A 72,089-nucleotide genomic window follows, 5' to 3' on the forward strand; every position below is an offset into this window, starting at 1 on the left:
GGCCCCTTCTTGTTCAAACATGACTTCACACCAGTGCAGAAAGCAAGGTCCATAGAGACATGGATGAGCAAGTTTGGGATGAAGGAACTTCACTGGCCTGTACAGTTCTGACCTCAACCAGATAGAACACCTTTGAGATTAATTAGAGCAGAGACTGTGAGGTACTGCTTTAATGAAGCTTGACAAATGCCCTTTGTGTGTTTCCTATTTCTTTTAAAGGGGAAGTTATCTCAAATGGAAAGTGAGTCTTGACCTCAACCCCATAGAACACCTTTGGGATGAATTGGAGTGGAGACTGCAAGCCAGGCCTTCCTGTCCACATCAGTGCCTGACCTTACAAATGCTCTTCTCGAAGAGGGGTCAAAAATTCCCAAAGACACACTCATAAACCTTGTGGACAACCTTCCTAGAAGAGTTGGAGCTGTTATATCTGCAAAGGGTGGGCCAACTCAGTATTGAACCTTATGGACTAAGACTGGGATGCCATTAAAGTGCATGTGCATCCAAAGGCAGGTGTCCCAATACCTTTGGTAATATAGTGTATGTTAATAAGCATTGCAAGTGTAAATAAGGCCTATTAGTGACTTGATGGAAAAATATGTCCTCAAGATTTTGCCATCTCTACAAAATTAAATAACTAAATAGTTAGGTACCTCATATGACTGGCATTAGGGTAATTGATGACATTTTATTAGCAGGGCCAGCAATGATATTGAGACAAACAGCTGCCTGAAATAGAAATAGATATTTTTAATTTCTTCCTCTTATTGTTTCCTATTTGTAGCTAAATACTCCTTTTTGCCCTGGACGCTTGGTAAAGGTTTTAGAAAACTAAAACATGTCCTTCCCACTGCCACTTGTCAGGCAGCATTGGACAATGCTCATCTGACAGGTTAAAACAGCAGAATCTACTGATTTAATGCCGAGGACAGTAGCCTTCCATGCAAATATGACCCATCATGCGACAGTATAATATAAAGCAGAGGTCGGCTACTGGTGTTTGAGTATTAAATATTTATTAGCATTATTTTTAGTAGAGTAGCACAGACTCATAAATGTCATATATATTTGAGAAAAAAAAATGCACAAATCACAATAATATAATTTAGCATTTTCAAATTCTGCATTTCGTTCTAAATTTGAATGTGTTTTCTTTCAGGAAGCTGTTGGCTGCACTCTGGACAGTTTGCTTGGAATTAGAGTGGTAACATTTCCTATATCAAAAATAACAAAAAAAAGCATGATACAATATATTTGGAAATGCAAATGTAGAAAGCATAGCTTAGCTTTGTAAAAATAGATTATTTTTGTAGGAGGATTTTAGCAAACAGAAGAGACATCAGCACTGGGGACACATCCAACTAACTGTAAATGATGTCCCTTGTGCTGATTTTATTTTTCTGACTGCTCTTGGTCACTTATAGTCTTGTAGACTTAACAAGAAGGGAGAGGATATCTTTCCCATGCAATAAAGCTTTCTCTTTAAAGTGGACTTCCACCCACAACTTCTGTTTGTTCACCCCTTCTCCGGTGCCACACTTCCCCACTTCCAGGAGATGAGGACACGGCCCTATTTCTCGGAAGTTCAGACCCCTCCTCCTTCCTCTGCAGCCGGGACAATTAGAAAGCACAGCGATCTTCGTGCATGCGCAGTAGGGAACCAGCTGTGAAGCCGAAAGACTTCACTGCTGGGTTCCCAAACTGGCAATGTCGGCAGCTGCCCCCGACAGCCGATCTGAAGATCACAGCTGGCTCCCTGGACAGGTAAGTGTGCTAATATTAAAAGTCAGCAGCTGCAGTATTTGTAGCTGCTGACTTTACATTTTTCGTGGGGTGGGCAGATCTCCAATTTAAACAGTTGTCTTGGAAACAAGGGGCCAAATTCACAGAAGAGATATGACGGCGTATCTCCTGATACACCGTCGTATCTCTGAGGCCCCGTACACACGACCAAACATGTATGCTGAAACTGGTCCGCGGACCAGTTTCAGCATACATGTTCGGTCGTGTGTAGGCGTGAGCAGGCCGAATTCCAGCAAACATTTGCCCGCCGGGCCTTTTCCCAGCAGACAAATATTCATGGACGTGTTTTAAAACCGTCCGCTGGAATCCTGCCTGCTCGGACATGTACGGTCGTCAGTACAGACCTACCGTACATGTCCGAGCGCCCGCCGTCCCTCACATGCGTCGAATGACTTCGACGCATGCGTGGAAGCCTTTAAATGGCAGGCCCGCCCACGTCGCCGCGTCATCGCCGCGTCATCATCGCGGCGACGACGCGGACACGCCCCGCGTATTGTTTACGCGCGGACTTCTGTACGATGGTTAGCACAGCCATCGTACAGAAGCTCTCTGGCAGACATGTACGGTGAAAACGGTCCGACGGACCGGTTTCATCGTACATGTTTGCTCGTTAGTACCCGGCCCAAGAGTATCTATGCGGCTGATTCATAGAATCAGTTAAGCATAGATAGCCCTAAGATCCGACAGGTGTAATTGACTTACACCGTCGGATCTTAGGCTGCAATACTTCGACCACCGCTGGGTGGAGTTCGCGTCGTTTTCCAGCGTCGGGTATGCAAATTAGCTTTTACGGCGATCCACGAAGCTACTCGCGTGCGTAACGTCGTTTTTTCCCATTGCAAAGTTAAGCTTTTTTTTTCATGGCTTAACCTTACAAAAGCCATGTTAAAGTATGGCCGTCGTTCCTGCGTCGAATTAAAAAAAAAAAAAATTTTGGCGTAAGTACGGCTTAAGTATGTTACGCACGTCGCCATTCACACACACGTCGGGGCGCCGTAATTTCGCACAAAGCACGTCGGGAAATTTACTAACGGAGCATGCGCAGAACGTTCGGCGCGGGAGCGCGCCTAATTTAAATGGTACACGCCCAATTTGAATTAGGCGGTTTTGCGCCAGACGTTTTTACGATACACCACCGCAAGTTTACAGGTAAGTGCTTTGTGAATCAGGCACTTACGCTGAAAACTTGCGGCGGTGTAACTTAAAGACGATACGTTACGCCGCCGCATTTGTACCTGAATCTGGCCCAAGTTTCCTGTTCTGGGTACAACTCACCTAATTGTCAGTTTCATTTTCAGTGACGTGAATGTTAAGAATAATTAGAATGACTCTTCCTAATGAGGACACAGACAGCAGTTAAGATCTGACCATGAGTAACCCACACACCACTCTATGCAAATCTTAAAAAAATGTTTTTAGTTAAATATTAAAAAGTTTTGAGATGAGCATGACAGCCAACCAACTTTGTCGAATTTTGCAACCCCCTGTGACTCAGCCAGTGCTCTTTTGTATGCAGATTATTGTGTGCTCAGTTGAAGTTTGGAAAATATGTCCTAACATTGAACATATTGCAAAACCACTATTTCCCATCTCCAATAATGTGCATATCATTACCTATCAAATTAATAAATAATCCTTAAAACATATCAATTTGCAATACATATTGAAGTAATAGCTTTTGGATAGGATGAGAAACCTTTTCCAATGGTACAGCCTGCATCAGCAGCTGGTTTAACATGACTGCTTGAACCAGCTGACAGGTGCTGTGCCAACTGTTCAAAAAATACATGCATACATTATTTCTTTATTTCTTCAAGTCCTGATAAAATGATAGCAGTACAGCCCTCAAATTGTGTTGGCTTTTGTAAAAACTTTTTTTTATAATAAACTAAAATCTGGACTTAGATATTAGAATCAGTTCTATATTTATCCAGGTTTTAAATATTGCTTATGTCCCTGTTAAAAGATGTCCTACTACTTGCTATTTAGTCTAACACCAATCACATGGAGAGGAAAGGTAAATCTGCCTGAAGGACACTGGTTCCAAACCTCCCATCTTGTTCTGTATCCAGTGCCGGATTCCTGACAAGGCCACCGAGGCCAGGCCCCTGGGGCGACAGTGGGTGCAGGGGCGGTGCCGTGGCAACAGGGGGGGTAAAAAAATCCTGTCGTCTTGGTGTCCTGCCGAAAAAAGGTCCCCCGGCGGATAAGGACCCCCTGTACTGGGACCTGCCAAAAATAGCAGAAGATGTAGAGCTGAAAGTCAGCTCTACACGGTGCCTGCGCAATGACTATGACACATGCCACACGCTCCCGATGCTAGTGCTACTCTGCAGGGGGTGGGGGTGATTTTAGCAATAAAGTACACGTCTTAGCGGGGCGTGTTAAAACAAATGGAGGGCGGGTTTTGCAATGTTGATGGGCGAATTTGCATGAACTATTAAACTCACAAAAGAGGCAGTATTTTTAAAATGATGGACAGAGATGATGCGAGTAGTTCAATGTTGATGGCCAATTTCAATACTTGTCACAGTTTATTCTTATTATGCTTATGACTTAACCCCATTGCAAAACCCACCCATCAACATTTCAAAACCCGCCCTCCATTTGTTTTAAAATGCCCCGCTAAGACATGCACTTTATTGCTAAAATCACCCCTGCCCCTTGCAAACTAGCACTAGCATCAGGAGCGTGCGACATGTGTCATAGTCATTGCGCAGGCGCCGTGTAGAGCTGACTCTCAGCTCTACATCTTCAGCTATTTTCGGCGGCTTCATTGAGGTTCGTACTGCACAAACGCTGCGCCTGCGCAGTACAGGGTGGTCCTTATCTGTCGGGGGGACCTTCATCGGCAGAACACCAGCCAGTCTGTATTGAGAAAAGCATCCGCCCCTTGTCTCGTCACATATGGCTACCCATCACATTTTTCTTCCGGAAGTGACGTTCCGCTGAAAAATGTTGCACTCCGCATGCGCGCTGCCGCCATATGCATTCCAACACTTTTAAGACAAAATGTGACCAATCAACGCTATCTTGCTACACTCCACACTCCTCCAAGCTAAGGATACAGTGATAAGGGGACAAGCGGACATCTTTGTACAACCCCCAGAGTTTTACATTTTACACTTATTTATTACAGTAAACTGAGGTTCTATAGTGAAATACAGTACTTAGAACTCCATCTGACTTTTGACATGTTGAATTTTAAAAGCAGAGGCAAGCCTGCTGATCTCACAGGTTTGCTAATCTGACAGAAGTCTGTCTAAACAGTTAGACGACGGAGTTCTAAAGGGGTTGTAAAGGGAAAAAAATAATTACCTAAATAGCTTCCTTTACCTTAGTGTAGTCCTCCTTCACTTACCTCATCCTTTGATTTTGCTTTTTATTGTCCTTATTTACATATTTACTCTCTATTTGGCAGATGTCATCAGGCCCAGATTTACTCCCTTTGCCGCCCCCACACACACACACACCATCACATAGGGGGCTTCTGAGCCCCCCCCATGTGATAGAAATTAGGTAAATAAATAAATAAATAATTAAATACATTAACCCCCCCGCACCAAATTCTATAGTGAAATACAGTACTTAAAGGGTTGTAAAAGAAAAAAAATTGTTTCCCTAAATAGCTTCCTTTACCTTAGTGCAGTCCTCCTTCCCTTACCTCATCCTTCAATTTTGCTTTTAAATGCCCTTATTTCTTCTGAGAAATCTTTACTTCCTGTTCTTCTGTCTGTAACTCACCACCGTAATGCAAGGCTTTCTTCCTGGTGTGGAGAAAGACTCTTGAGGGGGGAGGGGGCGAGCAGGAGTGTCAGGACGCCCACTAACACACAGCTTCCTTCTCTATCTGCAAAGTAGAGAGTGTCCTGACTTGCCTGCTCGCCCCCTCACACCAGGAAGAAAGCCTCGCATTATGGTGGTGAGTTACAGACAGAAGAACCGGAAGTAAAGATTTCTCAGAAGAAATAAGGGCATTTAAAAGCAAAATCGAAGGATGAGGTAAGGGAAGGAGGACTGCACTAACGTAAAGGAAGCTATTTAGGGGGGAAAAAAAATCCTTTACAACCTCTTAAGTATTGTATTTCACTTAAGGATTTGGTGTAAATGTAAATGTAAATGTATTTAATTTTGTATTTCTTTTTTTTTATTTATTCAGAAGCCCCCTATGTGATGGTGTGTGTGTGTGTGGGAGGGGGGGGGGCAAAGGGAGTAAATCTGAGCCTGATGACATCTGCCAAATAGAGAGTAAATATATTTTCCCTCACACTCCATTCTGTCTTACATCCATTACATAGAAAGTTAGGAGAAACTGCCAGTGATAAGGGCAGTAAAAACCAAACAGGTGTTCTAACATACTATCCAAAACTAAAAAGGGTTTATTCTAGAGAGAAGGTTTACATTATTTTGCTTGTGAGAGATTTCAACATTTATGTGTAGCTCCCTCAGGTAAAGCACACCGAAATGACTGAAATGCAAATGAGATGAGATTTTCGACCTGTAGTTGATTTTTTTCAAATTCAAGTGTAACACTAATTTAAATTAACATCTGCAATATCCTTTTTAGATCACATTGTTAAGACTTGTCATGTAGTGACATAACAAAATGAAAAGGTTGTAAAACATAATAATATGTTTTAACATTAAACTTATTAAAATGTGAGAGCAAATATGAGAGTCAGTCAACACAATGCAATACATACCAAATGTTTCACAATGATAATATAAAAGCTTCAACTTAAACTTATTAAAACATGATAGTTGGTCTTGTATTATTATTAATATTATTATTATAACTGTAGCTTTATGATTTTTTGATTTGTTTTCTATTTAGGTGCCTACACTTAAAAATTGTGAACACATTGCTGACCAGGTTGCTGAAATATTGTTTGGTTTTATGGTAAATACAAATATTACACATATTGCATAAAAAAAAAATCACACACTGCATTTTTTTATAATAACTAAAATATACCACAAGAAGGGAGTTTATAAAAGCTTTAGCATTTTACCTTTTTTCATTTTATCGTAGTGCTTATCATCTAAATTAGCATTAAAACATACTGAGGGGAGTTCACTAAGGCCCCTTTCACACAGGCTTTTAGATCATGTCCACCTGCCAGTTTTTCAGGCAGATCAAATTGGACACTAAATTGACCTCTATGGAGTGGTGGATGTCAGCGTTGAGATGCCCGCTGACATCCACCGATATCCGATCTTGTATATTAAATTCAGACAGATAATGATCCTATTTTCCATCCGTCTAGAGCAGGGGTCTCCAAACTTTTCAAACAAAGGGCCAGTTTATTGTCCTTCGGACTTGAGGAGAGCCGGAATGTGGCCAGCAGGGGGCAGAAAATGTCCCGGGTCCGGCATGAGTGAGTATAAAGATGGCCTTAGGGTTGGTTCTCAATAGGAGTAATGTCCCTATTAGTAGGAAAAATAGTATCCCCTTGTTGGTATCGGTGGAAGAAATATTGCCCCATTGTTGGTGTCATTGGGAGAAATAGTACCCCAAGGGCCAGGTAAAGGCTTGCAAAGGGCCACATCTGGCCCTTGGGCCACAGTTTGGAGACCCCTGGTCTAGAAGATCAGATCGCCTGCCCGTTTTCATCCGATCTCCCTATAGAGTGGGGAAAAAAGGGCTCTGACAGGTCCATCCCTGCACAGTGAGCAGAGACAGACCTGTCATCCGCCAGCTTAGTGGGGATCACTGAGCAAAGCGGAATCCACGGTGCGGACCTCCCATGTGAAAGGACCCTAGGACTGGAGCACTCAGAATCTGGAGCAGCTGTTCATGGCAGCCGATCACTCTCATTTTAACAATTGGAAGCTAAAAGCCAATTAGTTGCTATGCCATTGAAGGTAAAAATACACTGGTGCACAACAGAAGGGGGCTTCCACAGCAGTAGTAGACAAAATATGTATATATATATATATATATATATATATATATATATATATATATATATATATATATATATATATATACACAGTGTATATGAACAGTCTATCCACCCCTGTTAATATTTTATGTTTCTGTGATGTAAAAAATGAGACAAAGAAAAATCATTTCAGAACTTTTTCCACCATTAGGCCTCATGCACACTGGACGTTAAAATAACGTTATAAAAACACCAGTAGCTTTGCGGTGAGTTTTTCAACTTTTTTTAAAGTTTTTTTCAAAAACGTAGAGTGTGCATGAGGCCTTAATGTGTCCTATAAACTCAACTCAGTTAAACAACAAACTGAAATCTTTTAGGTGGTGGGAAGTAAAAATAAAATAAATAAATAATATGGTTGCATAAGTGTGCACAACCTTAAACTAATATTTTGTTGAAGCACCTTTTTATTGTATTACAGCACTCTGTCTTTTTGGGTATGAGTCAGCATGGCACATTTTGACTTGCCAATCTTTGCCCACTCTTCTTTGCAAAAACACTCCAAATTTGTCAGATTGCGAGGGCATTTCCTGTGCACAGCCCTCTTCAGATCACCCCACAGGTTTTCAATAGGATTCAGGTCTGGGCTCTGGCTGGGCCATTCCAAAACTTTCATCTTCTTCTGGTGAAGCTATTCCTTTGTTAATTTGGATGTATGCTTTGGGTCGTTGTCATGCTGAAAGGTAAAGTTCCTCTTCATGTTCAGTTTTCTAGCAGAAGCCTGAAGGTTGTGTGCCAATATTGACTGGTATTTGAAACTGTTCATAATTCCCTCTACCTTGACTAAGGCCCCTGTTCCAGCTGAAGAAAAAAATCCCCAAATTATGATGCTGCCACCACCATGCTTCACTGTGGGTATGGTGTTTTTTTTTGGTGATGTGCAGTGTGTTTTTTTCGCCAAACATATCTTTTGAAATTATGACCAAAAAGTTCAACCTTGGTTTCATCAGACCAGAACACATTTTCCCACATGCTTTTGGGAGACTTCAGATGTGTTTTTGCAAAATTTAGCCAGGCTTGGATGTTTTTCTTCATAAGAAAAGGGACATAGGAAGAATATGAATATGAAGAATACGGAGGATTGTTGTAGCATGTACCACACAGCCAGTACTTGGCATATATTTCTGCAGCTCCTTTAATGTTGCTGTAGGCCTCTTGGCAGCCTCCCTGACCAGTTTTCTTCTTGTCTCTTCATGAATTTTGGAGGGTCTTTTGGTAATGTGACTGTTGTGCCATATTTTCTCCACTTAATGATGACTGTCTTCACTGTGTTCCATGGTATATCTAATGCCTTGGAAATAATTTTTTTCCCTTCTCCCGACTGATACCTTTTAACAATGAGATCCCTCTAATGCTTTGGAAGCGCTCTGCAGACCATGGTTTTGGAAGACATTTTGGACAGTGGCAGTTCTTGAGGATGATGATCTTATGACAATGCGTGTGTTCTCCTTACCTCTTGAAAGTGCATTTTACATTTAGCAATAAATTGTGTTATTAATACTACACTTAGGTGCAGCTGAAGCTGCTGCCTGTTCACTTCCCGGATTTACACAGACACGCAGAGGCACACATCCAGCTCTGCAGCTCTGATTGGCCCTCTTATGACTCATCCCCATCCCTTCCTGGCAAATTTTCACGAGACTGAGAGAGAGAGCTATGCATGATGTCATAACCCTAGGCTTTTTACCAGACAAGAAATAGGAGGTGGGCTGTATAAAATATTTACTGGCAGAAAAAAAATGTTTTACTATCCAAAGTTAAAACAACAAGGGCAGAAGATTTAATAGATGGAAAGTTGAAAAAATGACTGAAGGTCCACTTTAAGTATCTCCATATACCCTTCTTGACATCTGGCAGACTGCCTGATCCCTATTGCTTGCTTCTATTATATTTGTTTTTGTTTTTTGCTTAATTCTTAACACTAACCTAGTCCTCATTTGGGATAAATCTGTTCTGGTTTTGTGAATTCTGCTTAAAGTTCAAGAAAATTTACTAGCATGTCATCCAACATTTGTTGGCCGAATGTTGCACAACAATTGTCAAAAGGAGCGTACTAACGGTCAGATTTTAGGACAACAGTCTGTCAACAGACAATCCCCTGCCCACAATTGTATCTTGTGTATTGTGTGTATCATGTGTATGAGGCTTAAGACAAACAAGAAAATGAAGTGTAATGCCGCGTACACACGGTCGTTTTTTGGGATGAAATAAAACAACGTTTTAAATCATGAAACAAAACGACATTTTTCAAACGTCATTTTTAAAAACGACATGGCATACACACCATCGTTTTTTCAAAATGCTCTAGCAAAGCGCGGTTACGTTCAGCACGTACAGCGGCACTCTGTTCCATTGAAGCTCGCTTCATAACTTGCTTCTGAGCATGCGCGGGTTTGAAAACGTTGTTTTAAACGTTGTTTTGCCCACACACTATCATTTTAAATGACACAAAAAACGACGTTCTGAAAAACGACACAAAAAAATGAAGCATGTTCGATTTTTTTTTTCCGTTTTTCAGAAGACATAAAACTACGTTTTCCCCACACACGGTAATTTTAAATGACGTTTTTAAAAATGTCGTTTTTTTTTCATCACAAAAAGTGATGGTGTGTACGCGGCATAAGGCCATGAGCATTGTTTTGTTTTGATACACCAGGAATGTATTTAGCTGATTTAAACTGAGGGTTCAATTGAATTTTAGGATTCGCTAGCTATACTGTAGGTCAAATTTTGTTTTTCCTTGTAATGTCATGATTATCTGGAGAGGGTGTAATACAGTTTAGACCATGGTGTTTTATTTTTTATTGTGAAAGGTAAAAAGAACCAACTTTAGTTTGATATATGATGTCATACAAATAAAAGAATGAACTTTAGAGTGTCATGTTTACAGTGATGTTTGTTATAATAATAAAAAAGAATCCTTCTATCTTTCCATCTAGAATAACATCCTAGCCTGCGTTGCTGATGTTTTGGTAAGATCTATAAGAATGTACACCAGTACTTTGCATTGCATTTAATCCCATTACTTTTTTATCAGGAATGTTTTTTTCCCCCTAAACATCTCAGTGACAGTAAGGGCCCTTTGAGACGTGCGGACCGTAAGTCCGCTTTTTCATCCATCCGTTTGCGGATGAAAAAGGGACATAAATTGGTCCCTATGTGATTGCGGGTGTCAGATAAACATCCGCAGACACCTGTAACCACCCGCCTCCGCAAAGATTCGATTTTGCAGATGGAAGACGGAAGAATGTCCTATTTTTTCTTCCGTCCATGGATCGGATCGGATGAACACGGACAGAGGGTCATCCGATCCCCCCATAGGGGAGAGCGGAGAACAGAAAGGGCGGTCCCTGCACAGTGTGCGGAGACCGCCCTGTCATCCTACAGGCTCAGCGGGGATCTACTGAGCGATCCCCGCTGAGCTTACAGACACACGGAGGCGGATCATTACTGATCCGCCCCGTGTGAAAGGGCCCTAACTCTACTAGGGTTGATTTACTAATAGAGTTGAGGCTGTTTACATTGCATAGTGAATGTTCACTTTTCAGAGTCAATGTTAGTAAATAGGATAAACGTGTGTTTACTTTGAACCTCACATCATATACAAGGGTAGTTTTAAGTGACATGTCAATGATCGTCTGCTCCCTCTCATCGGGAGCAACGATCAGTGACATGTCACTCATAGCCATGCCCCCTAACAGCTATAATCACTCCCTAGGACACACTTAACCTCTTCTTAATCCTCTAGTGGTTAACCCCTTCACTGCCAGTCACATTTACACAGTAATCAGTGCATTTTTATAGCACTGATCGCTGTATAAATGTTAATGGACCCAAAATAGCGCCAAAGTGCCTGATGTGTCCGCCATAATGTTGCAGTCACAATAAAAATCACCGCCATTACTAGTAAAAAATATATTAATAAAGATGCCATAAAACTATCCCCTATTTAGTAGATGCTATAACTGTTGCGCAAACAAATCAATAAACGCTTTATTGCGATTTTTTTACCAAAAATATGTAGAGGAATATGTATCGACCTAAACTGAGGAAAACATTTGTTTTTTATATATATTTTTGGGGATATTGCTTTTTTTCAGAATTGTTGCTCTATTTTTGTTTATAGCACAAAAAATAAAAACTGCAGAGGTGATCAAATACCACCAAAAGAAATCTCTATTTGTGGGAGAAAAAGGACGTAAATTTGGTTTGGGAGCCACATCACAGGACCACGCAATTGTCAGTTAAAGCGACGCAGTGCCGAATCGCAAAAAGTGCTCTGGTCTTCGGCCAGCCAAATGGTCCGGGGTTGAAGTGGTTAAAAGAACCTGCTTGAATTGAAGGGAACACACCTTCTTTCACACCATGTTTACTAAGCTTTGTAAACATATACCTTCCAAAGTGAAAACGCTCTTTGCACAGTGAGCAGTTTGTTAGTAAATTAGTTCCATCACATGCCGTGTTATACATAGAAAGGTTGATTTGCTAAAGGAGTAGAGGCAGCCTGATTCAGAAAATGTATGTTCATTTTGCTGTTTTTGTATTATTTCAATTAACTAATCATGTGCTAACAATTGTTTTCCATTTCCCTTGCACATGGTAGAATATTCGAAATAACCTTATGAATTAAATTCTGCAAAAGTACATTCACTGTATAAATATATAAAATACTACTATAGTATAGAAGTATACTGTAGTAGTATATTACTGTAGCAGTAGAGTATTGTAGTATACTGTATGTTCTTAAAGAAAACGTGATATGTGAACAATAGAAAAACCCTTTGACTCAAATGAAATACTTCTAAAATGTTCGATACTAAACAGACTATCTCACATTATGTATTTGTTTGCAGTTATTATTGTATGAACAGTGACAGAAGTAGTACCTATGCAGGTGTTATTAAATGAAACAATTTTCTTTTCTATTATTTAGAAAGATCTTCCATCAGTTGTAACAGATGTAGTGGTAAGCATGAAGATTTGTCTTTGGAGTGTCTATATCAAATTTGCAATGGCACGACGCTGTAACTCGACACATCGTTTTGTAAGATGTGTGTAGTGAGCATATTGTAAAACCACAGGCTATTGCTTTGGGGCACAATTCCTCCCACTGATATGAGGCACTGTTCCTCTCACTGACACCAACAATGGGGCACTATATATTCCACTGATACCAATGATGGGATACTATTCCTCTTACTAATAGGGGGAATACCTCTCCTCCTATTGACCACCAAACCCGAGGCCATATTTATTCTCACTGATGCTGGGCCCGTGACATTTCCTGCCCCTGTTGGCCACAATCCGGCCCTCCTAAAGTCTGAAGGACAATAAAGTGGCCCTTTGTTTGAAAAGTTTGGAGACCCCTGATCTAAATGATCCATTTGACAAACTGATTCTCAAAATGAAAGTAATATTGTGCTATATATGTCCTTTTTGTCGAATGCCAGTGTAACCAGATACACTTTTCCCCAGGATTTATTGCTGCCTGAAGCTGCTACAGTGCTGGTAAGAAAATATGTTTAAGTCTACAAAAAATTCTGTATTTAGAGAAAAGTTCTAGTTTACTTGCCCACAAAGAGCATGCAACCAGTACAAACAGATCTTATAAGCTAATTGGATTTTATTGGTCCGTGATCAGCATGATAGCTATACTTTTCATAGAACAAATGGTGAGCAATGTATAGCCTATTTCTGCTAGACATGTGCACACTGAAATATTTTGTTTCGGAATTTCGTTTTTGTCTTAAAAATACATTTATTTAGTTACTCCTGAAATTAGTTTTTATTTATTTTGTTTTGTTAAAAATGCATTCGTCCGAAAATCCAAATTAATTAAGGTCGAATCTGTCATTGAAGACTTATGGTGTCCGTCGAATGTTCTAAGAAGATTCGACGGAGCAGCAAAACTGTACGACGCCGTAATTGTACATTTCCGGTCGAATGTTCCGCAAGCTATAGAAGAATTCTAATGTTGTATGACACTAGTAATAATTATATTTAGAAATTATTACTAGTCAACCAAAATTCAAATTCTTCTATAGCCTATGGGCCGAGCATTTGACCGGAAATATATATATAGTTTAGCTGCTTGTCGAATCTTCTCAGAACTTTCGACAGACACCATAAGCCTTCAATGACAGATTCGTTGTTTGTTTTTCGCTGCTTCGTTGAATCTTCATCGTTCATGACAAATGGTCTACCCCAACACTGTCTCTATAATGTTGAATCTTTCCTCTCTATGTAAAATAATCTTGGACTAATAGAGTTAAGGTTGGGCACATTCGACCGCAGATTCGATAGACACAGATTGCCTTTGTCAGCGTCATGTCGAATCTCCTATCTATATAGAACTGTTGTAGCAACGAAAACGAAAATAAAGCATTTTTTATGTCAGATCTTTCGGATTTAGCGCGTTAGTTTTTGTTTGTTAAAACAATAACGAAAAAACGAATGCACGTGTCTAGGGTTGAGCGAACCCGAACTGTAAAGTACGGTTCGGACTTTGTTTTTTTTTGTACCCGGACCCGAACCCGGACATTTTGCTGAAAGTTTGGGTTCGGGTCCGGTGTTTGGGAATGTTACGGCGGGCTGCAGGGCAGCCAATCCCCATTTGTTTTACTACTGTGACTAAGAAGCCATCACAGCCATGCCTACTAATGGCATGGCTGTGATTGGCCAGTGTAGCATGTGACCCAGCATGTGACCCAGCCTCTATATAAGCTAGAGGCACACAGCACAGCTCGTCACTCTGCTTTAGCTAGGGTAGAGAAAGGCTGCTGCTGATCTGAGGGAGAGATTGAGATAGGACTATCCTGCTTCAGAAATCTACACCAGCACTGCATCTGTCTCCTCCACCGCCACATCCACCGCCACCCCAACCTCCTACTCCATATGGACCTCGTCCTCCTAGGTCAAGATTATTATTATATATTTTTTTCTTTTTTTTATGTTATTTTAAGTTATTTCATGATCCACATTTATTTGCAGAGTACTTGCCATGCTCTTCTCGACATTTTGTTGCCATTTGCAGCCCTCTAGCCCTTTCCATTCGTTTTTTAGAAACATTTTAGTAGTCAAAAGTCCGGATCCCCATTGACTTCAATGGGGTTCGGGGTCAAGTTCGGGTCCTGAACCCGGACTTTTTTCCGAAGTTCGGCCGAACCCGTCGACCCCGAACATCCAGGTGTCCGCTCAACTCTACATGTGTCTAATTTCTGCCAACACAGGCTTCCTCTGTAAAACACTGGTTACCTCTGTAAAATGCAGATTTCCAATGATCATCAGGGCTGATTAAAAATTAACAAATACTAGAGCGTGTAAGCATAAAAAGAGTACGATTTCTGACTATAGCTAAAAATTTGACAATTTAACAGATTACTTTTTTTTCCTTACTAAATCTGCCATAAACATTACATCAAAACAAGTCTATTGTTTGCAACAATTGAAGTTCCCAAAAATAAGAATGCATTATATTTTCCTTACCTTCTCGTGTATGAGATGTCCTTAAAGCGGGGGTTCACCCAAAAATAAATTTTTAACATTACATTCAGCCGAGTTGTCCTAATGACAATCAGCTGTTTTTTTTTTTTTGGGGTGAACCTCCACTTTAACCAATCAAGACATTGCTATAACAGATTTCTAGAATTTTATATAGATACCTAGAGCATAACCAATGCTTTGTAATAACAAAACAAATCTATAAAGCAGAGGTATTAAAGAAAAAACATAAAGTGGTTTAAATGTTTAAATCATTTTAGCTAACTATTTTTAGCATGATTTTATATGCATATTGGAAGAAGATTACTGTATACTAGGATATAAAAAGTGATCTAAAATAAATATATAACACATATTTAATAAACACTAACAAGGAATACTGTATATTGTGTCTGATGAATTGAGAATATACTTTATTATGTTTTTTTTGTAGAAAATTCTTGAACATATAGAAGATGTCAAGGATGTTGCATGTGATGTACTAGTAAGTAATAACATAACAGTTCAAAAACCAAACATGTTGAGAAATAATATTTTCAACAGAAAATCATACATTAAATGACGCACATAATAAAAAAAAATATGGGTTTCTACTCAGAACTGATTTTTTTTCATGGTGTATTTATTGGTTTCTCTCTCTTTTTTAGGAAGATATCCTGCCAAAAGTTGCAGACATACTAGTAAGAAGGCATATCATTTCATTATTGATATAAAAGCTATCGAACATTAAATTAATTAAATGAAATGAGAAATCCACATGGGTACTGGCAATCTGATTCGGACACTGACTTTTTATATTTCTCAGTAATTCTCAAAATTTACAATCTCCTCTAGGGATGAGCTTCGAGTTCGAGTCGAACTCATGTTCGACTCGAACATTGCCTGTTCGCCTGTTCAGCGAACAATGAACAATTAGGGGTGTTCGCGGCAAATTCGAAAAGCCGCGGAACACCCTGTTAAAGTCTATGGGAGAAATCTAAAGTGCTAATTTTAAAGGCTAATATGCAAGTTATTGTCCTAAAAACGGCAGTTTTTTAGGGAGCAGTGAATTTAATAATGCTAAAAGTGAAACAATAAAAGTGAAATATTACTTTAAATTTCGTACCTAGGGGGGTGTAAAGTTAGCATGTGAAATATCGCATGTTTCCCGTACATAGAGCTGTCCCGTCACAAAGTGTCATTTCTGAAAGGAAAAAAAGTATTTTAAAACCGGACTCGCGGCTATAATGAATTGTCGGCACTGGCAATTCAGAGCGAATTCATTCATAAAAAAAAAAAATAGCGTGGGGGTCCCCCCAAATTCCATGACCAGGCCCTTCAGGTCTGGAATGGATATTAAGGGGAACCCCCACGTCAATTTAAAAAAAAATGATGTGGGGTTCCCCCCAAATATCCATTCCAGACCCTTCAGGTCTGGTGTGGATTTTAAGGGGAACTCCACCCCAAATTTTAAAAAAAAATGGCGAGTTCCCCCAAAAATTCACACCAGACCCCTTATCTGAGCACGTTAATCTGGCCGGCCACAGAGAAGAGGGGGGGACAGAGTGCGGCCCCCCCTCTCCTGAACCGTACCAGGCCACATGCCCTCAACATGGGGAGGATGTCCCTATGTTGAAGGGGACAAGGGCCTCATCCCCACAACCCTTGCCCGGTGGTTGTGGGGGTCTGCGGTTATACTAGCCTTTAAAAATAGCACTTTAGATTTCAAATGTTTGAGTCTCATAGACTTTAATAGGGTTCTAAAGTTCACACGAACATTTGGTGTGTTCGCAAGTTCTGGTGCGAACCGAACAGGGGGGTTTTCGGCTCATCCCTAATCTCCTCCCATGACCATTACAATTTCAAATGACAATGTCATACTTACCCAATGTAGTCCCTTTAAAAACAGAATACTCAAAAAAATACTGTATACCTTAATAGTCCTGCTGCAAGAGAGTAATGTCTTCACAAGAAAATATCACTCTGAAATTCTACAAAAGATTGAAAAATACTATACCCAATGCTTCTACAAAAGATTGAAAAACTGCATAAGCAGCCTAACTACTTTACAGAGATACATGGTTGAATTGGGTGTGAGTATTATGAGTAGAAATCTGGGAGATGAGTTTGAATTTAGGCATTATCGGTGCAAAAGTACATGTAGACACGTTTGCTTTTTTATATAGAAGAATAAAGCAAATGTTATGTTTTTATTTTATTTTTTAATCTAGAGTCTTGGAGGTGAAATTTTGGATCGTGTTTTGGTAAGGGTCTGTTATAGATGAATTACAGCTATATGGTTTATTGATTTTCAACATTTGCTATAAAAAGTACTATATCTTAATTTTCTTAGAGTGACCTAGGGCTTGCAGAAACCAGACCAGTCCACACTGTGGCCTAGAGAAAAAAATAATAAATACATGTAAGTATTTGTAACATTTTGGATTATTAATTGGTGCAGAAGAATTGTATGAAAAGATGTAACCTGTTAGTTCATATAACTTACAAATATGTCAAAGGAGCAATTGTGTAGCAATAAATACTCATGTAGAATAAGTGATCTGAAAGAATGGGGCTCAGTCATAGAATGTTTCGAGACATAACCAACCTCAATAAATGTGGTTTTATTCTGTTGACTGCACCTAATTGTCTTATCTTCTGAAAATATGTAATCAAGGAATATTACTTATGTGAATATGGCAAGATTTTAGTTTTTTTTTAAAACGCACTGGCTGGTAAAGTTGTAAGGAAATTTTTAATGAATAGTGCAGTGAAAAGATTCCTGTAGTGAGAGAAACATGGTGTCTACCACTAGATAATATTGGTCAATAACATGCCTTTTGTTTTCTCTTGTAGGAAAAGATTGCCTGAGTTTGCCAATTCATCGGAGTGTGTTTTAATATTTTTTGTGTATATATTCACCAAATAAAAATAAACAAGTTGTGTTTGAAATTTTACTTATTTCCTCTTTTGTTTGAAGTTTATAGACATATTACCCTGACCTGTAAGAATGCCACATGTGAGCTTATTTAATTAGGCAGATAAATGCAATAGTTGTTTTCAAGTACAGCAACCTATAGCAATCAATCAGAATCTTTGTATTAGCGAGTTTGAAATCATGGACTGCATACAGAAAGCAAAGATTCATTTACAACAAATGGACAAAGAAATGCAAAAATTGTGGATAAATAGTGAGACTAAACAAAGAGATTTACTTGTTGAGCAATATGTAAATTTAAGGCTGTCCTTGTCCATCAATTAAAGCATATGTAAACTCAAGAACAAAAAAATAATGAATTGCTTACCAGTTCTGGTGGCTGCATTCAATTTATTTTTCTTCTTTCTTTTTATATTCACCAAGTGATTCTGCCAGGCACACACTTCCTGTTCTAGGGTGACAACACTTAATCACTTAATCACAGTTCTGTTTTCATAGACTCAGGTAGAAAGATAAGACTGTGAAGAGATAACACTGCAAAGTTCACAGAACATATGAATGCATGGCATTTCTGGCAGAATCAATAGTTATTTTTTACCCTTATACCATATACTGGGGCACAACAACACAAGTAAATGCCTTTATATGTCACAAATCTACAATAAGTCCAAAAACACAAAAATACATAATAAACATGAAAAACACAACACTATTGATATGGATCCACTATTGGAAAATAATTGTTGCTTAGTCACATGAACATTGAAAACCAAAATCCAAATATCAATGCCTTTTTGAGAAAGAAGTAGTGCTCCACAGAAAGACATGTGTCCTGAATGGAAACAGCCAGTCAGTCGAGTTTTATTTTCTTTGAACCTGGAGTATTTTTAGTGTTTAGATACACATTTCCCATCCTTTTAAAGATTTTACAGGACATATTTATGAACATCAGATATTAGATTCACAGAAGACTAAACACTTTTTTGCCACTAAAGAGACATAAAATTTAATGTGTTTATAAGACATTTACCACTCACGGTATCCATGTGATCGCCCACTCAAGTAACTATCACTATCTTAAATGGAAACTTCAAGCCACCGTAATGTCACTGTGTGTATATTATACCATTGTTTATGCGGAATTTTACCCATAACAGTTGATACCAATTAGAGCCATAAGGATGTGGAACTCCTTTTCCCAATCAGTGGTGTTAACGGGAAGTGTCAATCTAAAAAAATCTCTTAGATGATGTAACGGAATGACCCGTGACACCCAGAGACCTTTGAAGGATGTGGGGTACTCATGTGCCAGCGTCACTAATGACTATTGGGTCTAGGATCATCCTATGCCCCTTTTGGGCATAGGATGGCTGAGAAATGATAATTCATGTTTTGCAGGATATCTTAGGCCCCGTACACACGTCCGAGGAAGTCGACGTGCCAAACACATCGAGTTCCTCGTCAAGTTCTGTGTTGAAGCCGCCGAGGATCTCGGCGGGCCAACTTTCCTCATTGAACAATGAGGAAATAGAGAACATGTTCTCTATTTGGCTCGACGAGGAACTCGTCGGCTTCCTCGGCCGAAAGTGTACACACAGCCGGGTTTCTGGGCAGAATTCAGCTCCGACCGAGTTTCTGGCTGAATTCTGCCGAGAAGCTTGGTCGTGAGCACGGGGCCTCAGAGTATTACAAGTTGTTCCTTATGAACAGGTCAATAGACTCCTAAGATATTCCATTGTCCATTGCGTGATGCTAATACTGTTTTGTGTCTATTGTACTAATAGTAAAGGTCAGATGTGTAACTTTGAGGTGTTAATTAAGTCTGGCTTCTGAAAGACCTTTCATTGTGAATACTAATGACACTGTATGGTGTGAAAAGCCTATTGATGATCAGGTGTGAATAGCTTATTGTCAGAGACAGAACGTCTGACATAGGAATGTGTATTGCGCACACCCCCTAGCGGCCGCAATGCAAAGGACGTCATATGACACTGTATGGTGTGAAAAGCCTATTGATGATCAGGTGTGAATAGCTTATTGTCGGAGACAGAACGTCTGACATAGGAATTTGTATTATTCAGGTGAATCGCTTATTGTCAGGACGTCTGGGGGATAATTAACTCATCTGAATGTCATTATCCAAAAGAATGTGTATGAAGCCCCATTGTGTGATGTTTTGGGGGTGGAGAGTTTCATTGTCCCTGTAACATGCTTTTTGGTTGTGAACTGTATAAAAACCTGAGTTTTACCATTAAAAGATTCATTCATTGATTTTGGAACCAGTAACAGAGCTCTGTCTCGTTATTTCTCGGGAAAATCCAATGGTTCCTGTCTGCTTGATTGTGGAGTGTCGGATAAGCTGTCGTGGTTGGTGGAATGGAAATCCTAAACGGTGGTGACCGTTACAGATGAGCATCTCAGTAACATACAGGGATATGCACATACACACACCTACACTTAGTTGAACTGGATGGCCTTGTGTCTTTATTCAGCCTCAATAACTATGAATCTATGAAACCTTTATAATGATATATATATATATATTGGCAGAGACCTTAGAGAATAAAATGAAGGCTGTTTAAATATTTTACGTCACACTGTATTTGCGCAGCGGTCTTTCAAATACAATTTTTTGTAAAAAATCAACTTTAATGAATTTAAAATAAACAAAACAGCAGTTAGCCCAATTTTTGGTATAGTGTGAAATATGATGTTACACTGAGTAAATAGATACCTAACATGTACTGCTTTAAAATTGCACACACTCGTGGAATAGTAACAAACTGCGGTACTTAAAAATCACCATAGGAGACGCTTTAATAAAATTTTTAAGGTTACCTGTTTAGAGTTACAGAGGTGTTCTTGCAGTAGAATTATTGCTCTCGCTCTGATGATTGTGGCAATACTTCAATGTAAACATCTCGTGTGACAGTAATAGGCAGTGATAGGTACTCTTTATGGAGGGATCTGGGGTCTATAAGACCCCAAACCCCTCCTCTGCACTTAAAAGTATTCAAAACGCTAAGGTCAGGGTTTTTGAATACTTTTGATTTTTTAAAACTGGTGCCATTGGCTCTCGGGTAAACTGAAAGTAATGTCATGACGTTGTCTCCAGGTTACCATATCTGAGACCCGATAAAAGCCAGAAGCGGATGTGTCGGCTGGTCTCCCGGTAGGACGGCAGAGCCCGGGTGAGCGGCAGAATGCGGCGTTAGGGGGGACTTCCCCTCCCACTGCTTGTAATAAAAATCAAGCGGCTGCTTAGCTGCATCAGTTGTTGATACACGAGAGCCAACTGTCGGCTCTAAAAACTAGTACCGGGGTGATGCCTGCAGCTGCAGGCATCACTCCGGTACACCCACTTGAAGCCACCCACCCACTTGGCAGCAAGTACTTATCAAAAGAACATGCATACCATATTAATAATTATGCTATCAAAAGTAGTGTGTGCTGTAAATTGCCTCCAGCATTGCTGTTTTTTCTTCCTTGAGGCTGCCACTTTCTGTAATTTAACCACTTCCATACAGGGCATTTTCACCCCCTTCCTGCCCAGACTAATTTTTATTTTTTAGCGCTGTTGCATTTTGAATGACAATTGCGCGGTCATGCAAAACTGTACCCAAATGAACTCTTTATGTTTTTCCCCTCACAAATAGAGCTTTAGTTTGGTGGTATTTGATCATCTCTGCTTTTTTTATTTTTTGCGCTATAAACAAAAGAAGAGAAACATTTTTGAAAAAAACACCATATTTTTTACTTTTTGATTTAATAAATATAATTTTTTTTAAAAAAACAACTATTTTTTCCTCAGTTTAGACCAATACGTATTCTTCTATATATTTTTTGTAAAAAAATCGCAATAAGCGTATATTGATTGGTTTGCGAAAAAGTCTACAAAATAGGGGATAGATTTATGGCATTTTTATTTATTATTTTTGTATTTTTTTATACAGCGATTAGTGCTATAAAACTGCACTGACTACTGTGTAAATGTGACTGGCAGGGAAGGGGTTAACACTAGGGGGCGCAGAAGGGGTTAATATGTTCCCTGGGAGTGATTCTTACTGTAGGGGCAGGGGGACTCACACGGGGAGGAGACCGATCTGTGTTCCTCTGTACTGGGAACACACATCGGTCTCCTCACCTCTGACAGGAGGTGGATCTGTTGTGTTTGTCGGCAATCGCAGGTGCCCGTCGGCCATCGCGGCCACCTGGGCACGTGCACCGGGTCGTGAACAATGCCACGCGTGGCGCCGGCGATGCGCGCGTGCACCCTAGTGGCCGCAATGCAAAGGACGTCATATGACGTCCACTCTGAGGGAGAGACAGTTCCTGCCAACGTCATATTACTATGGCTCAGTAGGGAACTGGTTAAATATGTACATTTTCATCCTTGATTGTATGCCTTGGCTCAGCTAGAAAGGAAGGCTCACAGAAGGGTCACAAAATCGTCCCAGTGCTGACCTTAACAAGCTGCCACGAAGGGAAGGAGAGAATATCATGGAGATAAAATAAGTCACTATCCCTGGAAATGTAACTCTTTTGTGTCTCCCTGACAGCAGAGTTTGTCCTGTTACATCCCATTCTTTCCTTTTCGCCATCCCTAATCTGTGTTCCTTCAGCACAGTGTGTCATTCCTATTGCTTTCTTCCCCCTTAAACTGCAGTAAATCCTAAAGCTGTCAGCTGATCGGCCTCTAGTGGCTCTGATTTTAGGCACAGCGCAAAGAACAAAGAGCAGAGCAGGTCGATACAGTTCATTACTGAATTTTAAACAGTGTTTTTAACGTTTTTCATAGCTATAGCTGCAGAAGGGGCCTAATTCTTCTCAGATTTTTTTTTTTAAATGTTTATTCTCTTTATTATTATAATTATTATTATTTCCTTTAGACATCAAAAAGAAAAAAAGTGCATTCTGATTTAACCAGTGATTCACCACTGATTCACTAATGATTCCTATGGAGCTCCATTAGGCCCCGTACACACGAGAGGATCGATCCACTGGAATTTATCCGCAGACCGGTTTCAGTGGATAGATCCCCTGGTGTGTACGATCCAGCGGATATTTTTCCGCGGATATTTTTCGGGCCGATGGATTTCCAGCGGATCAAAATTTCTTGACATGCTAAGAAATCGATGCTAAGACTCACCGGATCAATCCGTCCGAATCCATCCCTCGCATGCGTCGTTATGATTCGACGCATGCGTGGAAGTCCTTATATTACAGCGTCGCGCACGTCGCCGCGTCATCATCGCGGCGACGACGCGACACATCACCGCGGAGGGAATTCCGCAGGGATTTTGATCTCATGGTTAGTACAACCATGAGATCAAAATCCGCCAGAGGATTTATCCGCGGAAACGTTCCTCCGGACCGTTTCCGCGGATCGATCCTCTCGTGTGTACTAGGCCTTACACTGACTTCTTATGTATTACTTCCTAATGTATTACTTTCCATACAATAACTTCCTTATCATCTTGTATATTTGTCACAGTGTAAATGAGCACTTTAGATTGAATTCCTTATTTTTCATCAAGAAACTTGGTGGCAGAGCTTTTTTTGCTGAGGAAAACGGTCGTGTGTATGCTTTTCATCGAGGAAACTGTCGAGGAACTCGACGAGAAAAAAAGAGAACACATTCTCTTTCTCCTCGACGGAAGTCTCAATTTCCTCGTCATGTTCCTCGTCGGGCTGGTTTTCGACGTGTGTATGCTAAGAAACCCGTGCATGCTCAGAATAAAGTGTGAGACGGGAGCGCACCTTCGGTAAAAGTAGCGTTTGTAATGGAGATAGCACATTTTTCACGCTGTAACAGTCTGAAAAGTGCAAATCGTCTCTTACCAAACTTTTACTTAACACGCAGTAACATGAGATTAGCAAAAGCAGCCCCAAGGGTTGTGCCAGTGGAAACGAACTTACCCTGCCGTTGTATGTGTTGTACGTCACCGCGTTTGAGAACGAGGAGATTTGGTCTTGACAGTGTGTACGCAAAGAAAGCTTGTCAAATTTCTCCACAAGCCTGACAAGGAACTCGTCGAGGAAATCGATGTTTCATTTACGACGAGTTCCTCGGTCGTGTGTACGAGGCCTCAGGGCTGCAAAAAGTTATCTTTACTGAAAATAACAGAAGTGAATACGGACAGCTTCTTAAAATATCCAAACTGCTACATAAAAATACTCAGTGTCATTACCCAATTCAAGTATATACAATATTTGCAAGACATAGGGTTTGATTTATTAAAACTGGGGAGTGCAATATCGGGTGCAGCTATACATGATAGCCAATCAACGTCTAACTTCAGCTTGTTCATTTACGCTTTTACAACAAACCTGGAAGCTGATTGGCTTCTATGCAGAGCTGCACCAGATTTTGCACTCTCCAGTTTTAGACCCCTTTCACACTGAGGGCATTTTGCAGGCCCTATAGCATTAAAAATAGCACCTGCAATCTGCCCTTAAACAGCTGCTCCTCACCCTCCAGAGTGAAAGCCCAAGGGCTTTCACACTGGAGCGGGGCGCTAGCAGGGCGTCAGAAAAGTCCTGCAGGCAGCTTCTTTGGAGCGCATTAGCAGCGGTGAACTCACCGCCGGCAATATGCCGCTGTATCGGCACATTGCCAGCGTTATTAACCCTTTCTCAGCCGCTAGCGGGAGATCAAAAGCGCCCCGCTAGCGGCCGAAATGCGCTGCAAATCCGACGGTAAAATAGCGGTGTTTTACTACTATTTTACCGCCGACGCTATGGTGTGAAAGGGGTCTTAGTAATTCAACTCCATAGTGTTTTTTGGTAAGCCATCTAATACAAAAAATGTATTATACAATTTAAAACCAAGGTTCTCAAAACATTAATACAGATAACATTTTACATAAAGCTGACTTCCTTTACCTGCTTTCTACAAGATGAAGTTAGATGTTGACCTGTATTCTGCCTGCTGCAGTTTAGTTTAACCACTCGAGCTCCGGAAGATTTTATCCCTTTCATGACCAGGCCATTTTTAACTATACTGCACTGCGCTACTTAAACTGGTAATTGCGTGGCCAATGCAAAACTGTACCCAAGCAAAATGTATATCACTATTTTCATACAAATAGAGCTTTATTTTGGCGATCATTTGATCATTACTGTTTTTTTTTTTTTTTTTACCGATATAAAAAATATATATATATTTTTTTATATTTTCTACTATAAAACATATCCAATAAAAAAAATCAAATTCCTTAAAAAAATGTAATTCATACATATATTGGCTATTGGAGTGTGCTCTCTGCTAGCACACATAGATATGAGAATGGTCTTCCAATTGTGCTGCCTGTGTCTATAGACTGCTTCAAGAAATTTTGTGTAACTGTTAACTGGTTAAAGCGGAGGTCCACCATAAAAAAAATTGCCAAAAAGGCTACAAAAAATAGGAAAAAAAATAAATAAAATATATATATATATATATATATATATATATATATTTATACTTACCTGAAGTGGTTGTTATTAGGCAGATCGTCCTAATCTGCCACTTCCTCGTCCGCGGTGGTCTTCTTTCTTCTCCTCCTCACGCTGCCTCTTGGGAAATGGGGAGCAGTGTCTTCCAGGAGACATACTCCCATTCACATAGCGCCACGCAACTTGCGAATGCTCAGTAGGGAACCGGGCAGTAAAGCCACAATGCTTTACTTCCTGATTCCCTCACCGAGGATGGCGGCGGGGCACCCGAGACCCATGCGATTGTTTGGCTTTGGCTGCCGACATTGTGAGCACCCTGGACAGGTAAGTGTCCTTATTAAAAGTCAGCAGCTACAGTGTTTGTTTTAAATGCCGGACCTCCACTTTAACGACTGGCTCCTCTACATATACGTCAGAAGAATGGCATGGCTGGGCAGATGGGCGTATATTTACAGTACGTCACTTTGAAATTCCCGAAGTGCAGGAGGGAGCGTGCGTGCCCCTTCCGCGAGCTTTGTGACCATGCCCACGGGACCCGCGGACTCAATGTCCGCCGGTCTCCCCTGATCGGGTCACATAGCTGCAGAACGGGGAGAGGCAAGTGGAAACAAGCATCTCCCCGTTTTGCCTAGTTACACTGTCACTGGTCGTCTGCTCTCTCTCATCAGGAGCAGCGATCAGTGACATGTCACTCATAGCCACGCCCTCTAACAGTTAGAATCACTCCCTAGGACACACTTAACCCATTCCTAGCCCCCTAGTGATTAACCCCTTCACTGCCAGTCACTATTTATACAGTAATCAGTGCATATTTATAGCACTGATCGCTGTATAAATGTGAATGGTCCTAAAATAGCGCCAAAAGTGTCCGATGTGTCTGCCATAATGTTGCAGTCACAATAAAAATCACAGATCGCCACCATAACAAGTAGAAAAAAATAATAATAATAAAAATGCCATAAAACTACCCCTAGTTTGTAGATGCTATAACTTTTGCGCAAACCAATAAATAAACGCTTATTGCAATTTTTTACCAAAAATATGTGGAAGAATAAGGATTAGTCTAAACTGAAGAAAAAAATAGGTTTTTTTTAGATTTTTTGGGGGATATTTATTATAGCAAAAAGTTAAAAATATAGGATTTTTTTCAAAATTGTCACTCTATTTTTGTTTATAACGCAAAAAATTAAAACCGCAGGTGATCAAATACCACCAAAAGAAAGCTCTACCACCAAAATGGTCTGGAGCTTAATTGGTTAAACATTTGTATACAATAAGGAAGAACCAAAAAAAAAACTGAATTGAGAGACACAAAGAGCTTCTGATAATGTTTGTTGTCTGGCTGTTGTACTAACCCAAAGGATTACAAATTTCTGAGTCCCTTATCTGGAACAAAAATACAGATCAGGAAACACAGAAAAATGTAAGAAGTTTGTATTTGCATGTATGTTTCAAGTCGTAAATTCAAATAGCCGGATTCAGGTATAGCGGCGCATCTTTGTGCCGGCGTAGTGCATCTGATATGCGATACGCTGACGTAACTTTGAGAGGCAAGAGCAGTATTCACAAAGCACTCGCCCCCTACGTTGCGCCAGCGTAACGTAAATTGGCCGGCGTAAGCCCGCCTAATTCAAAGTAGGGAGGTAGTGGGCGTGATCTATTAAAATGAAGCGTGACCCCATGTAAATGAATGGCCGAACAAACAGCACATTCGCGCGCATGCTCAGAATTACATCAAATTTACTACCTAAGATACACCAGGCTCAATGCCTATGACGTGAACGTAACCTACGCCCAGCCCCTTTCACGTACGACTTACGTAAACAACATAAAATACGATGGCTGTTCCGTCGTCCATACCCTAACATGTCTTACCCCTGCTTTAGGTGGAATAACTTTACGCCGGACGTACGCCTTACGTAAACGGCGTAGATTACTGCGAAAGGCATAAGTACTTTGTGAATCAGCGTATCTCGCTCATTTACATATTCGACGTGTAAATCAATGGAAGCGCCCCTTGCGGCCAGCGTAAATATGCGCCCAAGATACGACGGCATAGGGGACTTACGTTGGTCGGATCAAGCCAAAATTCAGGCATATCTTGTATTGAGAATTAGGCGCACAGATACGATGGCGCATCCAAGAACTTACGCTAATCCGGTTAAAAGTACTCAAGTTAGAGGGTCAACATGACAGCTAGGCAAGGAAAGAAGGGTGACCCCTGGAAGTCGCACATCTATGGTGTCCTACAAAGATGAATAGAGTGGCAACCTCAGCCTGGACTCCCACAGGCCACGCCCCAACATGTTTCACTCCGCCCCCTGGAGTTTAGTTATGGGGAAGCAAGGCAGCTAGGCAGCCAGCTAAGAAAATGATCAATATATGCATTCTCCACACTTCATATTTTATATTAGGCCTCGTACACACGACCGAGTTTCTCGGCAAAAACCAGCAAGAAACTTGCTGGGAGATATTTTTTGCTGAGGAAACCGGTCGTGTGTACATTTTCGTTGAGGAAACTGTCGAGAAACTCGACGAGCCAAAAAGAGAGCAAGCTCTCTATTTCCTCGACAGGAGTCTCAAATTAGCTCGTCGAGTTCCTGGTCGGGCTGGTTTCCGGCGAGAAACTCGAGCGTGTGTATGCTAAGAAACCCGCGCTTGCTCAGAATAAAGTATGAGACGGGAGTAAAAGTAGCATTTGTAATGGAGATAACACCTTTCAAGCTGTAACAGACTGAAAAGTGCAAATCGTCTCTTAACAAACTTTTACTGAACACGCAAACACATGAGATTAGCAAAACCAGCCCCAAGAGTTTAGCCAGTGGAATCGAACTTCCCCTGCCGTTGTATGTCACCGCGTTTGAGAACGAGGAGATTTTGTCTTGACAGTGTGTACGCAAAGCAAGCTTGTCGAGTTCCTTGACAAGCCTAACAAGGAACTCGACGAGGAAAACGATGTGTTTCGCCCATCGAGTTCCTCGGTCGTGTGTACGAGGCCTGAAAGTTCAGTTGAATATATCAAATAATTCCTAACAAAGATGTTTTTAAATGGCTCTGCTTTCTTAGGGTTAGTGTTATTTTGCTTTAAGAAAACCATGACAGATAGATAGATAGATAGATAGATAGATAGATAGATAGATAGATAGATAGATAGATAGATAGATAGATAGATAGATAGATAGATAGATAGATAGATAGATAGATAGATAGATAGATAGATAGATAGATAGATATGTTTATTTATGTATTTATAAAACAATAAAGTAGAATTTTGTGCTTTTTATTATTTAATAACAATTATCTTCAATCTAGTAGCATTACTCCTATTTTCCTCTCAAGAGGATAGTCTGTGTTTAATCTGCAATTTTCCCAGGATTTTCCTTAATATTCTGTTATCTCCCGAAAAAAAAAAATACATAATGGAAATAATGTAAAGTGAAGTTAAACGTATTAAACTTTAGCATAGAGCCCTGAGAGTATGAAGAGTATGTACCGTACTTCTATGCCAACAAACCTGTTTAATTCAAATAAGCCACTAAGATAATACCAGCAATTTAAGGTCATATGCAAAACAAGTATTAGATGAACAAACATAAAAACAGTGCCACCCACGTTCTGCTTTGATGAAAGCAAAATAACATATGCTTGTAAAGCAACTCTAGTTTGAATATACTCTGCAAGTTGCAGCTTACACAGCAAGCATTAACTACACAGCAATTTAATCATGCATTTCAGCAAAACATCAAGTTATAATTAGTTTCAGTAGTAACTATAAGCTATGTACAACATATACATGAATATGCATAAAACAATAGTGTACATCATAAATGCATCAAATCATAAATTAAAAAACACTAAAAGACTATCATACATAATTATAACTTGTGTTAATAGCTACAGTACAGTAGATTGATCCAGAGCATTAAAGACATTGGATACTGATCAGACATGATTCAACCACTAATACATTTTTCAAAACATTGATTGTTCCTCACACATGTGCATTTAGCTTGGCCAATCATGCATGCTTGGGGCTGTGGAGAAATGAACGGAGTGATCACATGAGTTTCAGTAAAATATACTGCAATATTCATGGTCAATCACATGCTTTAATCTCCAATCAAATGTTTAAACCCTAAAGCCTCGTACACACGACCGTTTTTCTCGGCAAAAAACAGCAAGAAAACTGCTTCTTGCCGAGATTACCATTAGTGTGTACGAGGCATTCCACAAACATTCAGCTTTCTCGTCAGGAAATCTGGCCAGAATCTCGACGATAAAAAAAGAGAACCTGCTCTCTTTTTTCTCGTCGAGATTCTTGTCGGCCTGTTTCCCGACGAGAAACTCGAGAGTGTGTATACTTAGCTGTCGCCGTGGAAACCTGCCCATGCTCGAAATGACTTTGACGCATGCACCGTAGCTTCCACGGCATAGGTAAGGTGAAGCAAGATGGCGGCGACGGCATGGAATGTGACAAGCGCATGACATCGCAGCGTTCTTTCCTTTCAAGAGAACCGTGGTTCTTTTGAAACGTTTTTTTACTGACGAGATTCTTGCCCGTGTGTATGAGGCCTTATGCTTATCATACACTCCCTGGTCTGGTTTACCTACCTGCACAGGAAAATGGTCATAATGTAGATTTCTGAACAGCAATACTCCATACCTTCCCCTTGCATTTTAATAAAGTGTAAAAAAAAATGTTTTCTGTGTGCTTTTGCAGAGAAAGTGCAGAAAAACACCTTTTCTGCACAAGTGTAAAACAACCCCAATCCTTGATGATAACACTAATCCCTGAAACTAACTTAACCACTTAACCCCCAGACCATATTGCTGCCCAAAGACCAGAGCACTTTTTGCGATTCGGGACTGCGTCGCTTTAACTGACAATTGCGCGGTCGTGCGACGTGGCTCCCAAACAAAATTGGCGTCCTTTTTTTCCCACAAATAGAGCTTTCTTTTGGTGGTATTTGATCACCTCTGCGGTTTTTATTTTTTGCGCTATAAACAAAAATAGAGCGACAATTTTGAAAAAAATGAATATTTTTTACTTATTGCTGTAATAAATATCCCCCAAAAATATAGAAAATATATAAAAAAAACTTGTTTTTTCCTCAGTTTAGGACAATACGTATTCTTCTACATATTTTTCGTAAAAAAAAATCGCAATAAGCATTTATTGATTGGTTTGCGCAAAAGTTATAGCGTTTACAAAATAGGTGGTATTTTATGTCATTTTTATTAATATATTTTTTTTACTAGTAATGGCGACGATCAGCGATTTTTTTTTCGCTACTGCGACATTATGGCGGACACTTCGGACACTTTTGACACATTTTTGGGACCATTGGCATTTTTATAGCGATCAGTGCTATAAAAATGCATTGGATTACTATAAAAATGCCACTGGCAGTGAAGGGGTTAACACTAGGGGGCGGGAAGGGGTTAAGTATGTTCCCTGGGTGTGTTCTTACTGTGGGGGGGTGGCCTCACTAGGGGAAACACTGATCTTCTGTTCATACATTGTACGCGCCCCTAGTGGCCACTAAAAGAGCCGACGTATAGCTACGGGCTCTCGCCCAGGAGAGCCAACCTGCCACCATAGAATGATGGCGGCTGGTCGGCAACTAGTTAAAGAGGAAGTAAACCAAACAAAGGCATACTAGCTCATTACGGCCCCGGCGCTTTGATTGGCCCGAGCCACGATGATGTAACTCCTGCGCATGTGCGCATGAGCTGCCGGCAATGGCACACAGACTGGTACATATGTGCCATTGCTTCAGTTTGCCCCAGTGCGCATGTGCCGATTACATCGGCACATGCAGGGGACATGGGATATCTCCTAAACTGTGCAGGAAATATCCTGGGCAGCGTAAAGTTGTTTTAAAGGGTTTACAACCACTTTAACCATGATTGTTTGTGACAAAGGAGACAAAGTGTTAATATACAAATAACTATATTATCTATACGGCTAAAGAAATTAGATTTTGTTTAATACATTTTTGGGGATATAAATTATACACTTTTTTTTGGTTTATAGCTCAAACAATTAAAAATTATCAAATACCACCAAAAGAAAGCTCTATTTGTGGGGGGGGGGGGAAACATAAATTTTGTTTGGCTACAGCGTCGCAATTGTGCAAGCTAAAACATTTTTTTCTTTTCTTGCACGTTCCCCTCAGATCTACAACGACTGCACTTCCAAGTGTACTTGCAGTGCACTTGTAGTGCAAAGTAGATTTGCCTTTAGTAAATCAACCCCACAGAGTTCCTAACCTTAGTTTGTTCAATTAAGCTTTGATAATAAAACCTGGAAGCTGATTGGTTTCCATGCAGAGCAGCAGTACCTGATTTTGCACTCTCTGATTTTAGTAAATCTCCCCCCATCTTGTGGGCACTGAACAAATGCAATTGTATGCCTGTTTTCTAAAATGGAACAGTGTTGATATACTCAATGACAAATTGAAGATTTGACATAAGTACGTTAATGGGGTTTCATATAACCTTTCTAAAAAACATAAGACATTTTTTATCTCTGACTTACATGGAAAGAAAAACACATAAATTAAGATTGTGGAGTTTATACATCTTCAGAGTTTGTAATGATAAGGAATTTGATAAGAACATTTTGGCTCATTTGGAATGTCCTTTTAACCTCATTATGGTATAAATTGAGCCACTTCAGAGAGATCATTTGCACATATCTGGTTTTCGGTTCTGCTGTTCAAGGCTTGTCATTAAAAACGCCACCATGAAGATCGCTCTTGCCTTTCTGTTGGTGTCTCTAAGCTCCTGCTTTACTTTACCCGTGGATAAAAAAGGTGCGCCTCTATCCCCAATATTTTGATTACCCAAAACATTTATAGAAATAGTGTATTGTGTGAAATAAATTTGAATATAATTTTTTTTTTTCTAGATGAACCAGCTGTACCTGTGCCAAAGGTACCCGAATCTGTACCAAAGTCAGAACCAAAGGTTCCAGAAACAGAACCAAAACCTGTTCCCAAGGAGCCACAGCCAGTTCCTAAACAACCAGAGCCAGTTCCTAAACAACCAGAGCCAGTTCCTAAACAACCAGAGCCAGTTCCTAAACAACCAGAGCCAGTTCCTAAACAACCAGAGCCAGTTCCTAAAAAACCAGAGCCAGTTCCAAAGCAGCCACAGCCAGTTCCAAAACAGCCACAGCCAGTTCCAAAGCAGCCACAGCCTGCTCCAAAACCAAGACTTGATTGCCTTATCCAGCTGCTAAAGGTAATATATATATTTATATATACATACAATAACTAATATAGCAAACTAAATTGTGGCTAAACAGGTTTCCATTCTCCAATTTTGTTGTGTAAAGTCACAGGCTTGCATGCACTTAAAAATTGTGTAACTATCTATAATGATAATTGGTTGTATTTATAAAACAGTGAATGTGTCATTTACGAAACATTCACTGTAGGCGAATCAATCTTTGTAATTTAGTCCGCATGCATCATGAAAATTCACATGCAGTGAATGTTTGGTAAATGTCATACTCACTACTTTAAAATATATACCCCAATGTTTTACTGGGGAAATGTTATATATTTGATGATGGTACACAGCCAAATTTTTAATAAAATATATGTATTTATTTGTTTACATAGCACTGACATATTACACAGTGCATTAGAAACTACCTAGAACCATTTCCCAGTTCCTGACTCCCATTGAAGATAACTACTCATTGTTCCTTTTGTGTGCACAAAAAAAAAACGTATTGGGAGGAAGCTATTTTTTTTTTTTTTGAAGAGTTAGGACAGGTTTTTATAGCCACATGTACATTGTTTGGAAGATTTCTGTTTACTTTCTGCAACAAATGCAGTAACAATCCTAAAAAAGGAAGGGTACATCTCCCCTGTGAGCAAAAAAAAAAAGAGGAGAGGTTCTAATCTTTCAATACTACACTACCAAAAATACTGCTTATCAAGAAATATATACATAAAATGTTATGTATAGTATATACTTGTATATACAGTTATATTTACCATACATTTAATATATAGTTACACAACTTGACTTTTAGATATTTTTTTTTACACTGAATATATACAAAAGTTACATTTATAGGAATAAAAATTGCCTATCCTTTAATATTTAGGGTTCTAAACATACATTCCTTATGTGCAGGCATTAGGGGAACAGTCTATACAAATCTGTATCTTTAATTAATACACAATTAAACAAGTTATTTGTATTGAACGATGTTAAATTCAATCCATTTGTTTTTACTAAACAGAAAGATGCTCCAGCCCTCCTTCAGAATTTGGGAACTCTCCTATGTAATTACAGAGTGGCCCAGGTAAGTCACAGATTTCAAATTCCTCTTACATAGTATATATTGATATTGAAGCCAAGATAACAATTTAGAATACAATTTATTCAAAGTTCAAGTAACTGTACTATAAAACATTTATTGAAAAGAAGCAACAAATATTTATATTAGAAAATGATCCCAAGACAGAAGAACATACATCATTAGCATAATAAATTTAAAAAGTATTTTAAATTACTGTTAAATACAGGAAAAGTAATCATATACCAAAATGGAAAGCAAATTGGTATTTACATTTATCAAAGTCTTAATATATGATGAAATGTTTATAAACAGTGAAAGCAGCACAGCAGAAGTTGTATGCAAATCTTGACTTTTCCTATAAAAAGTCAAGCTTGGCCCTTGCTCCTTGCCCCCTTCTAAGTTTTCTTACTGGTCAGAAAGGTCAGAAAGGCTGCCAATTACAATAAAGGACGAAGGGCTTAGGTGATGGAAGAGGTAGATGACTTCAGCTACCAATGTCACTAGATCCAATTACTGCTTTTGGTTTTCACCGATGGTGACTTACTAAGGCCTCATGCACACAGGATGTTTAATTAACTCTCCAAAAGTCAGCAGTGTTTTTGCAGAAAAAATGCCTGATGTGTACATTTGAACTACTTGACCGCTGGCTGCAGGAAAATGCAAAACTCGCCAAAATCACGCCGCAATTTTACCGGGATTTTGCATGTTTTGCAGCCGATGGTCAAAACATTCCTATCCTGAACATGATTCTTCCACGTTCTGGAGAGAGAGGTTAGGGGAGGTTTAACCTTCCCTAACCACAGCAGCTCCTAAATTATCCTAAAAGCCTATGTTTAGCTTTGGCAAAGAAAACACCAAAAGCTGTAGTGTACATGGAGATTAAGGCACACAGGATGTTTTTAGAGATGCTTCTAGGGTTGCCCAATGTTTTTTTTCCTGCCTCTAAATGCCCCTCTATGCTAGCCTATGTGTCCATGCACACTAAGGGCTTTAGCTGTGTTTAGTGGCAGAGGCTTTTAGGCTCGGTTCACACCTATGCAAATTGGATGAGTGTTTCTCTACTTCCAATTCACATAGGAAGCAAAATGTGACTGGCTCTATATGGAGTCGGTTCACATATCTCCGCAGCAGGTCTGGTGCCAATTTCTGGAAAAACGTGTGCCGTTTTTGGTGCATTTCAGGTCCGAATTCAGCCCATAATTCGGGCTGAAATCAGACCTGAACCGGTGAACCAGCACGCACCGGACCCTTGCTGTGCGAGGGATGCGGCGATAGTGTGAACCGAGCCTTAGTGGCTGATAGAAGCAGGAAAATAAGAACACTGTAGTACATTCAGGAGCAGCAGAGTTTGGGCAGAAAAAAACATTTGAAGCTACTAACAGCTGCTAGAATCTGCTAAGCTGCTAACAGCTTCTAAAAGCTGTTAAACATTAGTGAATTCATTCTGGACAATGAAATGAATTAATGCCCAAGAGCTAAGCATTTCTTCTGCCCAAACTTTGCTCCTCCTGGATGCACTTTTTTTTTGCTGCCTATTAAAGCTCCTCCCACTAAATGCTGCTAAAAGCCTATGTGTGCATGGACACATAGGCTAACATGGAGGGGAGTTTAGAAGCAGGAAAAATACGCATTTTGAAGCAGCTATAAAAATGTCTAGTGTGCATGAGGCCTAAATGCTTATTATAAATTTCATCTGGTTATTATTATTATTATATTATTATTATTATTTAGGATTTATATAGTGCCAACAGTTTACGTAGCGCTTTACAACTTAAGGGTAGTACAAATACAATACAATTTAATACAGTAGGAATCAGAGGCCCTGCTCCTTAGAGCTTACAATCTTAGAGGGAGAAATACAAGAGGTAATAACTGTGGGCATGTGCTGATGGAGAAAATAAATATGCATTTATTAGGTGGGGGCCAGATAGGATTCTCTGAAGAGATGAGTTTACAGATACAAAGTAGGAGAAAGTCAGACAGATTGGGGTAGAGCATTCAAGAGCATGGGAGAGGCTCTGGTTATGACAGGGGTTCTTTAATATGAAGGGTTTTTCTCTTTCCAGTTAGTATTCTATAATTCAGCTCTTCCTCTATAATGCAGAGATATAATCCTTGCTTAATTAAAAATAATTGTTTAGACTATGGACTATTGTTTAGAAAGTGTTGTTACATCTAGCGTTATATCTCTTTAACCAACTAGAGTATAAATTATATATAATTAATTCAGTAATCAATTTATTTATTTATTTATCCTGCCTCAGAGAGAGCAAAATGTTGCTTATTTCATGTCTTTCCTGGAACAAGTGGATAACATTCTGGTAAGATATACAATGTACAATATTTAATTTAAAATCTCAGTAGCATTGCCCAAAATAATTTACATTGCCTTTTTTGCACAAGTGGAGCATGTCGTGTGTGACGTTTCAAAATTTTATTACAATACTAGGGTTGTCCCGATACCGATACTAGTATCGGTACCGATACCAAGCATTTGCCCGAGTACTTGTACTCGGGCAAATGCTCCCGATTCTTCACCCGATAATTGTACTGTCAGCGGTGATCAGTGCGTGGGAAAGTTACAAGCACCGATCACCACTGTATAGATTTAAAAGTAATTTCTCTGCTTCTCTCACCCCCCCTCCCCACGGCTTTCAGCTGCTTTAAAATCAGCGGTGATCGGTGCTTGTAACTCCCCCACACATGATTACCGCTGACTGTCCCGTGTCCTCCTCCAGCCCCCCTCTGTTTTTCTGCAGTCTCTTTCTCTCAGTGTCCCCCTCTGTGTTTCCTTCTCATCTGTGTCCCCCTCGGTGTTTCCTTCTCATCCGTGTCCCCCTCTGTGTTTCCTTCTCATCCGTGTCCCCCTCGATGTTTCCTTCTCATCTGTGTCCCCCTCGGTGTTTCCTTCTCATCTGTGTCCCCCTCTGCGTTTCCTTCTCCTCTGTGTCCCCCTCTGTGTTTCTTTCTCCTCCGTGTCCCCCTCTGTGTTTCCTTCTCCCCCGTGTCCCCCTCCGTGTTTCTCTCTCCCTCCGTACTCCTCCACCCCCTGGAACTGTCAGGGTGGAGAGCGGAGGTAGTAGCCGGTAAATCCGGCTCCTTACTGTTCCGATTGGACAGAGTCAGTGATCACTGACTCTGTCCATTCACATAACTGAAACATCGTAAACTGTGTTTACAATGTTTCAGTTTATGAATGAAGAGAAGCGGCTGTCTTCTCTCCATTCATTTTCAGCGCAGCTGAGGCTGCTGAGAAAGGGACTGGGGAATCTGTGTCCCTAGTCCCTTTCTCTGTCTCAGAGGGGAGATGTCAGAGGTCTGTTAAGACCCCTGATATCTCACCAAAGCCCCCCCAACAGGGCTGATTACAAAAAAATTGCAATAAATAATATAAAAAATAAAAGTAAATAATAATAATAAAAAAAAACACACTGACAATCCACTACCCCCCGCCCTCTAAAATATATATATATATATATATATATATATATATATATATATATATATATATATATATATATATATATATATATATATATCACTGTAAAAAAAATACAGTAAAAAAAAACGCCACTGTTATGTGACATTAAAAAAAGTATCGGTATTCGGTATCGGCGAGTACTTGAAAAAAAGTATCGGTACTTGTATTCGGTCTCAAAAAAGTGGTATCGGGACAACCCTATTATTTATAAAATTATATTTTGCACATTTTTTATTTAAAGTATCATGCATTCACAAAATGAAAAAAAATACAATGGGAACATACTAAAGTAAAAGGCAAAAAGCAAAAAATACCTAAGCGTGTTTTGGATGTTTTATGATTTTCATTTATGTCACATTCATCTATATTTATATTCACATGACATAGTACTGCGCAGAACTATTTTTCACATTTTATTTAATGGGTTGTATACATGGTAGTACAGTAATGCCCTGGTACACACGATCGGAAATTCCAATGGCAAAAGTCCGATGTAAGCTTTTGAACGGAAATTCCGACCATGTGTATGCTCCATCGGACTTTTGCTGTCGGAATTTCCGCCAACAAAAGATTGAGAGCTGGTTCTCAAATTTTCAGACGGAAACAATTTCTATTGGAAAATCTGATCGTCTGTAGCAATTTTTACACGCACAATTCTGACGCATGCTCGGAAACAATTCGACACATGCTCAGAAGCATTGAACTTCATTTTCTCGGCTCGTCGTAGTGTTGTATATCACTGCGTTCTTGACGGATGAAAGTTCAGAGAACTTTTGTGTGACCGTGTGTAAGCAAGCCAAGCTTGAGCGGAATCCGATTGCGTGTACGTGGCATAACAGTCCACAATCTGAAAAGGAATACACCAAAAAGTGCATTCATCATACTGTGCAGAGATGATCGATCAGGGGTAATAACAACATAGTCATCATAAAAGATATCCTACGGCATAGGTATATAGTCTAACCATCACTACTCTAGAGCATACTGAATGTTATGAATATGAAGATGTGATGATACAGAAGCTTTTCCCTTTAAACAGAGTAGACAGGACAAGTGTAAAGAGGCGCAGGATTGGGGTGGGAGGGGGAAGAGGAAGGGGAAAAGAGGGTAGGATAGGATTAGGAAGAGGGAGAGCAGGGAAAAAAATGGGAAAAAAGGGAGGGGGTAAAATATGCTAAAAGAGGACAGACGCTCTTTGAGTAGACCTGAGAACCATGGGCACACTATGTTAAAATTCCGCTTTGTCCGACACTTGACTAGCTTGTTTAATCTTTGATTATTGTGAGTTCTAGGCCTCCCCTTCTCCTTCTCTCTTCTTTTTCCCTTTTCCTTCTTTGACTTCTCTCCTTTGCTTGGTCTCAGGCTTTATCTTCCTTGGATCCTGTATATACTGTTATGATTCAGCTATGACTCCTCTAAAGTTTCAGGGAGGGGAACCATTTTTTTTTTTTAGTTTAATACTTATTGGAAGTTATATATGATCTATCGGATCTGGCTTAGGCGCCTTTCACACGGGCGGATAGAATGGTGCTTTTAGCTGCGGATTTTCTAGTTTTCTACCGCAGCTAAAAGCACACAATGCTTACCTATGGCCCCATTCACACACAACGTTTAGCTGCGATTTCGTTGCATGCGGTTTGATGCGAATAGAAAAAATAGAATTGAATGCGTCCAGGTGCGATTTAGCGCAGCTATATGCACATAACCGCGGATAATCACAGTCTTTTGTGTCAACTGTGGATAGCAGCGTGAGAAAAAAAAAAGAACAACAGGAAGCACATCATAATCAAAAAAATACTGCAGCTAAACGCGGCCGCTTGTAACCGCACGTAATCGCAATGTACAAATGCAGCTAATCGCAGTGCCCGGAGCCTTGAATTTCACAGAAAATTTACATGCTTATAACTGCGGCAAAACTGCAGTCCAAGTGAAAGGGGCCTTATTGTATATATTACTCTCTTTGAATTAATATAAAATGTTCAATAATAAAAAAAATGAACGTAAAATGAAAGTGTTTTTTACATTTTAACTGGGTATGGTAACATAAATCCCATAACAAATGTAATAGATTTGTGACAGGGCAAGCATTCAATCATGTTGACTTTCTTTATATTTGAAAGTGTTACAAAAGCCAAAATCTTTAAACCTTTTCGTTATTGAGCCACAGATTTATTTGCAGGTACTATCTACACAATTGTTTTGAGTAAGAAATTATGTATTTTGTAAATATTTGCTTCAGTGTGTTAGTGCTGTGTTTTTTATCACCTAATGTGTTTTATACCCTTTTTAGAAACAAGTTGGCTGCTCTTTGAACAACCTTTTGGGATTCAATGTCGTGAGTATAGATTACTTTCCTATGCAATTTGACTAGTTACACAGATTCGTAAACACATAAGACTGCCAAAATATGTTATGGAAATATTTCAATATATTTGTATAGTAAATTACACTAATCCTAACATAAGGGCCGTTAAAAGCTGTCAGCTTACCTGTAATGTACAAGTGTGCAAAATGCCAGACTTGATGAAAGCAGTATTTGTACAATATTAACCAAAAGGTAAATGAGCATAATACTAATCCTGAGGATAAGATGACACCAATACAAGTTAATGATACGTTTGTCTTATATTAAATATAATGTTATCTTTTTTAAATGGTTTCTAAGCAGGATGCCATGGAAAATATATTTTAATTACTAATGCGGTCAATTTCTTACCATTTTAACAGGGTTGTTTTTATAGATATTTTCTATAACAACAGAAAGTCAGGTTAAACTATTGTGCACCATATACTGTCAGCTAAGAATATGATATCATCGCACATAGTTTAAAGAAAATTATGTTAAAAGTAAACTTTAACCAGAACTAAAGTTTACAGTGGTTGTAAACCTTTACATAATCCCAGTGAAGTGACTGGCCTCAAGTGATAGACAGAGATTAAACAAATCCCCCTACATAGTTTGCACCTGTATTTTCTTCTTTACATCAGTTAAAAGTGCATCATTTATAAGTTCAGTGAAGAGAGTTCAGTGAAGAGAGCTCTGACAGCTGATTGGAGGGATGGGACACACATCCCCCTCCCCTGTCACCTTTTTTTCTCTTGGTGTCAGGAAACCTTGTCAGAAGTGACTCTTGCTGATAGCAGAGGAACAGAGAAGCCGACATAAATTACCCTTAGTGCTACTATTGGAGACAAGTACACCCTACAGGATATGCTTTGTCCATATTTCAGGTCATTACCCATATGTGCATTTTTTTTGTTGAAAGGTTAACATATCCTTTAACTCACAGCAGAGGCTACCATACGTTGCTGCAAGTTGCCCCAGAACTAGAACCAAAAGCTGAGCCGTGGCTTGGCTATGGCATGTAACATCTATCCTAACTAAATACATTTAAAGCAGGGTTCCGGGCATAATTTTTTATAATTTTTTTGCAAGCTAAAATTAATCACATTAAATAGTCCCTAAAACATATTAATAGCTCCCCAATCGTTCCAGAAATCATTGCACACACTTGCGTTATATCCTCCAGCTCATGTTGTGGCCGTATCCATCATATGTGTGGGCATGTGAAGCCCAGTTCCCTTTTCTTCCTGGTTTTCAGGGAGAGGTGCATGCTGGGCGATTTTTAGGAACAGTAATGACCAGAGACTCCTGGGAAATGAGTGTCATTATTTCCCAGGAGGCAATGGGGTCTTAGGACAGGAAGTAGAACCACCTAGGACCAGGAACTAGGCAGATTACAAAATGTGCCTAGTAACAGCCAGATAGAAGTGAGTAAAATGTTATTAATTTTTTTACATTAAAGGCAAGCTGTTAATAGAAAGTTCATTTTTAGGGTGGAACTTTAATGGAGTTGGAATTACACTTTTAAAAAGTTGTTCCAATAGAATTTTAATTCAGTTAGATAGTTACACAATAAATTGCTTGAATAATTACTTATATTAGCCAATCTTAGGAAATGTTATTTCCAGATTACGTATTTCATCTGCACATGATTGGGTGATCAAAGTGAATTTGATTTTTACATAATTTATCAGACAATATCTCTATAATGAGATGATAGGAATAAAAATAGGTTCATTAGGGGCAATCCACACTGCGCCTCCATGAAATCACAGAGCAGCTGGAAACGATTCACCATTGTGTGTTGCCAGCTGGCTAGGTGGCAGTGTGGTGCACAATTCAGCGCACCCCACCATCCACTTTTTTTAACAAGCTTTATGTGAAGTATACAAAACATACAATTTATGCACTACATTGTCGGGCTTTATCCTGCGCTGCCTGATATTACAGTGTAATTCGGGCCTGTATGCTGCAATAAAATGCAGCATATCTGAATGGGACACATAGGAAACAATTGCTTCCTGCGTGTCCCTGTGGAGACAGACATTTTACACTGTGAGAATTGGATCTTAAAGGGGTTGTAAACCTACGTGTTTTTTCGCCTTAATGTATCCTATGCATTAAGGTGAAAAAACACCTTGCAGTGTCTGGCTTCCCAGCCCCCCGTTTTACTTACCTGAGCCCAGAATTTCCGTGGGCGTGTCCCCACCATCCTTCTCTCCACGGAGTACCGCCTTTGATTGGATAGATTGATAGCAGCTCAGCCATTGGCTCCTGCTTCTGTCAACCAAATCCAATGATGCAGGCACAGGAGGCAGGGCCACAAGGTAACCCCCTCGGGAGAGAGCTTCCCAGAGGGGCTTATCTAATGTGGGGAGGAGCCACGAGAGCCATTGTGGGACCCCAGAACAGGAGGATCGGGGCCACTCTGTGAAAAACAAACTGCACAGTGGAGGTAAGTATGACAACGGGAGCCTTTAATATCACTTTAAACATGTATAGACAAATACATTACAGTATCTATAATAATGAGATGCCAACAATGAGCATGTCTGAGATAGATGTGAATCCAGTAAATTAGCACGTCTTTAATGAGATGCTAAACATGAGAGGGAGGGGGTCCATTGACACTGGGAAAACCATATAAACAAGGCTTTATAGAGGCCACATTTATGATTATTATGACATATGCTTTTTATACCAACCTTTGGTGTATGTGTAGGTGTTTAAACCATGATAAGTTTGATATCCCTATAGCATTAAATTCATGTGCTGGATCAAGGTTTCCATCATCCCTTTAAATATATAGAAATATTGTATCAAACCTCTTTATGGGATTTTTACAAGGCAACCAAAACATCAGGAAACACAATTATGGAAATATAAACGTTTATTGATAGTAGCTCTTAAAAAAGACCTCAAATGAGGGTTATATTGATTTTAAAACACCAACAGTCATATGATAGTATAATTCAAGGATGGAGTGGTGATACCCAATACCATGAGTTACTGCAAATTCTCCAAAAGGTCCAGTACCAGTTATACATGGAACGGGCAATTCAACACTGTTTCGAATGTCTTCATCATCAGGGATATTAATCATCACCCTGAAAGTAGAAAAGTACTACCATAATTTACATTCCACAATCATATATTGTAGTATATGAAAATATATTTAAATCTATAATCACATACATTTGAAAAAGTCTGTCAGTTTCCCTGTAGAGCTCAACATTCCCCCATCCAGTGAGGCATAGGTGAAAACATCCAACAGGACCACATTTCTATTTAGTACAAAATGTATACGAACCCCGATATAGGGCTATATACTGAGGCAGAGAGAAAAAAGATTTTCTAGAGCTGAAAGTAAATATAATCAAAAAATATTCAAAATGTAATAAAAGAGAATTTTTTTTTTTGAAGAAATAAGAAAATCGGTAAACTTACTATTTACCATAAATGCCTTCAGATTGAGAAATCACCAGCAACTCATGGCTGTACTGGGAGAGTTCTCAAATGTGCCTCTGAAAAGCCCAATATATAGGGGGGAGGTAGAACAACACCTGCGTTTCACAGGGTGTTAAATACCCAATAATTGAAAGAAAACAATGGAGGCTGACAACCTTGTGTGATCCCCGGCATTCCCCTCTGATCGCACATGAGTGCAACGTCAAACGTTGCATCATGGCATCACTCCCGGTTTACATATAGACAAAACTGGAAGTAATAAGCATTTTTTCCCCCTTTTATTACATTTTGAATATTTTTTGATTATATTTGCTTTCAGCACCAAAAAATCTTTTTTCTCTCTGCCTCAGTATATAGCCCTATATTGGGGGGATTGTTTACATTTTGCACTTAAGCTAAATGTGGTCCTGATGGATGTTTCCATGTATGCCCCACTGGATGGGGGACTGTTGAGCTCTACAGGGAAACTGACATACTTTTTCAAATGTATGTGAGTATAGATTTAAATAAATGTTGATGTACTACAAATTATGATTGTGGAATGTAAATTATGGCAGTACTTCAACTTTCAGGGTGGTGAGTAATATCCCTGATGATGACATTCGAAATGACGTTGGATTGGCCGATCCATGTATAACTTTTACTGAACCTTGGAGAATGTGCAGTCACTCATGGTATTGGGTATTACCACTCCATACATGAATTATGCATCATATGTCTGTTGATGTTTTAAAATCAATATAGGCCTCATTTGAGGTATTTTTCAAGAGTTACTATCAATAAATATTGATATTTTCATAATTGTGTTTCCTGCTGTTTTGGTTGCCTTGTAAAAGTCCCATAAAGAGGGTTGTTACAATGTTTCTATGTTTTATATTCCTTGCATATTTTTGCCTGCAGTAGTATTTTTTAAATTGCTCATCTTTGAATGTTTGTATATGTGGCTTTAGAGTGATCAATATTGACTTTAAAAGGACTGTTTAATGGATTTGCACAAATTATATTTATTTATTTATTTATTTATTATGGTCAGGGCTAAAGGTACAAATAAAATACATTTTTTAACTTATAGTCAGGTAAACATTTATTATTAATAAAATGCAGCTTTTATTAAGCCAGCAGACGGGGCTTTAATTTCTTTTCCACATATTCTGCTGTTTCAGCTCCTTGTTTACAGAACATGTATGAATTATTTTTGTAGTGACTTATCAACTATCAAATAAGTTAGTATAAGATTTCCTTTTTTAAAATAAGTTTATTGGTTTTAACAGAAGACATCAGAACAGGTAGGAAGTGAAGAAGCCCCCCAGTACATGAGTATACATGAAAGTAGTTGGTAAACCCACACAGGGGCGGGTGCTGGTTGGTAATGTCAGCTAGCTACTGTAGTATAGTAGAGTTGTCAACTTAAACATGCATTGGAGGAGCTGACATAGATGAGTTTGATTGCAATAATCAAACTTGTGACAATCTGTATAAGTAGTAGGGATGGAATTGGGTATGAAGAAGTTAGTAAGAGATTTCAATCAGACAAAAAAAAAAAAAAGCTATAAAGCAGGCTTCATTAGCCATATGGTAATGCATATGTTCTTTAGAGATTCTTTGTCACATATTGAATGTTTACTTGTAATGCAAAGACTTTATATCTATACATTAAAAAAAGCAGATGTAAAACACCCGTTTGAAAATAAATATAAACAGCTAAAACAAAGTTACCAAAGGCATTGTAGTTTTTCTTTCGTAAACGCTTGACTTAGACCGTAAGGTGTCTTAAACAATAAATTACAGTGAATAATACAATAATTGCAAGAAATTTTTACACTTTGACTGGAAATAATGTTGATAATAAATGTTAATAAACAGGAAATATTTCCATTAATTGCATAATCATTAGTAGTCTTTATCCTTTCTAGAAAATCAATGCTGCAAATGCCGAAAATCTGGCAAAAGAAGTTTCACTAATCTTGTTCCAGTTTATGGTAAGCAATTTGTTGCTATTAGTGTCTTTTTTCTCTAAACTGTAAGCTGGAAGCACACATAAAACAAGTTCTAGTCATTCGATAATTGAATTCTACCAAATAAAATTCTTTATCACATACAGTACTATACACCCCCCTACATTAAGTTTTATTAACTGAGAATTTACGATTTTGAAGGTCAGTGCCTTGTTAATTAAAGTGGTTGTAACTTCAGAAGGTTTTTTATCTTAATGCATTCTATGCCCCCACGGTCTGTTGTTAGATTTTCCGACCGTGTGTACACAAGTCCGCTCCTTTTGACAATTGTTGTCCAACTTTCGGCCAACAAATGTTGGATGACATGCTAGTAAATTTTCCACGGACAACGGTTTGCCGTCAGATTTTCTGATGGTCAGTACACAAATCCGTCACACAAAAGTCCAAAGTACAAACACGCATGCTCAGAAGCAATGCTCACCAAACAAATCATTAGCAGAAGGTGCCCCAAAGGTTGCGCTCAAGAGCTGAAAAACCACGTAGTACGTCTAGTTTGTCACTACCTTAGTGTTTGTTGGCCAACAATTGTGTGCTGTTTGTATGCAAGACAAAATCCAGGCACACGCCTTTTGGACAAAAGTCAGACGCTTTGTCTGCGGAAAATCCGATCGTGTTTACGAGGCTTAACTCTTTAAACATTTCAAAGCAGAGTTCAAAGAGTTACAAAGTTGCAAAGGAGGCAAAACACCCAATTAGAGGCATATTATTATGTTGTATTCACCATTACTAAATCATACTCATCATAAATCATATCACACTGTCCAATCTATCATAAAGTAATCATGAATAGTTGCATTAAATGTCTATATTTTAAGTGAACTTGTCACTACAGAAAACATAGGCATTAGGCAGAATGTAAAAGAATAAGGTAAATAAGAACTTACCTGTCTGGCCAACCACGACTCAAACCTTTTTTTTTCTTTAAGAGCTATGGGTGACACTGCTATCTGACAGTTTCAAGTTTATCAATTTTATATTCTGCACATGTGGTTCCTCTAGCTGGCTGCTATTTCAATACTGTGTCCTGTAGTAGCAATATGTCCTGAACAAAAAGATTTAACTCACTGCCCACCTGACACATACGTCCATAGGAATGAAATCACTTTAAAGATATTGGCATTTAAAGACCTTCCTTTCCTTGAATTAATTGCTTATGGGGTGAACCATATTGTCTGTGTTGCTTTCGGCATTTACTTTTTTTGTATAGTCTCATAGCTTATAAAGCAAATCTTTTATGAAAGGTTAAAGTTTTGTCAGGCAACAAGATACACAAGGCGTTTGCTTTCATGGAGAATTCTATTTAATAGATAACTGAGGCCCCTTTCCCCACCCATAATTTTAGCTTAAAGCCCCTTTCACATTAGTGGACCGTTCGTCCGTTTATTACAAGTCTGTTTACGGACTTGTAATGCATCCCTATGGGATCACGTCCGTTAGCAGATGGAGCATCCGGTAACGTCCGCAACCATCCGCGTCCGTCAGGATCCGGTTTTTCGGACGGAAGAAACCCCTATTTTTCTTCCGTCCGGCGGATCGGATGAAGACGGACAGACGGTCCGTCTTCATCCGATTCCCCATAGGGGAGAGCGGAGGAGAGACAGGGCGGTCTCTGCACTGTGTGCAGGGACCGCCCTATCCGCCGACAGCTCAGCGGGGATTACGGAGGATCCCTGCTGAGCTTTTGCGGACACACGGAGCGGAAACAAAAACGGTCCGCTCCGTGTGAAAGGACCCTTAAACATGCCCATACATGCAGCCTTTATCACTCTCTGGGAGGCTAGTTCATTTGGTTAACATGTGCTGTAAATTAATAAATATGTGTTCTTTGCTGTACTTAAATATTTAAAAAAAGTCTACAACCCTTTGAAACAGTTTGATCATTTTAAAATAGCGTAATATAAAAAAGCTTAGCTATAACACTTCTGTAAAAGATTTTTATGTCAATTGTTTACATTGTTGGTAGACACAACAAAATACCGGTTAGAATTTTCTGAAACTTTTTTTTTTTTTTACTATTAGGAAGACATTATTGAAAGAGTTATGAAGATTCTGGTAAGAAAAAAAATGTGTCTGAATTGTATTTTATATACGGTATATGTAAAACCAAAAATGTTTCCATTTACATTTTGGAAAGAGTAGGATTTTTTTTAACCATCTCTGTCTCACTTGAAAATGTTTTGTATACTTCCTGACCAGTGAAAACAACAGGAAATGATGGAACATTCCAAAGTAAAAAAGACAAGTGTCCCCATTGCAATAATTCTCCTCTATTCATTTTCTGGTTATAACTCAAAATTTTTTTTTGATTACATTGGTCAATAGGATAAACAGAAAGCACAATTAAAGGGGTTGTAAAGGAACATTTTTTTCCCCTAAATAGCTTCCTTTACCTTAGTGCAGTCCTCCTTCACTTACCTCATCCTTCCATGTTGCTTTTAAATGTCCTTATTTCTTCTGAGAAATCCTCACTTCCTGTTCTTCTGTCTGTAACTCCACACAGTAATGCGAGGCTTTCTCCCTGGTGTGGAGAAAGCCTCTTGAGGGGGGAGGGGGCGAGCAGGCAAGTCAGGACACTCTCTACTTTGCAGATAGAGAAAGGAGCTGTGTGTTAGTGGGTGTCCTGACACTCCTGCTCGCCCCCTCCCCCCTCAAGAGGCTAAGGTAAAGAAAGCTATTTAGGGGGAACAAATTCCTTTACAACCCCTTTAAATACCAATAAAAATGTCACTAAGGTTCCAACCCCACACCACTTTATTCAAAACATAACAAATATTTTGGCTTTAGATAAAGTTGATTTCTGTATGAGAAACCAAATGTGTTACTAAAGAAATATTTATTTTCTTTTTACCTAAACCTTTTTAAATGGTTAGCCATATCATTTATTTAAAATAGAGCCTTTTAAGTTAAAATAATATATGTGAATGCTAAATTGTATGTTAAGCAGGGCTGGATAATTGCAGTTTTAGGATTTTTGCCTCCATATGTAGGCACTGTATGATATATTTTTACCAACACCAGATATGAATCTGAGATGCATCAACTACCTTTTGGAGGAAACCTAAATTGTTGCCAGCTTAATGACAGAGATTGTTCACAATCCATTGGTAATATCAATGTCCCTTTTTTGAAACATTTTTATAAGAAAAAAATATCCCAGAAAAACCACACCTACCATGATAACATAATGTTAATGGTTACAACATGTGCATTGTTTGATAATTTGTTGCAACAGTGCATACCTGTAACAGTCATTGTTGACAAGGTGCTATTAAGAGAGTAGGATTAACTATGACATGTCAGGAAATTTTCACTCCTATTTCTAGACTGACATTCAGAGCTGGCATTAGACCCTGACCATGAAAACACAGAAACATTGAAGAGTGACAGCAGAAAAAAGACTAAACGGTCCATTAAGTTTGCACCAGAGAGAGAGAGAGAGAGAAACAAAGCGATATCTGCACAAAAAGTTTTAATGAAAATATACAAAAAAATTACATAGTGTTCAAGGTTGACAGTTTTGGGCTAAAAAGATATCTCCCTTCTTCAAAACTGAATACATGGAGCATAGCATATATATATCAATTAGATCACCTGGAACCAATTAACAAGTAGATCAATAATTAATCAAAAAACTACTAACATATAAATTAACACAATGGGGCAGATCCTCAAAGAAATTACGCGGCGTATCTGTTGATACGCCACGTAATTTCAAATTTTGCATGTCGTATCTTTGGTTTGGTATCCCCAAAACAAGATACGATGGCATCTGTGTTAGATCCGACAGGTGTACCTCTTCGTACACCGTCGGGTCTTATATGCAATTTTTCGGCTTTTGCTAGGTGGCGTTCCTGTCGTAATCCGCGTCGAGTATGCAAATTAGCTATTTCAGACGATCCACGAACGTACGAGCGGCCGACACATTTTTTTACGTCGTTTCTGTTCGGCTTTTTCCAGCATATAGTTAATGCTGCTATATGGTGGCGTACTCAATGTTAAGTATGGCCGGCGTTCCCGCATCTAATTTTGAAAATGTTACGTTGTTTGCGTAAGTCGTCCGTGAATGGGGCTGGCCGCCATTTATGTTCACATTGAAAATAATGACGTCCTTGCGACGTCATTTGGAGCATTGCACCCTGGGAGTTTTTACAGATGGCGCATGCGCAGTTCGTTCGGCACGGGAACACGCTTCATTTAAATGAAACACGCCCCCTACCCGCCCAATTTGAATTCCGCCGTGAGAGATACACTACGCCGCCGTAACTTACGGCGCAAATTTGTTGAGGATTCAAACCAAAGCCAAGTAAGTTACAGTGGAGTACCGTATCTTACATATGCGCCGGGCGCAGCATATGTATGTGGATCTGCCCCAATATTTTCACTCATACAATGATCAAAACTGAGAGTTGCCCCTTTGTTGAAATCACTCCAGTTTTCAATAATTATCATGCATGTGCATGTTAAATATTTACTGATATACTTATTATCAGGTTTGTTAAAACATAGGTTTGTTAAAACAAATTTTATTTCTTCTATCATGGGAATTTAGGCGGAAATTCCAATCCTTGGTGACTTTGTTGTAAGTACTTCCCATTGCAACATTTTATAACTCTTTTACTTATTATATTTTATGCAGTACATAAATAATAATTAAACAAATACATATGTAAGTGCATGTATAGTAAAACGTGTGGACATTTATTTTGAGAGTTAATTGACTATTGGCTTAACCACTTGCTGAATACTCACATTACATTTACGTCATTAATTTGACATTAAATACCGTTGTTATGGCAGCAGCTAGTTGCCATAGCCCCAGTATTATTTTGTACTGTGGGCGATTCTGCGTCTGATAAAAGTGATCCCAGTAGCAGATTCACCATGGGACAACTTTTAGAGGCGACGGGAGAGGTGCCCCCCTCCCGCCACTTTTCGGTTGTCTCTGAGATTACCGGAGCCGCCGGTAAGCCCAAATCCGATCCCTCTGATGCCTGAGTAAGCAGTCAAGTAAGGGCAAGATAGTCCCCCTCTTGGCTCTATGCCCTTGGAAGACCGGAGTGTCGTCTGATGTCCCTTCCGCCTCTTGGGCTTAAAGGGCTGATTTTTTATTTATTTTGTTAAAGGCAAAATTAAATTTTTATTTTATTTTGCTTTTAAGGGTAAATTAGTGATATGGGGTCTTTTTGACCCCAGATCCCTCAGTAAAGAGGACCTGTCATTCTTACCACACATGTGAGGTATTGACACGATCGTTAGAGCAAGAGCAATATTTCTAGTGCTAAATCCTCTCTGTAACCCTAAACAGGAAACCTGCAAAAATTGTTAAAGCATCAGCTATGGAGATTTTTTAGTACCATAGTTTGTCGCCATTCCACGAGCATGTTAGGTATCTATTTACTCAGCGTAACACCATCTTTCACATTATACAAAATATGTTTTTTTTTGTTTTTTTTTTAAGTGTATATTTAAAAAAATATATATGTTTGAAAGACTGCTGTGCAAATACAGTGTGACATAACATATTGCAACAATTGTCATTTTATTCTCTGGGGTCTCTGCTAAAAAAAAAATATAAATATCAACTTGTAAACAAAAAGTTCCAGAAAAGGCCTGATTAGCAAGTGGTTAAATAAGTAAAGAAAAGGAGAAGGGTAGAAAAAAGAAAATAAATAAGCGATTGTGAAAATATTCAATTACTGTAATATGTTGCATAACAAAATGTTGAAATTTACCTTCTCTCTCTATTGTCAATATCATAGAATGATATTCCTCTCACTAAGGACGTCAGAGATTTGGCCTGCAGTGTGTTGGTAAGAAAATTAACAAGACAATATTTGACAAGAAAACATGTCTGTTTGTTATACTTATGTTGAGTAAATTGCTTTACATTGCATATGTTTATTCATTTCCCAGTACTTATTTTCCTTTTTTTCTGAATACAGCAACATTATCTCAATGATATCATCAAAGTCCTGGTAAGATGTGTTTGCATGTATTAAGTTTAGTTTAGGTATCTTCCAAATGTAAAGTGGTAAACAAACTCCCCTATACAATGCATGTGGGAAAACCACAGCTTTCTCTATATATCCATATATTAAAGTGTACATCTATGGATATGTTTCAAATCAAAAGCCCACCAATTCCACCTCTATCTCTACAGACTCTGTAACAATAAACTTCAAAGGAGTACATACCTTTTTAATGTGAAAATAGCAACATTTCAGATCTCACTTCATACTTCATCCCTGTCTTTGGTAGTTTCTTTCCCTTTGCCCACCACATATGTCTAGCATATGTTCAATATCTTTCCCAAACTAACTGAAGTATGTGGCAGCTCTGGGAGGACAGCACAATGCAATATTGCTATTTTCACAGAACAAAAGATGTGCACTACCATAAGGTTTTTAGAAGCAGAGCCTGGGGAGGGAGCAATCTAAAGCTCATGTATCCAGAGGCGGCTCTCTAATTAGGCAAAATCGCCTTAGGTCTCGCACTATCAGGGGCCTCACGGCCACCTAATTTGCCTGACGTGTGTGTAAGAGTGGGAGGGAATGTCCCCCAGTCGGTGTCCCCAGGGCTGTCTCTCTACCTGCAACTAGTTTTCCCCTGCCTGTGGACTGACCACTTGAGCACTGCCCGAGGTTCCAGGGTCAGTGGGTGACTCCATGTACTCCCCTCCCCTGGCTCCTTGAGGTATAACAACCTCCTTTAATATACGCAATTTAAACAGTTCATTTTTTTTCACTTGAATTATATTTCACATTATGGGAGTGAGTGGGCCTCATGTCTAAGATTTGCTTAAGGCCTCACAAAGCCTAGAGCCGCCTCTGCATGTATCCTTTACAAATGTCATTGTTTACTTCTCTTATCCAAATTGTCTTTATTAATCTTTTCCATTACATTACATTTCATACATTTCAGTATATAAATACTTTAAACAATCATACATACAAATACATAGACAATACATAAACGGTCTCAATATACTCCCTGTATAAAAAGGTCTTATACTAAATAGCCTACTTGTCCTACATTCAACTAATCTAGAAATTAAGATCCCTATGTTCTATTTCCCTAGCTAGAGGGATCCACGGCACTAGAGGGAGATGGGATAGGAGAGAGAAAGATAGAAAAAGAAGAGAAAAAGAAAAAGAAGAAGAAAAAAAATGTATTAATAAAATTTAATATATATTATGTAATTAAGATCTAGAATACTAAAATCAATTCTCACTAAAGTGCAAATACAAAGTGACCCATAAAAAGGGGGGGGGTGAGATTATATATTATGTGTTTAGGATCTAGGATACTAGAATCAGTACTCTCTAAAGTGCAAGTACAAAGTGACCATGCCTATACTGAAAAAAAAATACTTTAATTAATAAAATTTAATATACAGTACAGACCAAAAGTTTGGACACACCTTCTCATTCAAAGAGTTTTCTTTATTTTCATGACTATGAAAATTGTAGATTCACACTGAAGGCATCAAAACTATGAATTAACACATGTGGAATTATACCTAACAAAAAAGGTTCTTCAAAGTAGCCACCTTTTGCTTTGATTACTGCTTGGCACACTCTTGGCATTCTCTTGATGAGCTTCAAGAGGTAGTCACCTGGCGCAGCACCCCATCACTCTCCTTCTTGGTCAAATAGCCCTTACACAGCCTGGAGGTGTGTTTGGGGTCATTGTCCTGTTAAAAAATAAATGATGGTCCAACTAAACGCAAACCGGATGGAATAGCATGCCGCTGCAAGATGCTGTGGTAGCCACGCTGGTTCAGTATGCCTTCAATTTTGAATAAATCCCCAACAGTTTCACCAGCAAAGCACCCCCACACCATCACACCTCCTCCTCCATGCTTCACGGTGGGAACCAGGCATGTAGAGTCCATCCGTTCACCTTTTCTGCGTCGCACAAAGACACAGGGGTTGGAACCAAAGATCTCAAGTTTGGACTCATCAGACCAAAGCACAGATTTCCACTGGTCTAATGTCCATTCCTTGTGTTCTTTAGCCCAAACAAGTCTCTTCTGCTTGTTGCCTTTCTTTAGCAGTGGTTTCCTAGCAGATATTCTACCATGAAGGCCTGATTCACACAGTCTCCTCTTAACAGTTCTAGAGATGTGTCTGCTGCAAAAGGTGGCTACTTTGAAGAACCTAGAATATGAAATATATTTTCAGTTGTTTCACACTTTTTTGTTATGTATAATTCCACATGTGTTACTTCATAGTTTTGATGCCTTCAGCGTGAATCTACAATTTTCATAGTCATGAAAATAAAGAAAACTCTTTGAATGAGAAGGTGTGTCCAAACTTTTGGTCTGTACTGTATATTATGTAATTAAGATCTGGAATACTAGAATCAATTCTCACTAAAGTGCGAATACAGAGTGACCCCAAAAAAAAATTGTCATTGTTTACTTCTAATCTTGTCACTCACCATGTTATACAAGCCAGTTAGTGATCTTTCTGATACTTTTTTTTTTTTTTTTTTAAATAAGGATTGTGAATTTTACAATATTTGAAATTCATATGTATGCATGACTATTTTTTTATTATTTTGTAATTCAGCAGGAATGTTATTTTTCTTCCTAACTGCACTTATTTCCATGCTAACAGAACGTCATAGCTGATGTAACTGGAGGACTTACACAGATCATTGAGGGGCTGTAGAAAGACAATAAGCAAATGCAAGTCTAGAAGTGGATTGTAAGTAACACCAATCAGTTTATTTGCAGATGCAATTCTTGCTTTGGAAGTGTTTAAACGAAACCTGTGTGGCTGTAGACCTTAAATCTGGGCTTACACCATTGTGAATTGGATGCAGGTTCCCTGCATCCAATTCGCAATAGCAGGAGATTGTGACCGTTTTTCTATGGAGCCGGTTCACATATCTCCACTGCAGCACTGTGCGTCATTTGGTCCAATTCAGGTCCAAATTCAGCCCAAAATTAAGGCTGAAATTGGACCTGAAACAGCGAACCAGGACGTAGCGGACCACAGATAACGTATTTGGGACAGGAAAGCTGTTAATGAACTAAGGAATGAACCTGCCCTACCCCTACAGGAGATTGCTTCCATCCACCTGTGCAGTTTCATGCTTTTCCAGTGCAGACAGTGAGCATGTCAAGGAGCACTGTTCTCCCTCTATATATAGCCATTGATTGTTTTGTACCTTCGCCTTTCATAGATCATTCATTTCGAGTGTGTTGGAGCTGAGTGATCACATAACAGCTTATGTGTATCAGGGCTGTAGTATTAAAAAAAAAAAAGAGTGTCCCTGGAAGTTTTTACAGCTCACCATATAGTATACAATCTAATTGTACAATCTCCTTTAGATCTGCCATCAACTATGTAAAGCAAGGGCCTGTCTGATATAGAGTGATTGGCATGGCTTTTTTTCAGGGGGAACTTGGGGGAACTCAGTTCCACCACCTCTGGCTCAGACCCTTTGGTGCCTGCTCACCACAATCACTTGTAAACACAGAAGTCTGGTTTCTGTGTTTACAAGTCACAGCTCTGCACTCTATGTGTAACCCCCTGAACTCTGCACTCTGTATGTAATGCAATCCTGGTATTTAATGCCCCTTTAAGACCCTTCTACTGTTTGTGAAATCTGAACGGGGTCGTGGTTGAGTTCCTGCACCTATTTTCTGAGAAAAAAAGCTCTGGTGATTGGATAGATAAGTGTGTTGTCCTATTCTATATCTACTGTATATTTTCCAACCATTGACTAATGGTAAATCACTACCTGTCATTTAAAATACATGCACCTAAAGTGGTTCACCTGTAGTAAATATTTGGAGAGTCTCAGGCGTACTCCTTTTTTATGGGGGAATCAGGGCAGTTTTTTTATTCAACCTGCTGGTTGAATTGAAAAAAAAAATAATGACTTGTGTATGGCCCGCCTTAGAATCCTCCTTTTATGTGCAAAAATTATATAAATACAGTTTTATATGGCATATACAGTAAAACCTTGGTTTGAGAGTGACTCGGTTTAAGAGCGTTTCGTAAGACAAGCAACATTTTTTAATACATTTTGACTTGATATACAAGCGATGTCTTGATATAAGAGAATCATTTGAGTTTCCATTAATTCTTATGGGAAAATGTGCTTTAATATACAAGTTTTTTGGATTACAAACATGCTTCCGGAACGAATTATGCTTGCAATCCAAGGTTTTACTGTACTTGTTTTTTCTTTAAATTAATGCTAATGTTTTATTTTACAGACATCACCGAATTGGCTGGTATTTCAGTTTTACGCAATAGATTGACTTCTAAGAATGTATACATTGGAGTGGTTGTTGTATTTTCTTTCAGTAATACAATAAAGTAATTTCTTGGCAAATGAGTCCTTTTTCTCTAGTTTATAGTGCAATTATAGCCTAAAATTATTGAGCCATTTATTACAAACTACATACAGCATGCTTCTATGGAGCAGGCCTTGAGATGCCACAAGCAAGTATAATATTTAAGGCTATTGTGAGATGGGACTAAAGGAATGAAAGCGCTCCAACTGAATAAGTGTGCTTTGCAATATGTGATGGAATGAAATGTGAATACCTACTGTGCTACCCACTGATTCATTTGATTCTTTTGGTCTCTTTTGGCAAAACCTACTCTTGCAGCCAACGTTTTCCCCCTCCACCCCCAACTGCAAGGATTAACTGCTCATTCAGGCTAGGGGTGCAGAAATAAGGAGTAATACCTTATTCCTTGCAGAGTCCCTTCAGTGGTGCAATTGTCCCCACAAAGCCTCCTCTCCAAGTAACTCTTAGGAATGGTCACACTACTACACTACAGACAATACAATGTACAGTAATAACCAGGGTTAACTAGTAAGAAAATGCAGACATGTTTTATTTGCAGTGTATATGGTTCCCCCCACTAATCTATATATCACTGTGATCAGCCCTGACTCAAACATAGATGACCAGACTCCCGTTCTCTTGCACCCTTTGGATCACTCGCTCTGTCTGTAACAAACTCACCTCCCTCCACGATCTCTTTATCGCCAACTCATTTAATCTACTCGCCGTTACTGAAACCTGGAAATCCGACACTGTGTCTTCTGCTGCTTTATCCCATGGTGGTCTTCTTTGGACTCACTCCCCCAGACCCAGTGGATGCAAAGGAGAGGGTGTTGGAATTCTTTTAGCCCCACATAGCACCTTTCAAGTACTTCACCCACCTGCCTCTCTGGCACTCTCCTCATTTGAGGCACACTACATTTGTCTCTTTTCCCCAGTTTCTCTAAGGATAGCTGTGATCTACCGGCCCCCTGGTCCAGTATCATCCTTTCTTGATGACTTCTCTGCCTGGCTACCCTACTTTCTCTCTTCTGAAATACCCACAATCATTCTTGGGGACTTCAACATCCCTACTAATGCTAACACTCATGCAACTTCCAAACTTCTTAATCTAACCTCCTTTGACCTGAAGCAATGGATACATGCTCCTACTCACTCCGAAGGCAGACCTATTTCATCACCTTTGTTAAAAAGTTATCATCTCGTTCCCGTCAACTCTGTGATCCAGGCCGATTCCATCTTGCTTGTGGGCATGTGAAGCCCACAAGCTTTGATTTCCGGGGTGCGGTGAATGCTGGCTCGTTCCCATCTCAGTGATTAGGACGAGCAGCGCCATAAACTTCAGGGTTCAGATATCACAATATTTCCCAGGGTTGCGCTCCGCATTGACTCCTGTGATGCCTGACACTTAGCTCCCAGGAGTGAGTGCGGCGCTGGGGGAAAGGCTAAATACACGCCTACTCCCACGGGAGGGACAGACAGGAAGCATCACAATATACTTCAATTCCAAGATGAAAACAGCACAAAAAAAAAATAATAATTCAGTGGTCATTTTAACATGTATGCAATTAACTGAAGATGATAGGACTTAGTTAGGAATTTGTGTGGAACTCTGCTCACGAAGTAATGGCAGAATAATCATCCTTCCTTTTACCAGAGAGAAGCTATGACAGCCAATTATTCTGGTTCCCCAGTTTGCTAGGAGAACACATTTGTATACTGAGGTCATAGGAAGACATCAGCAGGTGCAAAAAAAAAGCAAAAAAACAAAAAACAAAATCTATGGTCATAAAAATGCATATAGTGCTTTTGAATGCACCTGCAGTTTCAAGTTACAGTACCATAAACTGAAGACCTAAAGTAAGGAATGTGCTACACTTGAATTGCCTGACTTGTGTTTGCAATGAAAACATTAATATTTGCCTATATAATAAATCAGGATAATGAATACAAGAATAATAAGTCATATGATGGCTTGACAGTTCAGCTGAGAACACAAGCAAATGTGACAGGCTTCATTCATGACATGCCTTAAATCGAACTGTTTGGGGAAACAGTTAAATTGATAGGTTAAGTTCCATTTAGTAACCTGCGCAGGCAAGCAAGACACATTTCCGTTAATGTGTAAACAATATAAGGATGGAAATTACTAAATAAGTTAGACATCGCTCAACAATATTGCTCAGATATACTTCAACTACACAGGGAATGTATTGTAGAAAACATTTGTTCAGTTTTTAGGCAGTAACAATGATTAATGAGTGGGCATCCCCTGATGGTCCTCCGGGATAACAACAGAGCAGCTTTTAGCCGCATCAGTTGTTATGCCTGGTAAGCCGGCCACCCGCTCTAAAAAACAGTACCGGGATGATGCCTGCAGCTGCAGGCATCATCCCGGTATAACCCCCTAAACCCGAGGCTGCAAATGTGCGTACGCTCAGCGCTAAGTGGATAAATATCAATTGGCCAAAAATGACAGGGGATGCCCAAAATCCGACGTGTATCTTAGTGCAGACTTCTAGGAAAATCAGTGAGCTTATCACACAAAGAAGAAATGACCTGAGGAGAGTTCAATATACCATCTATAAACAGGTTCAAGAACACCTCCAGGTTGCCGAATTGCATTGCATTTTACAGAAAATTACAGCACTGCAGTTTAAAAAGAAAAGGTAATTTTTCATAACATTCAACTATAATATGACCTTTTGTATAGCAATTGTATATGCTACATTATATAACCATGTATTCTGGGAGGTAACTGTAATACACTTGGAAGTGTTTTTCTATTGGATCTCCCCAAATTCTAGTGGTTTTAGTGAAAACAAATATGTAACACAACCTCAGCTGGTCCTAGTGGAAAATAAATATCACAGGGGTTGATTTACTAAAACTGGAGAGTGCAAAATCTGGCGCAGCTTTGCATGGTAGCCAATGAACTTCAGCTTGTTCAATTAAGTTTTGACAAAAAAAAACCTGGAAGAAAATTTGGCGTGGAGTTCCCCCTCATGATTCATACCAAACACAATGCCTGGTATTGGCGGGGAGCCACTTTGGATCCCCGTTCATTGAGAGTCGGACGTATGTTGGCTTGAACACATTTTTCCTTTTCCCGACGGGGCTCGTAGGTGGTCAATCTCGCCGAGAAAAGCAGCGAGATTGACACAATTTCATGGTCATCTACTGTATATCAACCCCACAGTCATTAATTGGCATCAGGGCTGGCGCAAGCATAAGGCAGGTTAGGCGGCCGCCTGAGGGTGCCAGAGTGTAGAGACGCTAAAACCAGGGGCTCTTCAAGATGTGCTCATGTCGGTGCAGGTATGGTTTGAAACAGAAATTTCCATCTTTTATTGCCTCTGGGTACATTTTGGTTGTAAAACCTGAAAAATTAAAGCTGAATCCAGGTATGATTTGTATTGCATTGTTACATAGTTACATAGTTACATAGTTAGTCAGGTTGAAAAAAGACACAAGTCCATCCAGTTCAACCACAAAAAACAAAAAAACAAAATAAAAAAACACAGTACAATCCTATACACCCAACTCCATACCCACAGTTGATCCAGAGGAAGGCAAAAAACCCCAGCAGAGCATGATCCAATTTGCTACAGCAGGGGGAAAAATTCCTTCCTGATCCCCCGAGAGGCAATCGGATTTACCCTGGATTAACTTTACCTATAAATCTTAGTACTCAGTTATTTTATGTACATTTAGGAAAGTATCCAGGCCTTTCTTGAAGCAATCTACTGAGCTGGCCCGAACCACCTCTGGAGGGAGTCTGTTCCACATTTTGACAGCTCTTACTGTGAAAAAACCTTTCCGTATTTGGAGGTGAAATCTCTTTTCCTCTAGACGTAAAGAGTGCCCCCTTGTCCTCAGTGTTGACCGTAAAGTGAATAACTCAACACCAAGTTCACTGTATGGACCTCTTATATATTTGTACATGTTGATCATATCCCCCCTTATTCTCCTCTTCTCAAGAGTGAATAGATTTAGTTCTTCTAATCTTTCCTCAAAGCTGAGCTCCTCCATGCCTCTTATCAGTTTGGTTGCCCTTCTCTGCACTTTCTCCAGTTCTCCGATATACTTTTTGAGAACTGGGGCACACAACTGAACTGCATATTCCAGATGAGGTCTTACTAATGATTTGTACATGGGCAAAATTATATCTCTGTCTCTGGAGTCCATACCTCTCTTAATACAAGAAAGGACTTTGCTCGCTTTGGAAACCGCAGCTTGGCATTGCATGTTATTATTGAGCTTATGATCTACCAAGACCCCCAGATCCTTCTCCACTACAGATCCCCCCAGTTGTACTCCCCCTAGCATGTATGATGCATTCATATTCTTATTCCCTAAGTGCATAACTTTACATTTATCAACATTAAACCTCATCTGCCACTCAGTCGCCCAATTAGACAGAGTATTGAGGTCGGTTTGTAAATTGGCGACATCCTCCAAGGACGTTATTCCACTGCATAGCTTGGTGTCATCTGCAAAGACAGAAATGTTAATTTTGATCTCAGACCCAATATCATTTATAAATATATTGAAAAGTAAGGGTCCCAGCACTGAACTTTGGGGTACACCACTGATAACCTTGGACCATTCAGAGTAAGAATCATTAACCACGACTCTGATATTTCCAATCCTGTAGACTTTACCTTACACATGAGTCATGTGTGCGGAACTGTATCGAACGCTTTTGCAAAATCCAAATATATCACGTCCACAGCCACACCTCTGTCCAGGGTTTTACTTACCTCTTCATAAAAGGAAATCAGGTTTGTCTGACAACTTCTGTCTTTCATGAATCCATGTTGTCTGCTGCTTAAATAGTTTGTTTCCAGCAAGAACTCATCCATGTGATCTTTTATTAAACGTTCCAGTATCTTCCCAACTATAGAAGTTAGACTAACAGGTCTATAGTTACTTGGTAAAGACTTTGTTCCCTTTTTAAATATGGGCACCACATTGGCCCTGCGCCAATCCAGTGGTACTATTCCAGTCATTATTGAGTCCCTAAATATTAGATACAATGGCTTTGAAATGACAGCGCTCAACTCACCTAGGATCTGTGGGTGGATGCCATCAGGTCCAGGTGCTTTATCCACCTTTATTCTGTCTAAATATTTCTGGACCATATCACTTTTGAGCCAATGTGGATTTGGGGCTGTGTCACTCCCACCCCCATTTTGGACATGAGATCCTCCATGCTCCATTGTATATACAGAGCTGAAGAAAGCATTTAATACATTTGCCTTCTCTTTGTCCCCAGTCACCCACTGGGGACTGGGGACATTGATGTAACTTGGACCAACGTAAGTACACACATTCCATACCTGTGGGAAGCTGAAAATCTCTGTAGTAGTCTGTAGTATTCCTCCAGTTCCTCACTTGGTACAGCTGCCATTCAAGAACTCTGCATTTTTCTCAATGAATTCAAAGTGTTCCCTAATTGGATGAGATGGAGAGGTGGGGTGGAGATATCACAATCAATACCTCATCCAATCAGAGAAGGTTTTGAATTTTAAAATTAAACAATGCAAGGTGTTTCTAAATGGCGACCAATATAAAAAACAATTCCGCGCCCAAAAAAATATTTATATATATTATTAAACAATAATTTGGGTTTCCATGTCAAGGTCCCAAACACACAATGTGTGCTAAACTGCTCCCCTAGAAAGTGATGAGGTGTATGTGACTTCTATCTGATGAGTGCTAAAAAGTGTACTGGGGGCACTATGGAGGAATATGTAATTACACAACTTGTCCTGAAATATGCAACAACAAGTAAATTAATAAAAATGTGTCCTGTTGTACGTGATAAATCAATCAATAAATCAATAGTAAATAATAAAGTTCCATTGGTGCAAACAAAGATACAACATCAATGCTTGAATAGCCTCTAGATATATTACTTGCTGTGATACAAAAACCGTCTCCGTTCATGCAAACTTAATTGATCTTCCACCACCTGGATAATTAGTACGACACCCAATGTGCACAAGTAGTAAATTGTGCTTACCAGACCTGGTTGACCTCTTTAATGAAAAAGATGGTCAGATGCGCTTGAGCAGGATAATGCCTGCAGACATATAAATCGACTGGAGCATGTACCTCACCCTCGGAATGTTGAGATTTTAGAACATGGAATACAAACAGAGAGCTTCCATAGTGCAACGCTATTTTATTAAAATGGAATAAAAACACCAGCCAATTGGCTACTCACATAAAAAGGGCCCTTTCTCCCGGCACTGGGGCTGCAAACTTTGATAAAAAACACTGGCTCTCCCACCTCCGTGGCGGCGTGCGTTCCACCAGCTGCTGACACTATCCAGATGATCAGGAAGTGACGTAGGACATAGTACATGTGACCAGGTTCCGCCGTCGACGTACGTTTCGTATAGTTACGTTTTCAAGGAAATTTGGCGTTTTACATTGTAAGCCTGTAATTCTTAGGAATAACTCACTTAAATCTGTCCAAACAAGAGTCTAGTAGACATCTCGGGTATGATAAAGTTTGAAAAACAAAATCATAAATTATAATATAATAAATAACTACAAATAATTATAACAAATAATAATATAATTATAATAAAAATTATTCAATAATGTAATCAAATCAAAAACACTAAAATGTTATCAGTTGCAGAATTGTCGCTGTCATACTTTTATTTTTTTATGACGAATTTCCCCACAAATTGCTATCGCTTAATTCTGCAAGTGATTCTAATTTATTATCGCTGTTTTCTAGCTGCTTTAAAATCACTTTAGACATAAAGGGACACTTTTTGGTTTCTATGGACAATCTCCAGTTTGCAGGCAGAAAGAACAGTTTTTATTATATAAAAGTACATGTACACTGGGCAGACCACTAGGGACAAGGGGGGGGTGTATTTTTTACATACAGTACTATAATCTAAAAGATTACAGTATACTGTATGTACTGTGTTTATTTACTTTTTTTAATTTGGCGCCATTCTCCGCCCCTGTGCGTCGTAACATTGCAGGGAGCGGAGCTCGGCAGCACACAGGCACTGTGTGAATCAAGCGAGGACACAGTTCGATCACAGCAGGGAGGCATCACAGGATCCAGGGACAAGGTAAGTAAACCATGCCTGTGGAAGCTGCAAGGCGATCCCGAGTCTGGCTCGGGGTTACCGCTTTTGGTTCTGAAATTCCACCCCGAGCCAGACTCGGGAATACCGCCAGGGGGGTTAACTGGCAATTGTGCGGTCATTTAACACTGTAAGCTAATGAAATGTATATATTTATTTTTCACACAAATAGAGCTTTCTTTTGGTGGTATTTGATTTCCACAGTTTATTTTAGTTTATTTTTTATTATATAAAGGAAAAAATACCAAAAATGTGGAAACATAATAATATTTTCTACTTTGTTATAAAATATATCCTATTAAAAAAATTAAATCTTCATAAATTTAGGCCAAAATGCATTCTGCTACATGTCTTTGGTATAGCAAAATCCTGATAATTGTATTTTAATTGCTTTGTGTGAAAGTTATATCATCTACAAACTAAACTATGGTATATTTATTTATAACTTGATCAATTCGGATGTACTGATGGCCTATCTCATGTCATCGGGTCCTTAAAATGCAAGGACAGTACATATACCCCCCAAATGATCCCTAATTGGAAAGTAAACAATCTTAGGTATTTAGTAAGAAGTATGGCAAGTTTTTTGAAGTTGTAATCTTTTGTCACAATATTTTTGGAAAATTAATAAATTAATTTTATTTTTTACATACTGTCATCAGGGAAGCATAGCATCATATGACTGGTGTGGTGGTGATCAGGGACACTGACTGGTGACAGTATGTTAACCACTTAAGGACCGCCTCCTGCACATTTACGTACCGTATTTTCTGGCGTATAAGGCCTCATACACACGACCGAGTTTCTCGGCAAAAACCAGCAAGAAACTTGCTGGGAGATATTTTTTGCCGAGGAAACCGGTCGTGTGTACATTTTCGTTGAGGAAACTGTCGAGAAACTCCACGAGCCAAAAAGAGAGCAAGTTCTCTATTTCCTCGACGGGAATGGAGAAACTTGCCTTGTCGAGTTCCTCCACAGCCTAACAAGGAACTTGACGAGGAAAACGATGTGTTTCGCCCGTCAAGTTCCTCGGTCGTGTGTACGAGGCTTGAGACGACTTTTTGGATGCAAAAAAATGCATCCAAAGTCGGGGGTCGTCTTATACGCCGGTGACAGTCTCCGTCTGCTGCGGGCGTCCATGATTTGAAAGCCGCGCCTTCTTCTCAGACTGTCCTGTGATAGGCGGAACACAAATTTTCCCAGCAGCTCCTCTGTTCTGTGTTCCTCCTATCACGGATGCCTTCTCATCCTCGGATGAGAGGACATCCGTGATAGGCGGAACACAGAACAGAGGCGCTGCTGGGAAAATTTGTGTTCCGCCTATCACAGGACAGTCTGAGAAGAAGGCGCGGCTTTGAAATCATAGACGCTCGCAGCAGATGGAGACTGTGCTGCAAAACGTGAGTGATGGCACAGTGGGGGGGAAAGTGATGGCACAGTGGGGGCACAGTGGGGGCAAGTGATGGCACAGTGGGGGCAAGTGATGGCACTGTGGGGGTAAGTGATGGCACAGTGGGGGCAAGTGATGGCACTGTGGGGGCAAGTGATGGCACAGTGGGGGCAGGTGATGGCACAGTGGGGGCAAGTGATGGCACTGTGGGGGCAAGTGATGGCACTGTGGGGGCATTTAATGTAATGGCACAGTGGGGCATGTAATGTAATGGCACAGTGGGGCATGTAATGTAATGGCACAGTGAGATTTGAAAAAAGCCTGTTTCTGTCAGCGGTTGTTTCTGTCAGCGGTTGTTGTGGCTACCCCTCAGCTTCCAGAAAGACTAGAAGGAAGGGGGTAGTCTTATATGGTGAGTATATCCCAAAACCAACATTTTTCCTGGAAAATTAGGGGGTCGTCGTATACGCCCAGTCGTCTTATACGCCTGGCAAATACGGTAGATATATTCGCCAGCATTCGATATATTCGGCTACTCACATGGTACAGGGTTCTGTGATTGGCCCAGGTACGGTGTGATAGCTGTGGGCCAACCACAGTATAATTCTATAGGAAGCACAGCTGTTATGAATGACATTCATTCATAACAGCTTTATTGACATTGTGATCATGTGATCGCATTCTAACCACATGATCCACGGGCCACTCAAGAAACTGGGTACCAGGAGCCACAATCTGCTGTGTCCAGTGGACACAGTGGTCGTGGGAGCGGCACACTGTACACCCCTAACCGGAAGCAGACTGGATCACGTCAGTGTTAATTTTGTTGACTAAAACTACTAAAACTTTTTAGTTGACTAAATGAATACTATTTTAGTTGACTAAAATATGACTAAAACTAAAACAATTGAGATAACTAAAATATGACTAAAACTAAGATGGCATTTTAGTCAAAAGACTAAAATGAGACTAAAACTAAAATGCCATTTTAGTCAAAAGACTAAGACTAAAACTAAATTTAAATTTTACTTCAAAATTAACACTGGTTAATGCATGTTAGTGCATGTTTATACCTCAATACCATAAATAATAACATATTATATTTTTTTCAGCAGCAGTATATAATGAGTTTGGAAATTGTAGAGAAGTGTTAACTAATGCATTACAATTTAATTACACTCATTAGACTTTAGATGACTAAAATGAGTTTTAGTTGACTAAAATGCACTGGAGATTTTAGTCAACTAAAATGTAGGATAATTTAGTCGACTAAAATGTACTGGAGATCTAGTAGACTAAATCAATTGCAGAAGACTAAAATGGGACTAAAACTAAAATGCCATTTTAGTCTGAAGACTAATGCCGCGTACACACCATCACTTTATGTGATGAAAAAAAATGACGTTTTTAAAAACGTCACTTTAATTGACTGTGTGTGTGGGAAAACGTCGTTTTATGTCTTGTAAAAAACGACCAAAAAAAATTGAAGCATGCTTCAATTTTATGTGTCGTTTTTCAAAAGTGCACTTTTTACTTCACAGAAATTGACCGTGTGTAGCAAAAAACGTAGTTTTCTAAGAAGTTTTTTCATCCACGCATGCCCAGAAGCAAGCTTCAATGGTAAAACGTGGTGGATCGTAACCTCACTTTGCAAGATCATTGTGAGAAAACGATGGTGTGTAGGCAACTTCGTCTTTGAAAATTGAAGTTTCAAAAACGTTGTTTTTTACTTTACAGAAAGTGTCGTTTTTTTTCATCACATAAAGTGATGGTGTGTACGCGGCATAAGACTAAATCGAAATTTGCTGCCAAAATTAACACTGGATCATGTACATATACATCCTCCCTCAGTAAATGTACTGTTGGCAAACAGCAAGTGGTTAACAGTTCAGGAAGACTGTAGACAAGAGGAGAGGCCATACCTACAGGAGGGGTGTCTTAGAGCCCAGTATCTCCAAACAGGGTGATGTGAGTAGTCCCATAATGCAACGTTCTCTTACATCACCTGGCTTCCCATTAAGGGGACGGGGTGGTGCATGAGTAAAAATAAGGGGGGGGGGGGATTTGTTGGACTGTACAAGCCAGAAAGGAGCATACACTAGAATAATATAAAAATTACAACTTTATTGAATTTTTTTTATATAAAAGATTATAACACTAATAACAGTCCCCTTAAAACAATACCAAGTGCATAACATCCATTTGTAGTGAATGGCTAGATGGTTTCGCCATGTTTGCCATGTTTTATTCATCTGGGCTTAGGGAAACCATATGGTACTCGTCTAAACACAATTACCACACATGCACACAACCTCCCTGGGTGGGCGCTGGAGTATAAAAGAAGAGATTGACTGAAGAGCCCTGTAGACTGATAATCATAGGGGGACAAGATTCATCAAGACTCAAATAAGTTGTATAGGCCTGAAACACCAGAGCACCGGAGCATCAGAGTCATCTAAAAGGCCTAATGTATTTAAAAATTTATGATGTTTTCATATATGTCCTTGCTTACATTCCGACCTATATAGGTCTCTTATAGGATTTAGCATATAACCCAAGTGGCCAGTCCCACCGGTCCTACCATTTCTGAACAGAATCCCCAGATGCGCCAGAGTCCATTGGGGCAATAGTAGCAGCCCCTGGGTAGGCAACTCAAAAAGCAGGCAATGCTCAGTATATTTAAGTGCTCCTGTGTGTCTCTTTAGGCCCTGTCTCTCCGGTCAACTGGGGCTGGTAAAATCTTTATGACTACATTCTGATCCTATTTTATAATACATAAAAAACTATGTGCAGGCGCTGCACAGCCATACAGGCAGTGGCCATCTGTTGCTTGAATAGCAACAAGTTCTCTTAAAAGTGAAATGCAGTTTACTGTTTTATATCTGGTTAAATTCTGGTTAAACTATCGTAATTGAGCCCAAACATTATTTTATCACACACCCACTATAACGCCAAAGGGTGACGTCCAGTGGCAGCTGGTGTTTTTTTGGGGGGCAAAAATCCACGCCACCCCCGGTCAGGCAGTAGTCAGGGCCATGTGCTTACCCCATCTCGTAGGCAGCGCTCCAGGCGGTGGGCGTGTCTTCTCTCCAGGCTTCCTTGCTTCCCCTGCGTCTCCTCCCTCCTCCTCCTAGTGGCCAATCTGATCTCCTTTCGGCCAATTGGGTGACAGGTCTCAGGACCCGCTTCCTGATTGGCCGGGAGGAGAATCAGTGTTACAATAGCAAGAATTTATTGGCTATTGTTACACAAGTGGGTGGGCTTCGGGCACAGGTCTCTGCACCCTGAGCACACCCTTTTTTGAAGCCTAATAGATCCTCTAATCACATGCTTTAAAAAAATAACCCCCCCCCCCCCGATTAGAATCCAATCGTACAGCACCCCGCATGTAGATTAGGGGCCGGACGCATGGACAGGGGGTAGCGCCCATGCGCCCCCTATGGACGGGCCACCACTGGTGACGTCACTTGGCGTCAAATGACTGCAAAGCTGACAACTGTCCCTGATTTGGAGAGTCTGTCCCCCTGTCACTATTTCCTCTTTATTTGACACCCTTTTGTGGTCTGATGTATATACCTCTATAAAGAAATGTACTATTTAGTTACCAGAAGTTTTAAATGCAGGTAACTGAACTATATTATAAAAAATTGAAGTCAAGTTTGAAAAGTCAGTATAAAGAAAAAAACACTTATGGGTTAAACCAATCACGTTTTACTTATAAGTTCTTCATGATCCATGTAACTGGTGCAACACAGGAATGTGTCCTTTGCCTACATACTGTACACTAAATAGTCTCCCTCTTTCTCAGAATGTTGGGGGGTATGCGAATGCTGGGATCCTCTGCTCTCCCACTTCTGTAAGATGCCTAAATAGCTCCTTCAGTCACACTGCTTGACGCATAGAAAACTGACATCACAGCACTGTGACATGCAGTGTAAAAAGGAATGGAGTCTGATTGGCACATAGAACCTCCCTCTTTTTTTTAGGGTCTTGTGGAATATTATATTTGCATAATTATACTAAGACGCATAAGCGTATTAGAGAAATTGCACAAAAGTAACAGAAGAAAGGTTTTGGTTTTACCCAGGAATCTAAAAAAGGTTCTTCCTGGTTCTTTAATTATACCAATTGTCTAAATTTAAGTAAAAGAGCAAAACACTTACTGATAATAAAATCTGACTACAGACATGGTACCAGACCTCCAAGCCATATGTACCAGCATGATTGCTGCAGAGCATGTAAGATTTCACTGTAAATGTACAAGCATTAGAGTGTCCACTAGGTGGCACCATATAGCTTAGTCTTGGAAATGACTAGAAGTCTTTTCACTTTAAAGTACTATAATTTATTTTAACCTAATAATTTTATTCCAACATATAATATATTTATGTTTAGATAATGTATCATGAAGTAGATGAGACTTCCTGGGCAGCATCCTTAAAAAAGGGAAATGTTACGGGCCTTCTCTGTCATTGTCTAGCAGTGCCCTAAAGTTATCCAGTTAGATATAAACTGCCCAGAATCCTAGCATTGAAGATGTGAGCATTTAAAGGCTGCACTGGCCTCTATATGTGGATTTTGTCATTTTTACACTCTAAAATGTTAAACAGATCTACGGTGCCTTTATACATAATTATATTAGCATAGCTCCCAACTGCCCCTGATTTCGAGGGACTGTCCCTGATTTTGAGGGACTGTCCCTGATTTGTCCCTCTGTCCCTATTTCCTCCTCACTTGTCCTATATAGTTGTATATACAATCTTTATCTTTCAAAAGGTGTTTCCCAGTGGTAAACCTTTTACCCAATTTCTAAATTGCTACATTTGTAAATTTCAAATCCAGTATAACAGAATTATAGCCCCTGTATATTTTTACTCACTTTTTTTATGCACCAATAAAGAAGCAACAAGGACATTTGGAGTCGCCGCCTCTATTATTTGAATTTATATAAAAGGAATAATAATTGTAGTAAAAAAGCACTTGTGGGTTACCCAATCTTTTTTTTATGTAAAATTCTCCTTTGAGGGGGCGTGACAGGGGGTGTGTCCAATGCCTACATACATTTGCTAATAGGTGTCCCTCGTTCCCATCTCAAAAAGTTGCGAGGTATGTACACATCAGAAGTGGAAGAAAAACTTTAGGGCTGTTATTATTTTGAACTGATGGGTTGCCTACTTTCAGTTCTGGTATCTTTGTATATTGCCTTTAGCAAGTGTGCATAATTTACTATTATCAGGTTAAGTAATGCACAACTAAAACTGCTAAAAGTGGCCTGTGCATCCAAGTTATAATGATCATAAGAAGGTGAAATAAAAGAGAAAGTCAAATGTAAATATATAAAAAAAATAATTGTGTGTTTATGAAAGTATGATTATGGACCTATAAACAATTGTTCCTTATACAACTATGTCCATGCACTGTAATTAACCCAACAGTCCTTTGGTGAAATGAATTGGCCAGAAGTGATTATCTAGTGATCCTCTCAGCCGTTCACTGACACACTTTTGACCAAGAGATTCCAAGCCTGCCCACTACGACAAGGTAGACTCTTCTAGGGCAGGACCTCCACTAAACTACACAAGGCTACCCTACTGGATGCTAGTCACCGTTTTTCTAATGTTGGATGTATGTTTGTAGTAGGCCTCATCCTATAATATGTGTGTGCGAATTACTCTCTCCTAATTTGGTTGTGTGTCTGTGTTAGGGTTGCCACTTTTTCTTCCAGCCAAACCTGAACACTTTAGTGGTGCACAGCTAAAAAAAAATGTTGCATACATTATAGGATTGTAACAGACCTGGGACACCATTGGGAGCTCCAAAAAGAATAGTAATGCGGCATGCATAGTGCCCCATATCCCTCTTATCGGGCCCTGTTCTGAGCCACATTCCTGTCTGAATATTGTGTCTGGATTTCAGACAGACTGAAACCCGGACACATGGTTCAAAACCCGAACTGTCCGGGTGAATCCTGGACAGGTGGCAACCCTAGTCTGTGTGCATCTCTCTAAAGCATGGACCAGTCAGTTTATGTACATCTGGATGTCCTCTGTTAGTGTGGGTCAGTGCATGCCAGTCATTGTATGTTGACCAGTGTGTGTCAGTAAATAACTGTCAGTCCTGTTTTACCTTGGCACGTAGCAGAGAGAGAGAGAGAGACTTGTAAAACGCAACACATGCAAACTGAATTGCCTCTGGGCGCTGTATCCATTTCATGGGTAAGGAACCCCTTGACCTCAGAAGAGATGGGTTTTAATCTTTCTCCTGAAGGCCAAGTGGTCCGACTCCAGTCGGATGGTGGTTGGTAGTGCATTCCACAGGCGAGGTCCCTGGACTGCAAATCTTTGCTCTCCTTTGGACTTGTATCTGACTTTGGGTATCTGGAGGAGGTTTTGATTGGTGGATCGCAGAATGCGATTGGGATTATGGGCTTTTATTTTTTCGCATAGATATTGGGGGGCGTTGCCTTGAATACACTTATGTATTAGGCAGAGTGCCTTGAAAGTGATTCTGTCTTTTACTGGCAACCAATGAAGGGATCTCAGTGAAGGTGAGATTGATTACCATGTTTTTTTCCCAGTCACTAGTCGAGCGGCCGTATTTTGAACGACTTGCAGACGAGTGATTTGGTATTTGGGTAGTCCTAGATAGAGGGCATTTGCGTAGTCGAGTCTGGAATTGATGATTGTTCCCACCACGACTGCAATGTCCTCTTTCGGGATAAAGGGCGTGAGTCTGCGTAGTAGGCGCAGCAGATGGTGGGATCCGCTGACTACTGACCCTATTTGTGCATCCATTGTCATGTAGGTATGGAAAATGACTCTGAGACTTTTGACTTTGGTGCTAGGGGTGATAGTTTTACCCAGAATGGGTGGGGGAGTCCATGTTGACGCGGGGTGATTTTTTTTCCGGTTAGCGTGAAACAGGAGAAGTTCTGTTTTCGAACCATTGAGTTTAAGATAACTGTTTGTCATCCAGTTATCTATTAGAGTGAGGCATTTCTCTAGTCCAAGAGAATGATCCTTTTTGTTGCAGATGCGGAAATACAGTTGTGTGTCGTCTGCATAGGAGTGGTAAAGTAACTTCTGGTTACTGATGATTTCAAAGAGAGGGCGAAGATAGATATTAAACAATATGGGCGATAAGGGAGATCCCTGAGGGACTCCACATGACACCGTACGTTTTTCAGAAGTGAAAGACCCCAGTTTCACTATTTGTGATCGGTTTTCCAAGAAGGAGGAGAACCAGGGTAAAACACCTTCAGCGACTCCGGCTACTTCAGCTAGCCTAGCCAGTAGTAGTCCGTGGTCTACAGTGTCAAAAGCCGCGCTTAGGTCCAGCAGTATCAGGAGACAAGATTCTCCTTTGTCTGCGGCCTCTAGAGCGTCATCCCATATTTTGAGCAGCGCTGTTTCTGTTCCGTGACCCGGACGGAAGCCTGATTGAAACGGATCGAGTAATTTATGGGTGTCTAAATGCAGTTGCAGCTGTTGTACAACTACTTTCTCCATTACCTTGGAGAAGTAATTTAGAGCTGTTATGGGCCTCCGGTTGTTTGGGTCTTTGGGGTCGAGGGTAGTTTTTTTTAGAATTGGTTTTATTGTACCTTGTTTTAGCAAGGTGGGCACCATGCCCTCCTTGAATGATTGGTTTATGAGCTGCGTGATAGCTGGTGCCAGTATATCGGCACTTTCTTTCTGCAGTTTAGTGGGGATGATATCATTGGGTGCTGTGCTATTACGCAGAGTCTCGATGATGTTTTTAGTGGCATCGATGGAAATGGGTTTTAGAGTGAATTTTGGTGATTGCGGCGGATTTATGTGGGTATTAGGTTTGTGATTTGGGGGGGAGTTGGTGACGGTTCCATTTTGCTGAATACATTCACGGATTTTTTCAATTTTATTAATGAAATAATCTGATAATTTGTTACAAAATTCTTGTGAATCAGAATTGGGGGCCTCTAAACAAGCTGGATTCATAGTCTGAGTGACCAACTTGAAGAGTTCTCGGGGGCGGTTAAGGGCATTTGCGAACTC

The 72,089-nt window shown here is 39.7% G+C and overlaps 1 protein-coding gene across 1 annotated transcript; it reads left to right on the forward strand.

The window, feature by feature from the left end:
- The first annotated feature begins 32,281 nt into the window (after positions 1–32,281).
- Positions 32,282–55,584, forward strand: LOC120932247 (alpha/beta-gliadin-like). The gene is made up of 12 exons (XM_040344498.1): positions 32,282–32,417; positions 32,513–32,847; positions 33,863–33,925; positions 36,187–36,243; positions 39,694–39,738; positions 45,129–45,194; positions 47,250–47,282; positions 49,780–49,809; positions 50,990–51,040; positions 51,173–51,205; positions 53,852–53,941; positions 55,465–55,584. The coding sequence occupies exons 1-11, from the start codon at positions 32,348–32,350 to the stop codon at positions 53,903–53,905; spliced, it is 837 nt and encodes a 278-aa protein (XP_040200432.1). The 5' UTR covers positions 32,282–32,347; the 3' UTR covers positions 53,906–53,941; positions 55,465–55,584.
- The last annotated feature ends 16,505 nt before the right edge of the window (positions 55,585–72,089 follow it).

This window comes from Rana temporaria, chromosome 3, assembly GCF_905171775.1.
Source record: "Rana temporaria chromosome 3, aRanTem1.1, whole genome shotgun sequence".
Classification (NCBI taxonomy): Eukaryota; Metazoa; Chordata; class Amphibia; order Anura; family Ranidae; genus Rana; species Rana temporaria.

What these genes read in the sequence shown, in the direction of transcription:
- LOC120932247 (XM_040344498.1), top strand. Translation starts at nt 32,348, where the DNA reads ATGAAGATCGCTCTTGCCTTTCTGTTGGTGTCTCTAAGCTCCTGCTTT. An exon ending in AACAAGTGGATAACATTCTG is followed by an intron (nt 36,244 to 39,693) that starts GTAAGATATACA and finishes TACCCTTTTTAG; the next exon opens with AAACAAGTTGGCTGCTCTTT. An exon ending in ATGATATCATCAAAGTCCTG is followed by an intron (nt 51,206 to 53,851) that starts GTAAGATGTGTT and finishes CCATGCTAACAG; the next exon opens with AACGTCATAGCTGATGTAAC.